The 61,916-nt window shown below is 36.1% G+C and overlaps 7 protein-coding genes across 7 annotated transcripts; 4 read left to right on the forward strand and 3 right to left on the reverse strand.

Moving 5' to 3' along the window:
• The first annotated feature begins 8,430 nt into the window (after positions 1 to 8,430).
• On the forward strand, positions 8,431 to 10,528 carry LOC112096121. Its single transcript, XM_024179036.1, has 2 exons — positions 8,431 to 9,268; positions 9,381 to 10,528. The coding sequence occupies exons 1-2, from the start codon at positions 8,431 to 8,433 to the stop codon at positions 10,526 to 10,528; spliced, it is 1,986 nt and encodes a 661-aa protein (XP_024034804.1).
• Positions 10,529 to 23,784: 13,256 nt separating this feature from the next.
• On the forward strand, positions 23,785 to 27,824 carry LOC18035309. Its single transcript, XM_006422514.2, has 6 exons — positions 23,785 to 24,126; positions 24,624 to 24,810; positions 25,303 to 25,467; positions 25,617 to 25,781; positions 26,395 to 26,675; positions 26,769 to 27,824. The coding sequence occupies exons 2-6, from the start codon at positions 24,678 to 24,680 to the stop codon at positions 27,564 to 27,566; spliced, it is 1,542 nt and encodes a 513-aa protein (XP_006422577.1). The 5' UTR covers positions 23,785 to 24,126; positions 24,624 to 24,677; the 3' UTR covers positions 27,567 to 27,824.
• Positions 27,825 to 31,105: 3,281 nt separating this feature from the next.
• On the forward strand, positions 31,106 to 34,121 carry LOC18033839 (pre-mRNA-splicing factor syf2). The gene is made up of 6 exons (XM_006422518.2): positions 31,106 to 31,274; positions 31,613 to 31,769; positions 32,242 to 32,441; positions 32,588 to 32,828; positions 33,483 to 33,619; positions 33,716 to 34,121. Exons 2-6 carry the CDS (start codon positions 31,649 to 31,651, stop codon positions 33,941 to 33,943), a joined length of 927 nt encoding a protein of 308 aa, XP_006422581.1. The 5' UTR covers positions 31,106 to 31,274; positions 31,613 to 31,648; the 3' UTR covers positions 33,944 to 34,121.
• A 1,632-nt stretch (positions 34,122 to 35,753) lies between these two features.
• LOC18034159 (probable aquaporin PIP2-8) lies at positions 35,754 to 37,363 on the reverse strand. The gene is made up of 4 exons (XM_006422521.2): positions 36,943 to 37,363; positions 36,436 to 36,731; positions 36,197 to 36,337; positions 35,754 to 36,102 (listed from the first exon to the last, which is right to left on the reverse strand). The coding sequence occupies exons 1-4, from the start codon at positions 37,235 to 37,237 to the stop codon at positions 35,983 to 35,985; spliced, it is 852 nt and encodes a 283-aa protein (XP_006422584.1). The 5' UTR covers positions 37,238 to 37,363; the 3' UTR covers positions 35,754 to 35,982.
• Positions 37,364 to 47,462: 10,099 nt separating this feature from the next.
• Positions 47,463 to 50,047, forward strand: LOC112096122 (myosin-4-like). Its single transcript, XM_024179037.1, has 3 exons — positions 47,463 to 47,768; positions 48,008 to 48,145; positions 48,614 to 50,047. Exons 1-3 carry the CDS (start codon positions 47,463 to 47,465, stop codon positions 50,045 to 50,047), a joined length of 1,878 nt encoding a protein of 625 aa, XP_024034805.1.
• Positions 50,048 to 54,441: 4,394 nt separating this feature from the next.
• Positions 54,442 to 56,003, reverse strand: LOC18033735 (SKP1-like protein 1B). The gene is made up of 2 exons (XM_006422523.2): positions 55,637 to 56,003; positions 54,442 to 54,818 (listed from the first exon to the last, which is right to left on the reverse strand). Exons 1-2 carry the CDS (start codon positions 55,937 to 55,939, stop codon positions 54,645 to 54,647), a joined length of 477 nt encoding a protein of 158 aa, XP_006422586.1. The 5' UTR covers positions 55,940 to 56,003; the 3' UTR covers positions 54,442 to 54,644.
• A 1,773-nt stretch (positions 56,004 to 57,776) lies between these two features.
• On the reverse strand, positions 57,777 to 60,961 carry LOC18034004 (glycerate dehydrogenase). Its single transcript, XM_006422525.2, has 13 exons — positions 60,779 to 60,961; positions 60,591 to 60,674; positions 60,349 to 60,489; positions 59,909 to 60,030; positions 59,699 to 59,780; positions 59,260 to 59,332; positions 59,088 to 59,179; positions 58,915 to 58,989; positions 58,705 to 58,812; positions 58,514 to 58,591; positions 58,390 to 58,434; positions 58,153 to 58,267; positions 57,777 to 58,066 (listed from the first exon to the last, which is right to left on the reverse strand). The coding sequence occupies exons 1-13, from the start codon at positions 60,899 to 60,901 to the stop codon at positions 58,044 to 58,046; spliced, it is 1,161 nt and encodes a 386-aa protein (XP_006422588.1). The 5' UTR covers positions 60,902 to 60,961; the 3' UTR covers positions 57,777 to 58,043.
• Positions 60,962 to 61,916: the final 955 nt, after the last annotated feature.

Here is a 61,916-nt window from a genome sequence, read left to right on the forward strand (position 1 = left end):
GCACAAATATAAATAAAATGGCTTACTTATGTTGATGGTGTGTGAAGCCGTCGCCGGTGATGGTTGAAGCTGCCGCCGTTTTGCCTCTTGGAGATCTCACGTGAAAGAGGTGGAGTTGGGGGAGAGATGGAGAGGGCACTTTGGTCTTGAAATTTTAGTTTTGGCTAATATTGATAGAAATAAGTTAGTGGGGTTAAAAGTGAAAAATGCAAAATTTTAATGGCTATTTGTGTAAATTCCCCATAGATTTTCAGATTTTTTTTCAAGAGTATTTGATCTTAATTTTTGTACAACCGGTGCCCCTTGCACCAAAGTTTGTGCGACGGGTGGCCGTCGGCTTTAAATTCAAGCATGTTGCTGAAAGAAAAGACTATTTTTTTGTGCGATAAGTGGCCGTCGCAAAAATATTTGTGCGACGGGCACTCATCGCACAAAAATTCAGATTGTGTGTGATAAAAAAATGCAGCAATAGATTGTCGCATAAAAATATAGATTACACCCAAGGCCGTTTTTACTTTGTAGATACCTTATTTATTTTATATTATTAATATTATTATTCTATAAATAACACAATAATGAATAAAATTTCAATTGTTTCAGGTAGATGGCGAAAACTAAGTTGGCAAAGCGCAATCCGCCTGAACCTAGGAAGGAGCCGGGCGTGATGAAGTTATATTTTGATGATCATTTCCCGGGTCGTATTTCAGAGACGTCAAAATTTAAAAAAGTCATCGCAGCTATCCAGTATAAGCTAACGCGCAAACAATTGTCATTGTTTAGAAGTGATGTTTTTGGGCACTTCCTGGACTTGGGTAGTTATAATTTCAGTGGTGTTATATTTCACAACCTATTGCTTAGGCAAGTGGCACATAAAAAAACTAATAAAAATCAATTATGGTTTCAAATTGGAGAGCACTTAGTTCGTTTATCAATTGGAGAATGGTGCCTCATTACGGGGCTTTCCAATGGTCCGAACATCGAACCAAAAAATTTGAAGACGCAACATAGGTTGCTTAATAAGTACTTCGGTGGTCGGTTTAAGGACTTGACTCTCAAGCAATTGGATGCTAGATTTTCCGCTTTGAAATTTCGTGCCATGGACGACACTGATGCCTTGAAAATCGCGTTGTATTACTTTGCGGATAGGGTACTGAAGGGGAGAAAGGATCATAGTCAAGCTGACTTTCAGCTAATGAATCATGTTGACGATATAGACCACTTTCGAAGTCGTCCATGGGGTCGTTTATCGTGGGAAATAATATACGACAGTTTAGACAATGCATTGAACCAGAAGGCCAACAAATTTAAGATGGAGCGTTTGAAAGATCCTTCTCATAATATTGAGAAATACAATATTTATGGGTTCAGTCATGGGGTTCAGGTGAGTTGGTAAAAAAAAAAAAATAATATTAGAGTTCATTAGTAGTATATTTATACCAAATTAACTTATGTGGTTTTTTAACTTTGTTTGTTGTAGGCTTGGCTTTTCGAAGTGATCGAGGGGATACCATCACAGTGGGCCGTAAAGATAAACAATCATATTCCCCGCATCTTAAAGTGGAAGGCATTTGTTTCTTCGAAAATAACTTATGATGCAGTGCATTCGTTTTTCAACGATAACACTCGTGTTGTAAGTATTATATATATTTAAACAACAATAAAAATGTTAAGTACTAAAAAGATTTTCTAACTTCAAATTTGGTAATCAAATGACAGGGGAATGTTATGCAAACCCTCCAGGCAGATGCAAATGAGGAAATTACAAATTATTGGAAGTCTGTGAAGGATTACGTGCCACGTATCCCGATATGGGTTCGTAATGTAAGTGGCATGGAGTAGTAAAAAGTTATGTATATTATCAAATATCGACAATGTTACTAATTATGATGAACACCACCAGCCAATACCTCATTACAACAAGTGTGTACGTTGTCAACTCTTCTCACTAACCATGGAACATTCTGCTCATTCGAAACTCTTGTTGCTCGAATACGCCATTTACATAATTCCGAAGAACACTGGGCCTCGAAACGTGTTGTTGTGGACCGTGTGATCCTGAAATCAAATTTACCCCTCAAGGCAACTTTACGCAGTTGTAGTATTAACTCATTCTTGGCAACAAACAACTTACCCACACTAATATCATCATAATTATAATTTCTGACCAAGTTAGGAGCAGCTAAGTTTGAAGGTAAAACTGGAGCAAGTTGTGCGAGGTGGTCAACTGTTGTTCTCCTTCTCGAACGTGGCACTGAAGGAATAGGTTGACTGGCAATGTTATTAATAGGAATACTATTCTGATCATCATCATCAACATTAGTAGGAATATGAGAAGGACCAACGCCTCCATCACAAACTGAACTATTGAAATGATTGTCCGTTGTATTATTATATGGTTCCATACAAACATTATCTACTGCTGTGTTGCCGATGTCGTCAATAGGATCATCATTACTGCGAAATTCATTATTGTAGAATGGAGAGTAACGTTGCTCTAATGACAGTGTCTGTGGTAATGCCTCTGCTTCAACATCCGCTAGGGTAATGCCATTGTCATTAATAGTGTCATTGTAGCCGTGGAGTGGAGAGTAACGTTGTTGTAAAGACAGTGTCTGTGGTAATACCTCTTCTTCACTATCAGGGACAGAGACATTTGCTCTAAAAGAAGTTTCAGTTTCTACAGGTGGCTCAAGATCTTGGTAATCAACTCGAGAAGATGTGGTCACAAATATAGGAATGCATCCGTAATTTACCACATCAGAGGCCATATGTAACACAACCTTGACTATTTCATCGTTAAATATGTCCATAGGCAGTGAACATGTACGATACATTGTATTACTAGACCTCAAAGTTGTCTTCATGGTGATATTGTATTCATTACGATTTATCTGTAACACATCATAAACTCTTGCCAGAAACTGATCAAATGTACAGTCTTTTCGAATTAGAAAGGCTGTATTATTGCCATTCACGTACTCCATACTCCCATCCGCCAACGTCTCCCACCAACCGTCGTAACACAGTTGAAGCACAACTGAATCCATTAAATCTACAAAATATACAAAAAATATAACAAATGTGGTTACACATTGTGGGTTTGATTTGTTTCGTTGCAAGCGTTGAAATGATATATTATACACAAAAAAATGAATTTATTTAGCCGTAATTATGACCTCCAGAAAATAACCTAAATTTTGTGTAATATGATTTTTTTGTGCGACAGCATCTGTTGCACAAAATTTGGTGCGACGGGAACCTGTCGCACAAAATTTCAGATAGTGTAATCAGATTTTTTTGTGCGACAGAAAGGCAGTCGCACAAAATTTGGTGCGACGGGAACCTGTCGCACAAAATTTCAGATTGTGTAATCAGATTTTTTGTGCGACAGAAAGGCAGTCGCACAAAATTTGGTGCGACGGGAACCTGTCGCACAAAACTTTGTGCGACGGGACCCTGTCGCACAAAAAATTTGAATTTTCACAAATTGGTCAACAGCCATTGCAACGTATTGCCTCCAACACAGTCCGACAATAGACCACCAACCACCACAAACATCATCACAACACAACACAAGAACAATATAAAGCATGTGTTTGAAATTGCTAACCTAGGGTTTTTGAACTTCAACTGTTATCTTGGAGATTTTGATTGCTATTATACGTGATTTTGGTGGAATTAGTGTTGCTGAACGGGATTCCGGTGAGATTGCCGCCGATGATGGTCTCCGATTTGGCTCTCTATGGTGCTTCCGTTTGGTGAGAAGTGTAGGTGAGTTCAAGCTTTGGTGAGCTTTGGGTGAGATTGCAAGGGTATTATGGTCCAAAAGTTTGTTGTTTGGCTAATATTGATAGAAATAAGTTAGTGGGGTTAAAAGTGAAAAATGCAAAATTTTAATGGCTAATTTATAAAATTTCCCTGAAGCTATTGGTACCCTCCAGTTTCCTTATAAAAATTCCACTTCAAATAAAAAATTACAGTTAAGGATAAGTAACAATTAAACATACTCAAGAATTTTTCTGACAAATTACTTTCACTTATAATCAATCCATTTTTTTTTTCTATTTTCTACCGGTCACTTCTATCTAATCAAAATAAATTACACTAATTTAGAATAATTTTTATTCTTTTCCTTTCTAATCGAAATAAATTATAAAAATTTAAAATAATCTATTATTTTTTTTTATTTCTTATTGATTACTAATTTTATACCTAAGATTGTTTTCAAATTATAATTTAAAATATTTGTAATTTAACTCAATGATTGACATTCAAAAATTTATCACAAAGAAATTTTTTTTAATTTATGTGTAAGGTGATAACAAGATTCTAAAAGAAAATAAAAATAATAAAAGTACTACTATGAATTTTAACAATAAAAAATAAAAGAGTAAGTTTGAAAAAAAAAGAATGTTTTAGATATTAAAATAAAAATAACTGAAAAAAGAATTTTATGAGAAAAATAGAGGGTTGCGAGTAGTCCAACTCTTTCTTAACAACTAATTAAATCAATCCAAAGTGAATGTAGTTGAACAACATTGATCCATTAATTCCAATCAATTTAGATGATCATTTAGAACCGATCAATCCAACTCTGGCATATGGCAAAGTAGAAAGCACAGAAATCGAACCCAATCCCAACAGATTATTTAATGCCAAAACCTGTTAATTACCAAAGTAAAATTCAATTAATAAATGGGTAATGCTAAGTTACATGCATGTACCTTACATCCCTCTCACATGAATAGTATCCATACACTATTCATGTGAGAGGGATGTAAGGTACATGCATGTAACTTAGCATTACCCTTTATTAAGGATCCCTCTAAGTATTAGTCCCTTCTTATACATTTGTTTCATCATCCACTAAATCGGTTTCTTATAGTTGAGGTATAACCAAAATCAACCATTATTTATTCATAAAATTAATGAACATTGGTATGTCAATTTAGCTTACATCTATCTGCTTAATCGGTTTAGCATTTAATTTAGCCCCTTTCTCACAGACTATTGATTTGAGCAACCTACCTAAGATGGCTCCCATCAATTACAAATAAAAATATGTAAAAGTAGGATAAGATTATTCTTTAAGGATTTAAATAGGCCAAAATAGTATGTCTTCAATGCACATCTATCCTCTACTTTTTTTATAAAAAAAAATAAATAATTAATATTATTCGAATTCATGGTATAGTAATTTTAACGATCGAGACAAATATTTGAACCATTTTATCGTGAAACTTTTCCTTCATTTTAAGGGGGATTGAGTACAACGTCAAAATAACATCGCAGAGAAATTTGACATTTTTGATATAGCAAATCGACTACTTTTAACCTCCACACGTATGTTTTTTATGATAATACCTTTACTTAAAAAAACTATAAAATTAAAAAGGCTATGACTAAGTTGAATCAACTCTATGATAGAACACTGATGATGACCATATGATTATAGAAATAAATATTAAATCTACACTTATTGTTATGATCTGATGGTCATCATCAGTGCTCCACCATAGAGCTGATCCAACTTATCTATTGCCAATTAAAAAAAGTAGAAAATTAATTTTATACAAAAGAAATCAAAGTGTTATCCTCACTTGTAGGAGTATCTGCACCTACACTAATGCAAAATGAAATAAAGCAATAACTATACAATTGCCTACCTCATATCAACTTTTGGGACAACATATAGTAATTGGAGCACATGTTTTTCATTACAAAAGATTTGTACGTAATATGGCAAAAAAGTCCAGGACTTGGACCGTCCCTTGCCGACCATGCTCGAATATTTTTTTATTTATTTAGTTATTTCCTATTGCAAAAGTTATCTTTTGTATAATTATTATTTGACCACAATTTGTCTTTTTTTTTTTTTTTTTTAACCAACGTTTACATTGTGGTGTCATCAAGATGAAACTTAACGTATCCAATATTGTTGTAATATGACACAAAAAGTAACAAGAACAATATTACCAAATTACATACTTCAAAAGGTAGATAATGGTGAATACCCAAGTGACCACACAGAAGAAATCCTGAGCATTCTGCTTCCAAGAAGAGAAATGGAGGACAAAGTGATCTGGCATTATGATAAACAGGGGAGATATTCTATAAAAAGCGGGTACCAGGTGGCTCTCAAATTGAAATTTTCAGATCCTCCCAGCTGCTCGGACAGCAGGGGAAACAACTGGGGCGTTATTTGGAAGCTCAATATTCCAGAGAAGATTAAGATTTTCGCTTGGAAAGCAGCAAAGAATATCCTTCCGACAGCAGGGAATTTATGGAAAAGGAAAATTATTCAAGAGGCCCAATGCAAACGTTGTGGAGAGAGAATGGAAAACACTTGGCATGCTCTGATCTCTTGCAAAGCAGCAAAGAAAGTGTGGCAGAGTTCAGCTTTGGCAAATGCTTTTCAAGATATGAGAAGTTCAGACTTGTTGGGGGAATTGATGAGGTTTCAGAAGATTTTGAGTAGAGCTGACATAGAGCTGCTGGTGACAACACTTTGGGTGATATGGTATGCTCGAAACAAGTTTGTTTTTGAAAGTCTGAAACTTGATCCAAACCTTCTGCTGGCCAAAGCTGAGGCTGTAAATGAGGCTTTTAGCAGAACCAAAGCTCCAAATTTACTGCATGGGGAAAATTTGCAAAAGAATAAGCCAAATGGTTGGATTCCTCCTCCTCAGGGCTGGATGAAGATTAATGTGGATGCAGCCACTGATAAAGAGAGTAAATGTTCTGGTCTTGGGGTAGTAATCAGAGATAATCAAGGAAAGTGCATGGCTGCAGCTATCAAGAAATCCAAGTTCACGGGAGATGTTTCTTATGTGGAAGCAGAAGCTGCTGAGTGGGGTTTATGCATTGCAAAGGAAGCAGGGCTGAAAGCTGTCATTCTGGAAACTGATTCCCTAGAGGTAGCAGATTTGATTAACAAAAGAAAAGCCAGCAGTGCTGAAATCGTCTGGCGAGTTCAGGAAATTCAAGCTTTGAAGCAAGATTTTAGCTTGTTTAAAGTAAAACATGTGTCTCGTTCTTGTAACTTTTGTGCTCATTCCTTAGCTAAAATGGCTTTAGGAAGAACTCACTCTGATGTTTGGTGGGGAAACTTCCCCCCTGAAATCCTGCATGTACTTTGAGTGTGGTTTAAATGAAAGTTTTACTTTCCTATAAAAAAAAAAAAAAAAAGTGACCACACAAAAACAGCAAGAACATATATAGTAGTTGTTGATGCTTAAATCTGCTCGCCTTTGGACCGATCAGATTCTTTCACCAACGTTTGTGTTATCTACTGTTGCTCGTTCACTGCGATTGGAATCGTCCTCCTTTCTCACAATAGACCTGCGCTCACCAAAAACGGATCAGAGACGCCGGTGGTTTTGCCGGCGTAAACCCTCCGATACTTAAGTTAGCTCAAGGTGTTTACGGGAAAACAGTGCAATTTAGATCTCAAAATGGTTTCTAAATTATTCGGAGTTTTATAAGAAAATAGCATGGTTTCAATTTGGCAGCGTTTTCCCCCTCTCAATTTTTCTATCCCCATCTTCATCGATTTCTCCTTCTTTTATAGCCGTTATCCCCACGTTCCCGCTTGCCCTTCATCCCACCTTTTTCGGGTAGTGGTAGCCTCTCATGGGGCTCTAACTGCTGCATTATGGGCAAACGTGGGATCTCGCGTCTCCCGCAACGGTTCTGGGAAAGCACAACTACCGTGATTCTGTGAGATCGTGTTTCCGCTTTTCGGGGGACGGGTACCGGCTCGGTATGTGGCTCTGGTCAGTATTCGTCTCTGATCGACTCATGTTACCCCTGTTCTGCTCGTACCATTTGGCTGAGGTGATTCATGCCGGGGTGGAAGTAGTATCCTGGCCGACCTGGTGCTTTTATTTGCTTAACACCAGTCCCCCAGTTTCTGGTCTTGTGAGTGAAATGAGTCAAGAGTAGAAACTGATAGTCGACTCTTACCAATCTGGGGGTTTCTCCTCTGGTCTTCTGTCTACCGGGACGGACCTGGGCTTGCATCTAGCCCGGCCTCTTGTAACGGTTGGTGACGTGGCATCTCCCGATTCTTCGTATTTGAAATTTGAAACGACGGGCTATCTGTCTTCGATGTACGGTGAGTGAGCTGGCGTCCCCATCACTTAAATGCTTCTATTTCCCCCTTTTCGTTTTAAATCCCTAGACTGGAGTCTTCACCATCTTGTTACTCGTTTCTCCGCCGTTAACCAAATTTCTCTGCACTTTGCTCACACTTCCAGCGTCCGGAGTATCCATTTGCTGGGTGTTTTCTCTGTCGCGGCGGCGCTATCAGTGTCAGTCTATTCCAGGTATAGCCTTTAACCTTTTCTTCGGCTGTTGTTGATTGGGTTCTGTGTTGCCCCTTTGTGTCCATATACTCGAGTTTTCTCTGTCTTCTTTTGGGATTCCGGTATGTCAAATCGGAAGAGGAAGTTAATTGTTGATGAGGGTGATGACGAATCAGGGGATTCAGGCCTCAACGTGCCAATACTCACCGATTTTTTAGGTCCCTCCAGTAGTGTAGGTCCTCCTTATGGTAGGGATACTCTTGAGTACCCACGCCCCCTGGTTGTCTCTCCCTCTCCCGAATTAGAGCTTGTAGGAAATAAGGGTGGACCTGCGTCGGGCTCTGGTGAGAACCACAGCTTTGGTGGGGTTGGGATCCCTGAAGGAGTTGGTGATGGTGAGGGGAGCAGTTCCGGACCGAGCAAACCTGCTCAGAAAAGGAACCTAGGCCATAGGGTGGAGGCTGATTCCTACCCTATTGATTTCATGGCTTGTGCCACCACCCCCACCGATCTATTTAAACTTAGGAATCTCTACAACATCCCCAACGAGGTTCTTCTTGTAGTTCCTGGAAAAGGTGATGTCCCTAGTCTCCCTCCGAAAGGGTATGTGACGATGCACTTGGAGAGTTTCAGACTAGGAGTTCGGCTGCCCCTTCAACCTTACTTTGCCAAGATACTGGGCGGTATGCACCTGGCCCCAGGTCAGCTACACCCAAATGGGTGGAGGGTTCTCTCGGCAATGTTTGTGTTGTGGGAGAGGTGCGGGTCGGAGGAGCCTTCTCTTGTTGAAGTGAAACATCTGTACCAGCTGCGGAGTAGCTCGAAAGAGGCAGGCTGGTACTATTTCATGTCCAGTTCCGCAAAGAGGAAACCGATCACTGGGTTTCCATCTTCATGTAAAAATTGGAAGAACAAATTCTTCTTTCCTGGAGGGAACTGGTGTCCAGCGGTTCAGTCGCTTGGTGGGGACATTTATCTTCCCACCCATTTTGTCACCCCAGGTCGTTCATTTTTGCCTATATTCTTTCTCAAATTGCCACTCATTGGGTTCTTTAACCTTGTTTGTTTTTTCAGAATCGTGGGGTTTGGTGAAGGATCTTGAAGACCGACCTTTGCTTCAGGTGGAAACTGCTCTGTTGAACGCGTCTACTTGCCAAGACCTCCTGTCGCCAACAAACTTGGTCGGTTCCCGCTTAGTAGATATTGCCACTGGAATGGATAACAAGATCCTCAGCGCGTTGAGCAGAAAGCGTGGTCGGGCTCCGAGTAGCTCCAGCAACCCTCCCCCTCCTCCAAAGAAACCCAGCGTTGGTCCTTCCAAGGCGCCAGTTCCTGCTCTGCCCCCTCCTCCACCTCGTAAGAGTGGTGGGGATAAAACCTCCGACAAGAGTCCTGAGGTCAGCTTGCAGTCTGGGGACCGCTCTTCTCCTCTTCCATCTCGGGATCAAGGTGACTACCTGAGCCCATATCAGAAGGATTACAGAAAATCGGTTGGGCCCAAGATGGTGAAGGACATCGAGAGCATGAGCCTCTCCGAGTTAGCTGCTTCTGTTCAAAGAGTCTCCTTCAGGCTGGCCACAATGGTCTCGTTCTACAAGACCGGGTCCGCGCGTCATGAGAGGAAGCTCCAAGCTAATAACCAGGAGTTGAAAAAGAAAGTCGAATCTACTGACCGTTCCAAGGAGAAACTGGCCGAGCTGAACAAGCAGCTTACGGAGCTTGAGGAGAAAGTTGCTGTTGCTGAGTCCACTTCCTCCAAGCTTGAGGATGAGTTGGGTGATCTGAAGTCCGATCTTCAGGCTACCCAAAGTGAAAGGGATACTCTAAGGGTCGCCCTTGAAGGAGAGATCAAATCCCTGAAGGACCAGCTGGCTGAGGAGAAAAGCAAATCCGCTGACGTGGATGATCGGCTGGATGCCGAGTATGACTCCGGGGTTGCTTTCAGCTATAAGTGCATCATGTCTGTGCTTAAGGAAGAATACCACGAGCTCGACATGAGCAAGCTGGAATCTGGGGTGGAGAGGTATATGGCTGGGGCCGGCCAGGGAGATAAGGAGCAAGTGGAGGTTCCTTTTGATGAGGTGCGGGAGGGAGGAGCTGGTCAGTGTGTTTTTGAAGTGGGACAAGGGTCCGCGCCTCCTCCTCCCGTTATTGCTGATCTTCCACCTCCCGAGACAGCCGACCCTTCTCCTGCTGAGGCCGTTGACCTTCCTAATCCTTAGGTCTATTTTTGTAAAAAACTCTAGTTTTTCATTTGCTTTGTAAACATTTGAACGTTTATAAAAATTTTTGAATGCTTTCTATTGGCTTTCTTGTCTGGTTTTGCCTGTTGGTTCTTTGGTGCATCGAACAGGAATAGGCATCCGTTTGCCTTAGTAAAATTTTCGAAGCTTTAGCTGCTAGTCTTTCGTTGACCGAGCAGAAACATGCACTTTGTTGCCTTAGTAGAATTGTCGAAGCTTTAGCTGCTGGTCTTTCGTTGACCGAGCAGAAACAGGCACTTTATTGCCTTAGTAGGATTTTTTGCAGAATTAGCTGCAGGTCTTTCGTGGACCGAGCAGAAATAGGCATTTACTTGCCTTAGTAGAATCTTCGTAGATTTAGCTGCTGGTCTTTCGTTGACCGAGCAGAAGTAGGCACTTACTTGCCTTAGTAGAAACTTCGTAAATTTAGCTGCTGGTCTTTCGTTGACCGAGCAGAAGTAGGCACTTACTTGCCTTAGTAGAAACTTCGTAAATTTAGTTGCTGGTCTTTCGTTGACCGAGCAGAAGTAGGCACTTACTTGCCTTAGTAGAAACTTTTATTGATTAGACTAGCAGGGGGATTTCATGCTGAATTCATCTTTATTTGAAATTTGAAAGCATTACAAGAATACTGGATACATACATGTGCAACAAAGCCATGATGCAGTTAACATAGATATCTTGTCAAAATGGGGATTTAGTAGAGCACTTTGCTTACTGGAAATACTTCTTCAGGTGTTCGGCGTTCCATGACCTCTTCACTTCTCGTCCATCTTGGTGCGCTAATTTATAGGCTCCTGGTCCAGTGGCTCGTATCACCCGGTACGGGCCTTCCCACTTTGGGCCAAGAGCGCCATGGTTAGGATCCCTGGTGTTCTGGTTCACCTTCCTAAGTACCCAATCTCCTACTCGGAACTGCCTCACGCGTACGTTCTTGTTGTAATAACGCATGACCCTTTGTTGGCACTGGGCCACTTTCTGCACTGCCCCTTCCCTTTTCTCCTCCAGCAGGTCCAGACTTAAGCAAATCTGCTCGTCATTTTGCTCCTCAGTGAAATATTCCGTCCGATGTGTTCCCACTCCAACCTCTGCTGGGATTACCGCCTCATGACCAAAGGCTAAAGCGAACGGTGTTTCTCCTGTGGCGGTTTTGTGAGTTGTCCTGTAGGCCCACAGTACTCCTGGTAACTCGTCAACCCAAGCTCCCTTCTTCTCTCCCAATCTAGTCTTTAGGAGCTTCTTTATCACCTTGTTGGCTGCTTCCACTTGTCCGTTTGCCTGGGGGTGTGCGGGGGTGCAGAACTTAAGGTCCACCCCCAGGTTTCGGCAAAATTCCCTGAAGTTGCTGTTGTCAAATTGCCTCCCATTGTCTGTGATGATGGCGTAGGGGATCCCATATCTGCAGATGATATTCTTCCAAATAAAATCTGTTGTCTTCCTCTCCGTGATCTGGCTGAGGACTCCTACTTCCACCCACTTGGTAAAGTAGTCTATTGCCACAATTGCATGTGTCGCCGCTCCTCGTCCCTTAGGCAATGGACCAATCAAGTCGACTCCCCATTAAGCGAAAGGCCATGGGGATGTCATAGCCGTCAGCTTTTCCGGGGGTTGTGCAGGAACCTCGGAGAAGCTTTGGCATGTTTTACAATTCTTTGCCATCCTTTTGGCATCCTGGTGCATGGTTGGCCAGAAGTATCCTTGCCAGAGTGCCTTGAAGGCTAAAGTTCTTGCTCCCGAGTGATTGCCGCATATTTCCTCATGAATCTCTCTCAGCACATAATCCGCCTCCTCATCATCCAAACATCTCAGAAGGGGCAAGGTGAACCCTCGGCGGTACAGCACTCCATCCAGTAGCGTATACATTGATGCTCGGCATTTTAATTTTCTTGCTTGCCTTTTGTCCTCTGGTAAAACTCCATCGCGGACATATGCGCGAATCGGGTCCATCCAGGATTCTCCAGTACTTACTCTCATCACCTCTGCTTTTTCCTCAATACTTGGTGAGGTCCTTACCTCTAGTGGAACTGACTTCGGTAACTTTGGATCTGCAATGGCTGTCATCCTAGCCAGCATATCTACTCGGAAATTCTCATTCCGGGATATCTGCTTTACCTCCACTGCTTGGAAAAGCCCAACCATCTGCTTTGCCTTCTTTAAATAAAGACCCATCTTCTCTCCCCTTGCTTGGAACTGATCATTGAGCTGATTACACACCAGTTGGGAATCTGCTCAAATTTCTACCCTCTCTGCTCTTAGAGCGTGTGCAAGTCCGAGCCCGGTGATAAAGGCCTCATATTCAGCTAGGTTGTTTGTGAGCTGAAAGTCAAACTTCACTGCATACGTTATTTCGGTTCCTTCTGGGCTCCGTATTACAACTCCTGCTCCGGATCCTTGCTCACTACATGATCCGTCAACCATTACCAACCACAACCCCTCTGGTTTCTCCTGCTCTGCTGCTTGCTCCTCCCGAATTTTTTTCCCTGTATCGGCTCGGTCAACCATAAATTCAGCCAGAGCTTGGGCCTTGATTGCTTCTCGGGGCCTGTAAGAGAGGTCGAATTCACTTAGCTCTACGGACCATTTTACTAGTCGACCCGATGCATCTGGTTTTTAAAGTGTTTGCCGAAGGGGCTGGTCGGTCATAACAATAACCTGATGGGCCTGAAAATATGGTCGGAGTTTTCGTGCTGCCGTTATTAGAGCTAGCGCCCACTTCTCCATCAATGGGTATCTGGTTTCCGCCTCTACCAAGACCTTGCTTGTGTAGTATACCGGGTGTTACTTTCCTTCCTCTTCCCTAACCAATACCGAGCTGGTAGCCCATTTAGAGATTGCTAAGTACAGCAACAGCTGGTCACCCTCTCTCGGAGTCGATAACAATGGGGCCCGGGTTAGGTATTCCTTCAACTGCCCAAATGCTTCCTCACATTCCGATGTCCACTCCATCTTTTTCCCTTTCTTTATGGTTTGGAAGAAAGGGTGGCATTTATCTGTGGCCCGCGAGATGAATCGGTTTAATGCTGCCAACTTCCCTGTAAGGCTTTGCACCTCCTTAACTGTTCGTAGGGACTTCATTTCTGTCACCGCCCGTATTTTCTCCGGGTTGGCCTCGATCCCTCGGTGGCTTACCAGGAATCCTAAAAATTTGCCCGAGCTGACCCCAAATGCACATTTCTCCGGGTTTAGTTTCATTTCATACTTCCTCAGTAATTCAAAGGTCTCTTCTAGATGCTTCACATGATCCGTCGGCTCTTTGGACTTTGTAATCATATCATCCACATATACCTCCATAGTGTATCCAATCAACGGTTTGAAGATCTTGTTTACCAACCTTTGATAGGTGGCTCCTGCATTTTTTAGGCCGAAAGGCATTACCCTGTAACAAAACAAACCCATGTTAGTTATAAAGGCAGTGCTTTCCTCATCCTGCTCGTCCATGGGTATCTGGTTGTATCCAGAAAAAGCATCCATGAAACTGAGCAGACTGTGACCTGCTGTTGAGTCCACCAGCTGATCTATTTTGGGTAGGGGGAAACTGTCCTTCGGGCATGCCTTATTGAGGTCCGTGAAGTCTACACACATTCTCCACTTCCCGTTGGCCTTTTTTACCAGGACTACATTTGAAATCCATTCTGGGTACTTGGCTTCCCTTATAAATCCTGCTTTCAACAACTTCTCCACCTCGGCGTTTATGGCCTCATACCTTTCCTGGTTGCAGCATCTCCTCTTCTGTCTCACCGGCCTTGCCCCCTTCTTGATTGCCAACTTGTGGCAAGCTACCCCGCGATCAATTCCGGGCATATCTTCATGAGACCAGGCGAATATATCCACATGAGACTGTAGGTAATTTACCAGCTCGCCTTTTACTGCCCCAATCAATCCTGACCCGATCTTCACTACTCTGCTCGGGTTGCTTTTGCTTACCGCAACTTCCTCCAGTTTCTCAACAGGCTCTTGGCGGCCCTTTTTAGACTCTCCTCGATTATCTAGAGAAGTAACCTGTAGTGTCTCCTTGGCCGCCGTAGCATAACAACTCCTTGCCATCCTCTGGTCGCCTTTTACTACGCCAACCACTCCATTTATTCTGTATTTCAGCGCCAAGTAATGCGTGGATACAACGCATTGGCTTATCCTCATGAATGGTCTCCCCAGTATCATCTGGTAAGGGCTTCTTTCCTCTACCACGACGAAGTCCAGCATCATCGTTCGTTCAGACGACTTTGTCCCCACAGTAATCGGGAGTTCAATGATCCCCAAGGGAGTTAACCGTCCCCCTCCAAATCCTTTTAAGGAAGTATTTGTCCGCTCCAGCTTTAAATCTGAAATCCCCATATCATCTAGGGCTGACTTAAATAGAATGTCAACTGAACTGCCCGTGTCCACCAGTATTCGCCGCAATTCTGTGCTAGCCACCGATGCTTTAATCACTAGTGCATCCTCATGAGGATATAAAATACCCTCTTCATCCTCATCTGTCCACATAATGGGAACTTGTCGCACTTTTGCCTTCTTGGTTGCTGGCAAATTGAAAAGCACTTATTTGCTAGTCAGGGCGTATCTCCCATAGTTCTTTCGTGCCCTGTTCGAATCTCCGGCCAATGTTGGCCCTCCTGCTATCACACGGATGGTCGGTTGTTCACGTTCCAAATCCCTCTCAACTCCTTCATCCCGTGTGTACTGTGATTCCATGACAGGGGATATTCCATCTACATACTCGTCCAAGTATCGGTTCCTCACTAAATCCTCCACCTGAATCTTCAGGTCACGACATTGGCTGATAGTGTGACCGTGAGTGTCATGGAACTTGCAGAATCGGCTCTTATCCCGTCGGTGAGTCGGTTTTGTTATTGGGGCTTGAGGGTACAGCAAGTTTCGTCCCTCGATCCTCTCGTACAATTCCTCCATAGAGATCTTTAGTGGAGTGTATTGTCTATATGTCAAGCTCTGGTCTACCAGCTGAACTGCTCGGCTATCATGAACGTCACCTCGGGCTGGCATAGTCGCTGACTGATCTGGTCGTCTAGCCCTGGAATTGGTTGCATGTAATGCTCTGGGAGTGTTATGATAGGGGTCGGCAGCCATCTGCCGGAATTCTCGCTGCCGATCCGAGAATGGGGGACGTGGAGGTTGAGCCCGGTTGTGCTGGAACTGTTGTGATCTCGGAGCTATGGGGTAAGGGCGGGATCGAGCTGATGTTCCGCCCCTTACTGAGGGTTCCCCAGCTCGCTTTCCCGACCCGCTCCCATTTGGAGTTCTCCTTTCCTTTCGTCTCAACTCCTCCAGCTGTTCACTCTTTATCTTTGCCGATTTTTCTTCTTCGATTTCGATATCTCTCTTTTCCTGCTCATATCCTGCTGAATAATTCTGCACCAGGGGGCTTCTCAGGTTATACCATAGCCGGCCTATCCTCACACCCTCCTTTAAACCCCTCAACGCCTGCGGGTGATTGAAAGCTCCCAAATCAAGTACGGCTCGGTGGTATCGCTTTACAAAATCCCGTAGGGACTCGTGCTCCTCCTGTTTCATCCCCATCAGTTCCATCATGTCGTCCTCTGGGGCTACTGCCCCTCGGAACTGCTCGGCCAACTCCTGGCACATCTGCTCATACCCCTTTATACTTCCACGAGGCAGCTTGCGATACCATTCTCGAGCTCGTCCCTCTAGTGTCAACGGGAACGCCCTGCACCTCTGAGCTGATGTCAGCCCCTGCACACCCGTCATATCGTTGAAACGCTCAATGTGCACCAGTGGGTCACTTCGTCCAGAGTATTTGAGGTCGGGGAAGCGGAAATCTCTTGGAATTATGGTACCCATGATCTCGATTGATAACGGAGATTCTTCATCTAACATTATCCTCCAGCTCGGGGGCTTTCTCTTGCCCTGTATCTCCTCTATCACCTGCGCCAACCTGCGCACCTCCCCCTCCAATTCTATAGCACGGTTAGGATCACGCGTAGCTATCTGGTCTTGCTCCTGCTCGGCGTTCTGCAACCGCTGTCTGAGCTCTCCTTCATCAACATTGGCACCTCGGCCAGTAGTTTCCAGTACCCGTCCGGGGCGAGTTTGGTCTCTCCCTTCATCCCCGTGTTCTCCTGGGACCCGACCAGTACTTCTATGGGGATGCACCCCATTAGGTTGGTCAGCGGGCGGAGGAATGTCCTCGACTCTACGTCTCCGGAGGCTGGGTTCTGCTCCGACTTCATCTCTTCCCACGGGGGTTTCACAATCCCTTCTCCGCTCATCCCTCAGCTCAAACAATATGGACGCGAGAGTCTCCATTTGTTTCTCCATCCGCTCCAGTCTGTCTTGCATCATCCTCTCTCGGGCTTCATTCGCAATTTCCCGAAGAGTGATTGTCTCCCCAGCCTCGTTATCCTCCCTCAAAGCGTCCTTCCTCGTCACATCCATGTCTAACCGTTCGCTATTTCTCCGGTACTTCCTAATTCGGTGGTAGCTTTTTATCCAGCTTCCCACAAACGGCGCCAAAATGTTGATGCTTAAATCTGCTCGTCTTTGGACCGACCAGATTCTTTCACCAACGTTTGTGTTATCTACTGTTGCTCGTTCACTGGGATTGGAATCGTCCTCCTTTCTCACAATAGACATGCGCTCACCAAAAACGGATCAGAGACGCCGGTGGTTTTTCCGGCGTAAACCCTCCGATGCCTAAGTTAGCTCAAGGTGTTTACGGGAAAACAGTGCAATTTAGATCTCAAAATGGTTTCTAAATTATTCGGAGTTTTATAAGAAAATAGTCTGGTTTCAATTTGGCAGCGTTTTCCCCCTCTCAATTTTTCTATCCCCATCTTCATCGATTTCTCCTTCTTTTATAGCCGCTGTCCCCACGTTCCCGCTTGCCCTTCATCCCACTTTTTTCGGGTAGTGGTAGCCTCTCATGGGGCTCTAACTGCTGCATTATGGGCAAACGTGGGATCTCGCGTCTCCCGCAACGGTTCTGGGAAAGCACAACTACCGTGATTCTGTGAGATCGTGTTTCCGCTTTTCGGGGGACGGGTACCGGCTCGGTATGTGGCTCTGGTCAGTATTCGTCTCTGATCGACTCATGTTACCCCTGTTCTGCTCGTACCATTTGGCTGAGGTGATTCATGCCGGGATGGAAGTAGTATCCTGGCCGACCTGGTGCTTTTATTTGCTTAATAGTAGTATTAAAGCTTTGTATCAATATTGGTATACATGCAGAAGAGAGAGATGATTTATGGTTTAGTGAAAAGAGAAACACATAAAGAGTTCAGTTTTGAGCGTACATGTACATAGAGAAACTTCTCAAGTAATTAGATAGTACTAACCTCGTGAGGAAAAAAAAAAACCATTTAATTGAGTGTAACATTAATATTTTTAGAATGTGCGAATGAATTACGATAATTATATTATTTTCACAAACATTGATGTGAAAAAAAAAATTGGTCTCTTCAATTAACCCACGATATATGTATCTAGTAATGAAATGTATAAACTTATTTTTATTCATTCTATTCTCATTTTCTTATTAAGAAAGGCTAGCACGCATCCAACAGATTTCAAAATAAAACGTTTTGTTTCATGTCAATGAAGGTTCTGTAGAGAAGAAAAAAAAAAGATGTTTTCGGTATTTGAATTGTGAAAAAAAAAATCATATAATTATATTATTACTTAAATATAATATACAAAAGGAATTAGAGGCGGTGCCTTTTAATTTATAATTAAAGAAATTAAATTTAATATTACAAAAAATACCTATTATTTATTACTCTTGATAACCATTTATTATACCCACACCATAGACTATCTTAATTTTATTTTTCTCAATTTCGTTAATTTAGCTCTTGAATTTTTTTTTTTTTATACATGTGTGTGTGTATTACAATATATTAAATTTCTTACAAGGTGCGTGATTCATGGAACCATTTAGAACCGATCAACATATTAATTTTCTCAAATCAATCCAAAGTTAATGTAGTTGAACAACATTCATCCATTAATTGCAATCAATTTAATGATCATTTAGAACTGATCAATCCAACTCTAACATATGGCAAAGTGGAAAGCACAGAAATCGATCGAACGCATTCCCAACAGATTATTCAATGCCAAGACGTGTTCGTTAATTACCAAAAGTAAAGTCAATTTACACTTTATTCCCTTAAAAACGGTTTCTTATTCATATGTTTCATCATCCACTAAATCGGTTTCTTATAGTTTAGATACAACCAAATCAACCATTATTAATTCATAAAATTATTATGTCAATTTGTCAATTTAGCTCACATCGATCTGTTTAATCGGTTTTGCATTTATATATCATAAATAGGGATGGCAAATATCCAATGATGGACGGATATTATTCATCCAAACACAAATCCATAATTATCCATAATGGATATATCCATATCCATATCCAGTAATTAATATTGGATATGGATATGGATTTTATCCATATAATTATGGAGATCCATGGATATCCATGGATATTTTATTTTTATTATATAAAAATAATAATATAAAATAGTTAAAATTCTAATATTAAATTTGGCTATTAAACTATTTATATTAGTAATAATATATATATATATATATATATATATATATATATATATATATATATAATAAAATGCCGGTCCGGTGGTTGGTGGTGGTGGTCCGGCAATTTTCCGGTGAAGTCCGGCGACCTTCCGGCGAAGTCCGGCAGGGTTCCGGCGACCTTCCGGCAAGGTCCGGCGGAGGTCCGGCGATATTCCGGCGAATCCGACGGTGGTCCGGCGACCTTCCGTCGAGGTCCGGCGGTGATTCCGGCGATATTCCGGCGATGTCCGACGGTGGTCCGGCGATGTCCGGCGGTGGTCCGGCGATTTTCCGGCGGATGTCTATTTATAATATTAAATCATTAAAATAAAATAATAATTATTAATAATATTAAATAAGTTAAAAAATTAAAGGGTAATTTTGAAAACTTTAATTTTTAATATAAGAGGAATTTAAAATTTTTACTAGTTAATATAAGATAATATTAGATTTTGTTGTTTTTTTTTATTTTAGTTTAACAATATAAATTTTTTTAACTTTAAATGGATAAATTAATTGGATTTTGGATATCCATTAAATATCCATACCCATCCAATATCCAATTGGATATTTTTAAAAATATCCATATCCATATCCAAGAAGAGTTTGGATAGATATTATCCAATCCAATTGAATTGGATATATGGATATCCAATTTAGATGGACCAATTTGCCATCCCTAATCATAAACCATCTCTCTGTCTTCTCACACACACACACACACACCCCCCCAACATTGATACAAAGATTTAATACTACTATTATTAGGTATAAATTGTTCTTGCTACTTTTGTGTGGTCACTTGGGTATTCACCATTAATATCTGCCTTTTTGACATATAAAATAATTAGGTAATATTGTTCTTGTTACTCTTGTGTTATACTACAACAATATTGGATATGTTAGGTTTCATCTTCTTAACAGCACAATGTAAACGTTGGTTTAAAAAAAAAATAAAAAATAAAAAAAAAAGAGGAAGAAAGACAAATTGTGGTCAAATAATAATTTTATAAAGACAACTTTAGCAATAGAAAATTAATTAAGAAAAAAGGGTATAGGAAATAAATAATAATATGCAAGCATGGTCGGCAAACCAGCGGTTCAAGTCGAGGACAGTTTGCCATATTACATGTCTTTTATAAGGGATGTGTTCCAATTAATATAGATTGTCCCAAAAGTTGATATGAGCTAGGCAATTGTATATTTATTGCTTTATTTCGTATTGGATGGTGTAGGTGCAGAGACCCCTTTTTTTTTTTTTTTTTTTTTTAATACAACTAATATTACTTCGTATATTTACACAGCTATTTTAGCGTACTATAACTATTTCAGTAGACAACCGTCCACTCGTATTTTGTAAAAGAAAAAAATATAATTAACTTCACTTAATCATTCTTAATTGAAGGAGAGTGAGTCCCAAAGAACTCGAACATCTGCTCTCACATTAGTACTCGTACAAGTTGAGGATAACATTTTTGTTTCTTTTGTATGAAATTATTTTACTACTACTATTTTTTATTTTTTTAAATTTTTTTTTTTGGAGTTAAAGTATTATTAAAACATCACACGTGCCAAGGTTAAAAGTAGTCAATTTGCTTTATCAAAAAAGTCAAAGATTACCAGCGATGTTATTTACTGAAGACATTGCAATACTCCTTTCCCCTTGGAAGTTTGAAATAAGGGATGAGTTTCATGATAATTTGGTTCCAATATTCTCCTAATCGTTAAAATTATTATACCATGTATTCAAGTAATACTGATTTATTACAACATGGTTAATCTTTTGGCCTATTTTAAATCCTTAAAGGATAAGCCAACCTTAATTAACTCGGTTGCTCAAATTAATAGTATGTGAAAGGGGCTAAATTAGTGAAAAGAGAAACATAGAAAGAGTTCAGTCCTGATGAAACTTTTATAGTTGGATAGTTCTGTCCTGATGAGAAAATAAGGCATTTAATTAAGAGTAATATTATTATTTTTAAGAATGCGTGAATGAATTACAATAATTATTTTTAATTTCAACAATTATATTATTTTTACCAAAATGGAAATTAAAAAAAATTGAGTTCAATTAACCTCGCCTTATTTGTATCGAGTAATAAAATTTATAAACATATTTTAATTCATTCTATTTTGATTTCCTTGTTCAGTAAGATTAGCAGGCATCCAAATGATTTAAAGTAAAATGTTTTGTTTCGTGTTAACGAAGGTTCTATTCAAAATTAAAAAAATAAACGTTTTGGGTATTTGAATTGTTAAAAAAAATTCATATAATTATATCGTTACTAAAATATAATAAACAAAAAGAATTAGTGGCGGTGCTTTTAATTTATGTTTTAAAAAAATACTACAAGCACTTATCCTTAAATTAAATTTATATTAAAAAAACTATTATTAATTACTCTTGATAACCATTTACTATGCCCATTCCATAGACTATCTTAATTTTATTTTTCTCAATTTCATTAATTTAGTTTTTTTTTTCTTGGTTATACTTATATATAGATATATTTCATTATTTTAGTTCTTAAAAGGTGCGAGCGTGATTCATCAAACCTTAATAATCAAAATGTATAGTTGCTTTTACATGCATATCAACTACTTTTGGAAGTTCATTTGATGCTGTCGAATATTCTGAATATTTATGTATAAACTCTTAAGTCTTCATTAACAAAATTATTGGTGGATTATAAAATAATCTACAAACTCGTGAATCACCTGATGAGCTACTCTGTGCTACGGCCTACGGTCCATAACCTCCCCCCCCAAAAAAAAGAAAAAAAAATGATTTCATTAGATTCCCAAATCCCAAGAATTGTGTGGTGATTATTTGATTTGGAGGGGGGAATCCAAAAAGTCAATCTAATTTACGTGACTTCTCGCTGCTGCCACGTGATACCTAACAATTAATCTTTTCGTAATGTAAAAGCCTTTACGTGTGATCATCAAGGAAGCACGTGTCATGCCTGTATTGTGTTGTCCGAACGATGGAGATTTTGTTGAATGACTTTTTATTTAATATTGCATTTCGTAGGCGGCGTTTGCGAAGCCAACTTAACCGAACTGCACAGCACAGCACAGCTTAGCTGTTACCTGTTACTTGCCTTGCTGCCGTAAGTTATTATATTTAACCGGACAAAACTACGTTACAGAATCTGTAAGCTACAGACTGCGGCATCAGCCGTTGGATGTGGTTGGATGTGGAGTGAGAAACTAAACAAAAGAAAATCGGATGGTGGGATGACGGGAGATGTTTGTTACAGAATCTGTAACATAGACAGGTCCTATTTAACCAGCAATTTAAGGGGGTCTCATGTCTCATCAATGAGATTCGGATTCCAATACTTCCGTTCCTTAGAATCATACCAGCTTATTTTCTTTCATTTTTTTAATTTTTGTTCTAGACCTATCAAGTTTTGTGTGTAGGGCAGCCATTTTGCCCAAATTATGTATAAGTTGAACTATAGTTTGAATTGGAGGTCGATTCTAGTCCGATTGCTCCACCTTCTACTTTTTGTGTTCTTTTTTTTAAAAACTAAGTTTTCAACCTTGAGTTACAAGTTTTCAAGATTTGACAACCGCAACATCACATCTATTTATAATAAAATTATGAAACTTCTCGATGATATTAAATGTTTTTTTTATCAAACGGCGTATCTGTTATTGAGAATTTCCATACGCATAGAAAAGACTGTACGGAGGTGGAGAAATTTTCTTTTATCATTATGAACTGAGAAGTAGTTTCATCGTTTGTGAGTAATGTTTTATTAAATGAGCCTCTAATTTTTAAACTACTTTCATCTCACCTAACGGTGAAATTAAGATTTTGATTTGATGGAACTCATATTAGAAAAATGTAAAGTTGATTAAGATATGAGATCTCACCTAACGGTAAAATCAGGATTTTGATTTGATGGAGCTCATATTCGAAACTTGTAAAGTTGATTAAGCTATAAGATCAGAACTGTAAAATTAAAATAGGCCAACAAAATAGTTTATGGTGAATACATCATAAAATTCAGTAGGCCATGGCAGAATTATATAAAAATGAGATGGCCAAATGGAAAATTCGTAAAAAATAAGCAATTTTTTCAATTCAATTTTTTGTTTTTCCTGACGACTTGGGTTGCCTCGAGTTACGCCGCGATGTTACCTAAAATTTTAGCAATCTCTTTTCATTATTATTATTATTATTATTATTATTATTATTATTATTATTATTATTATTATTATTATTATTACTTCTTTTTTTTGACGAAAAAAGAAAATCATACAATTAATATATCAAAGTTAAAAAAATCTACATGAAAGAGGTGCATCCATCACTGAGATTATGTTATGAGTTTTGTATTAAATGTTAAGGCCTCTGTTTAGTATGTTAGGTAACTGTAACTTTTAAAAATTATAATATTAAAACATTTAATAAGTACGGATTAAAAATTAAACTAATTTTCTATCATATTCATATAATAAAAATTAATGTTAAAAAAACCAAACTTGCCGAACGGTCTCTGGTTAAAATTCAAACTTGGGGTGTATGGTGCCGGGATTACACAAATGGACAAACGCGCATCAGACGCATGAGAGTCAAAAATTGGGTTGTTGTTTCAAGTCAACGTTATGTTAACGTCAGACTCAGAGTTCCCTGTCGTCAGTAATTGGGACGAATTTGTAAAGGAAGCTTCATTTTTTCTCAAGTCTCAACGCTAGCGTGGTGTGCTGGTCAACAAATGTAAAAATTCCAAGTGATTTGAGGACAAATATATTTATTTTTATACACAGCTATGAGCCATTCATTTGTTTCGGTCAATATAATACTGCCGCATCTAGAAAGTTGGCGATTGATTGTCAGAGAAATCTTTTCGAGCGAAGAAAAAAAGCAGGCCTGCAGCATCAATCAAAGCAAAGCAGCACAAACTTGGGAAAAGCTTTATCTGGCTGAAAGCTCATTCAGAACTAGGCCTTGAGCTACACCGCCCGCCCCAACCAAGCAATAATCTTGCTTAAAGCTCATCTGGGTATCTCTTTTTTCTTTCTCTTGATTTTTTTTTTTTTGGCTAATTCATATGTCTTTGTATGGATTTGGGTTTCTTTTCTTGCGAGGGATTCTTAGTGCTTATGGTTTGTTAGTGTTAGTTGAAATGGCCATGCTGTTGGTTTCTAATATCTCTAATTATTTTTGCAATTAATCAATTAGTTATGAATTTGTAACTTCTTACATACCTCTAGGATTCTTGCTTCAAGGGAATTTTGACTCTTTCTGTTTCTTTCTTAAGTTTGGTGGAGAAGAATGAGTTTGAAGCCCAAAAGAAAAATAAAAAGATGCTAAAAGATTTAATCAATAGAACAATGTGCGGGAGGGGCAAGAAGTCAAGGGATCGATTGCCCCCGCATACCTGAAAATTCTTTTGTAGGGTGGAGCGGAGTTAGGGTGTGTGCAAAAGAATTTGCCAAGTAATATTAGAGGGGGGTAATTGTCTATTTGCTTGATTAATGTTTCTTGATTTTGGTACAGGCTGTGTTAATCCTCCTTTGAATTAGCAGTGGTTTGGGTGAATTCAAAGGACACATGGCTGCTGAGAACGGAAGAGTTCACCCAAACTGCCTTAATGCTTCCAATCCCTATCATGAATGCGGTATGGCTTGCTTGGAAAAGATCGCTCAAGGACACGGACATAAGGAAACCCCAAAAAAGAAATTAGGTAATTATTTTTGTCAGAATTGTCGTATGTTTCAACATTTTTGAAGTCGAATGAGAGTGCCACGCCTTGTTTTTTTTGTTTTCTATATCAGTTGAGTAATCTTGAGAGGTGGTAAATTTTCTTCAAGTTTCTTAGATTGGTTGTGGTGCTACCTCTTGCTTGATGAGAAGCTTTACTTTCGTAACATTAGTTTAACAAAACTGAAATTCCAATTAGTTCTTCACTGCTATTTTGATATTTTCTGTCACAAATCATTTCTTAAAGCATGCATTTCTTTGTGATTTATCAGGTTACATTTTAATTTTTGGTGTAATTTTGACATGTTGGTTAAGTCTCATGTAAAATCTGTAGCATTCTCTTTCACGAAGTTCTGGATGGCTATCAAATTGATAATGATCTAAAAGAACAGTGGGATCAGATTAAGTTTTTGAACTATTATGGCTTCATTGACCTCTTGCTGAAAGTAGGTGCAATTGTTTCCGTTTCCTTTAGATTATCACAATGGTGTAAAAGAAGGTGTAATTAGCAAAATGAAGAATGAAGAGAGGAAAGTGAACCCAAATTGCATTAAAGCGTCTAATCCTTACCATGAATGTGGTGAACGTTGCTTCAAAAGAAATGGCGAGGCCAATGCTCTGGGATTTAAAAAACAATCAGGTGTTCTTTTCTTTGTTCTTTTGTTTTACTTCTTTCCCGATTTTGGGGAGCGTCAAGCTTACGATGGCGTGGGCTTCAAAAGTGTTCGAATCTTAATGGTTTAGTTGAGCAGTTACTGAAAGTAGGTATGAATTTTCCATTTCTTTTAGATAATCACAATGGTGTAACAGAAGGTGTAATTAGCGTAAAGAAGAATGAAGGGAGGAAAGTAGACCCAACTTGCATTAAAGCATCTAATCCTTACCATGAATGTGGTGAACATTGCTTCAAAAGAAATGGAGAGGCTAATGCTCGGGGTGTTAATAAAGAATCAGGTGTTCTTTTCTTTATTCATATACATTCTATTTCCTATCAAATTGTTCATACTTTTCCCGTTTACATTCTTCTTCTTCTTCTTTTTCTTCTCTTTCTGCTTCTGCATTTGCATTTGAGTAAGAGACCTCGTCTTCTTCTTCTTCTTCTTCTTTTTTCTCAGTGTGTGGGGGAGGTTAGCCTTCTGCATTGTGAGCAAAGAAAATGCAGATGAGCACAAGTAGACAAGTAGATCTTTAAAAAAGAAGATAAACTTATAAGAGAAACTAATTATTGAAATGAGGAGCACAGAAGAGAGTGAAAAACCTCTTTTAGCCCAAAAATCTTGTTATGTGTTCTCCATTTTATGAACCAGGAAGAACCGTGAAATGTGCTGCTGTATAAAGCCATCAGCCATGTATCTGTCCGAGAATGGAGGAAATCCAATTTCTGCTTGCAGAATTAGGCTCATTATAGGATTCTATGTATTTTGGCACAATTTATGAATTGTTTCTGTTTTTGACAACATTTGATAACAATTGAAGAATCCACTTTGGGAACAATCTGATTATCTGGGATGTGTCATCGCTTTGATGTTTGATTCCTAAGACGGTCAAATTTTCATTTTTATCGCAGGGTCCTGGAGCTTTGGCAGGAAAAATAAGGCATCTGATTCTCAGCCAGGGTCGCCTCTAACCCCTCGAGCGGTTGATAAGGTTGCTGTTGGAGGTCAGAAAGCTAACGGTCAACATGCTCGATCTGAAAATTATCCTAAGAAAAAGGTGGAATCCGAGAATGGCAAGTCCTTTTCTCGTCCTGAACATTTTTCTAGAGAAATTCATCCGGAAGATCATTCTCTTAACAAGGAGAAAGTTCGATCCACTCAGTCAGTGCCTCCATCTGAAAACATCAAAATGGTGCGGTGCCTTCTCTCTGCCCCTCTTAAATGTGTTGCATATTTTCTTTTTTCTATATTCATTTGGCTCACATACGTCCTCTTTTTCTGACAGAATGATATGTCCAAAAGCCCTCCAAAGGAGAGTGTTACCTCCCTGCCTGGTGCATCCCCATCCAAGAATGGAAAAGATAACAAGGTTCAAGCTCCCATTGAGATACATCATAGTACTGAGGATGGTGGAGAAGACATTCCTAGACCAGCTGATGGGTCTAGGAACTTCAGTTTCTCAGGAATTGACCTCGCTTCTGGAGACAGTGATGATGAAGAGGCACAATCTGTAATTTCGGATTCTGTGTCCGTGGGGAAATACCATGTGAGAGCAAGCATTTCTTCAATTCTGCAATCAATCATCAGCAGATATGGAGATATTGCAGCAAATTGCAATCTGGAATCAAATTCCATGCGCGCATACTATTTAGAGTGTCTTTGCTCTGTGGTTCAAGAGTTGCAATCCACTTCACTCATGCAGATGACCAAAGCCAAAGTCAAAGAAATGATGGCTGTTCTTAAGGACGTAGAATCTGCACAAATTGATGTTGATTGGCTGCGAAATATTCTCAATGAAATCTCAGAAGCCATTGAGTTCAGTACTCAACATCAAACAATCGATGCAGCAAAAGCCAACTGTGTGAATCTTCTGGAGTCAACAAAGAAAGAACTAGAATCCCAGATGAATGAATTAGCTCTGAAGGAAAAGGAGGTTGCTGGTCTCAAGGAAAGTGTTGCCAAAACCAAAGCTCGCTTGAGTGACCTCGAATTGGAATCTAATCGCTTGGAGCAGATTATTCAAGCAACACAATCCAAGGTAACAAAATTTAGCCAGAAATCCCTGGCTGATGAGATCTTGTAATGAATTTGCCAAGGGAGCTCATTTGAGTCTTGTTTTCTTTTTTGGAATGCAGTTATTAATGCAATAAGGCAACATGTAATTGGTTGATATTAGGCTTTGCTTTAGTATTGAACTACTACAGTCACATAGTTGAAACTTGATCTTGGCCAGAATGCTGAGAGGTGTGCAAGGCATTGTGTTAAGTAATATAAATTAATCTTGTATAAACTAGCCATCTGGGTTTGTGACTCTGTTTGACCTGGGCTTACCTGTACTGTACTGCTACCCCTACACAGACCATTATTTACAAAATTCAATCTTACACATCACATTTTATTCATCAGGATATTTACGGCGTTGCATTTTCAAATGTGGTCCTAAAAATAGAAAATTGTAAAATATTTTTCTTGATTTTTGAAACTTTTGAAATTGTTTTTAGAGTTTCGTATAAAATCATTGGCATTTTACACAAAAATACTAATTGTTATATGTTTAGTGTTTTAGTCCCACCCGACTTCCCAATGTATTTAAACCGCGACGACAAAAAATAAAGAAAAGTTACAATAATGCGAGTGCCTTTGTTGTATTTTGATTATATATATATATATATATATATATATGTATGTATGTACTCACACACACACATACACATATGCATATATATAAAGTGAAGAAAATGTTCGATCACATGTTTTAATAAATGGTGAAGAATGTGTTCAATTACGTGTTTTATAAAACATATTTTTTTAGAAAAATAATAAAAGAATTTAAATTATAATTAAAAAAGGAATTCATTATTATGCCTTGGATATTGTATTGTATTTTTGTGATTTATAGAGGTAGTTGGATATTGTTTTTGGTTTACCATTTTCTATTTTTCAAAAACGGAAAACAATAAAACAAGTTTTGTGGGCATTTAAACAATGACGTTTCCAATTTTCCATCATTGATGGAAAACGAGTACAACTCATTTTATCCCACCTTAATAAAAAGGAAAAAAATAAAAAATGTCAAATTATTGTTTTATATTTATTATGCAACCATCGATTCTACAGCTGGCAAAATTTGACATAATTCGATTATTCAACACGAACACGACACGAATAAATGAATATGAGTTGTCAAATTTGATATTATTATTAAATGGGTCATGTCTGGGTCGATACGATTTTTTTGGGTGTCGGGTTAAAGTTCTTTATTTATTTATCCGATCAATGATATAATTATATTTTCTATTTTTAAATTAATTTGTAGGTTCTTATCATCTAAACTTATATATTGGACATGATTCTCTTTTTTTATTTTTTTATTTTTTTTACGATGAACATATACATTTTATAAAATTTTATTTAGATTTAGAAGTTCAATAGTATAACTGTGTAAAATATTAGTAGACATGTATATTTTTTGATAATATCAATATATAATATTATTTACATAGATAAAATTAAAACTTCAATGGTATAAAATGTGTAACACTTTGGTAGATGTGTGCGCGCGCGGAAATGTTTAATATAAATTTTGTTAAATATATAAATATTAAGCAGGTTATTAGATAATCAATTTATTTTCAATGTCAGGTTAGAATCTTAGTATTTTGACACGATTATTAAATAGGTCGTTTTTTTATTGAACTAAATTTGACACAAAATAAAACTGACATGACACAAATACAACCTAATGACCCATTTTACCAGCTCTAATCGGTTCTACTCTTACTTTTTTTTCAAGAAAACACTCTTAAAAAAGCAATTCTGGCGAGCCCATATGTCTCCCACTTTCCATTAAAACTCAACTGTTCGTTGAATAAAATAAAAAAGGTAGGTCTCATGGTTTGGTGCATTCATAATCTATTAGAAAAATTATGAAGTATATTTTTATATTTTTATTTTCGGATGCTGCCTTTAAAATAAGTTATCAAACGCATTTTTAAATCTACAAAAAACTAAATCATTCATATATTATAAAAAAATATAAAAACACCATTTAAAAGATAATACCACATGTAATTACACACCCTAACTTAGGTAGTGTTTGTTTTTTTTTATCTGAAATCTGAATGGGTCTAAATTTTTCTGAAGTTTGAATGGGTCTAAATACAAAAATTTGAATCACATGTTTGTTTTTCTTTTTTTAATATCTAAATATAAATGATATCTTGTTTATTTTTATAATAAAAAACACCTTAAACTTGATTATTTGACATTTACGTCCTTGTAAATTAAAAATAAAAAAAGATTCTATTTTATAGTTTAGGAAATAAATTATTTTATAGAGATATTTCTATAATATAATATTTACTTATCATTCAGATTTTTTTTCATTCAGATAAAAGTAACAAAAGTTTACTTTTTTTATTCAGATATAAATGTCTGAAAGTCAGACATAAGTTACAAAAAACAAACAAGTAAATTTAAAAAAAATCTGAAATTAATAAAATTTCATACTTCAAACATTTAACAAACAACCTCTTAGAGTCTGTTTGGGATTACTTTTGGAAAGTTCAAAAGTAATTTTAAAAAGCTCAAAGTTAATTTTGGTATTTAGTAAAGTTATTTTTTTAATTTAATTTTGAAAATTATTTTATACTTAATACAAAATTATATATATCCTCATATATATTATAAAAATCTAAAACTATCCTTATTAATTAAAAAAATAAAATCATTATCCTTAAAAGAGATTAATATTATCACCAAGTATATTGAGATAACAAAATAAAAAAATTTAATAATATAAAATACTTATTTTAGTTATCAATTTTTATATATACAATAAAAAAAATTCTATACACATGTTTATAAATGCATTAAAAAAATTTATTCAACATTATGTTCAATTCAATTCTTTATATTTTTTCAGCAATTTAACAGTAAGATTTACTAAATATATATGACTCATTTTAAAACTCACAGTACCTTTAAATATAAATTTTATCAAACGTTTAACTAATTCTCTTTATAGCTAATTATTTTTACGGTATAGTTAATAGTAATAATTTTTAAAGCTACAATATTATCAAACTAAACCTAAATAAATAGATTATAGTTTCTATGATTTGTAATTGGATAAATTTTGCATTACTCTTCTCATGAATTAACTATTTTAAATTATCCTCCATAATTTTAAAAACCTCAAAATTTTCTCTCTTTTTTTAAAAAAAAAATAAAGAAAAAATGAGGATGTAAGTGATTTTTATCTTAAGAAAAAAGAGAGAATAAATTGAAGTTTTAAAAAATAAGAAAGTAATTTGAAAATAATCACCTATAGTTGGGGTCCTCCCCAGGATACCTCGTGATTATATCAAAAAAAAAAATTTACTAACTTTGAATTTCGAAAACAAATAATCAAAGTATGAGTAATAAAATAGTACTGCCCCTTAATTTGTCGTCTTTATTATCTGTAAAATAATTTTATATAGAAAAACGAATTTTAAGCCAGATTCAATGCATCCTAATTAAATTTTATCTCATATAATTTATTATTACTTTATTCAATTAGAAGCATATATAATTCTCCAGTATTAAACACATTTAAAAAAAAAATTGATACTGAATACATTTTCCATTTTCTTAAACATCTTTTTCATTTTTCTAAAAACACCATCTTAATACCGAATGCACCCAAAAAATCCCTAAATCAAATACCTGAGTCGCTCGCACTTCGATCAATTTTTTTATCAATCAAGTTTTGAGAGAGAGGATAGTAATCAGAGCTGTTTCTTCACCGGTTAGTTTACGACATCTTTCAAGTTTTCGCTGGATGTTTTAGATTCTAGGTGCTGCTATTTTATATCTATTTGGTTGCTTAGAAGAAAAAAAAAATTCAAATTCTGGGGTTACGATTATTGAATTTCAATTGATATCGATTCATTTGAGCTAGTGTTGTTTCTAAGTGCTGTACCGAAAAGAAGTTCAAATTTGATATATATGCGTAAAAGAATCTCCTTTAGCTGAAGTTTTAGAGTTAAATTAACACTCAAGAGAAAGAAATTCAATTTAGGGTTTTCGTTTTGCTAATTGAGTCTCTCGAATGGAGGGTTTTAATTATTGTAGTGTGTTGTTCAGGAAATTGAAGTTTTGTTAGAAGAAAGAGGTGAAATCATGGAAGAGAGAAGAGTGCATCCTGATTGTATCAATGCGTCAAATCCGTACCACGAATGCGTTGATTATTGCTTCAGAAAGATTGCTGAAGCAAAAGTTCGAATGTTTGAAGACGAAAGAGGTAATTCTTCTTCCTTTATTCCATTTGATTGTTTATTTGTTGGTTATAGTTTTTCCAATGAGGTGTAGGGTTAGGGTGGAAAACATGGCCGTGTGTGACCTTCTACATACTTTTTTCGAGAAAGTGTAACGGCCACTTTTTGACTCCATGATATTCTAGAAACTAGGGCGAAAGATGCTGTGGCCAGTGTCTAGGATAGGATTTGATCTTATCCGGAACATATCATCTCTTATTTAATGGGATAATGCATGTTTTAGTTGAAAGTGTTGAATTTTGGCAAATACTTTCCTCCTGTTTGACTAACTCGATACTTGCAATAGCTACTCTAAAGCTCTATGCTATACCTGAACCATGTTTAATTTCATTGTTGTTTGAAACAAGTGATAGTGGCAATCAAGAACCATGTTTGATTATTTTTGCTTAATTTTACTTGATATTTCCATTCTTAAATCTCAACTTTACACAATTTCAGAAGCCGTTCAGGCAAGTGGCAGCAGTGGTCAGTCTAATACATTGGCTTCTGACGTGGCTGAGGACCTACATCATGAAAATCCTAAACTTGAAGCAGGTTCAGATAGTGACAATGACAAACCAGCTGAGGAGGATGTGGAAGGAGATTTTACAAAGCTTACTGGAAGACAGAAAAAACTGTTCGAGTTAAGACTTAAGATGGTAAGCTTTCATTAAATAAGAGGCATGCTTTTAAGCTGATTGGAATTTCTCCCTTTGTTTATATATATATATATATATATATATATCTTATTTTTCCTTTCAAATTTGATTTGTTATTGATGGTGCTGTTGCCTGCATACTTGCAGAATGAGGCAAGAAAAGCGAATCAAACAGCAATGGTCGCTGAAAAGAAAAGAATGGAACCTCCACAAGAGTCTAGGGGAATATCTAAACAAAAGTGGCTTGAGGAAAGGAAGAGAAAGATTGGAAAACTTCTAGATGCAAATGGTTTGGATATGACAAAGGCCTTTATGCTAGATACACAAGAAGCTGCAGAGGCAAAATATAAGAAATGGGAGAAGGATCCTGCCCCATTTGGTTGGGATGGTGAGCTTGTGTCCTTGCATATTTTGACTTCACTTCATTCTACATATACTTGCTGGTCTTTTCCCCTGGTTCTATTCACATATTTGTGTACTTGTATGGTTGTGCTACAAAAGAGCATGCAAATATATTTTATTTTCTTCTATTTTAAACAAAAATGAGTACACATATTAGAATCATATCCAATATCAAGAACAACTTAAGATTTGATGAATTGTCCACTTTTGCATTAGGGGGTTCACTGCGTCCAATTTAATTGTGTTGGAGCTCCTTTAAATTAGATCATGGGAGTATTCAATATTCTGGACAGGCATTGGAATTAAGCAGGAACGTGCATGCATGTGGATATTTATCTATTGAAATTTCCGGGTGACTTGGAAGTTGGATGCAAGGTTGTAGATATGTTATCTTACGAATCAAAAAGTTCTGTACTTAGCTTGTAGCAGTAAAGATTTCATATTGCTGCATGAATGAATTTGTCGACTATCGAGATGTTCTTAACAGTCATTTTCAACTTTTTCTCTTGTGCTTGTGTTAAGATTACTTTGATTTTCTAAATGAGTGTATGGTTAAATGTGCTATTGAAAAAATGAAACTTGATTGTATCCTAAATTACAGAATTAACGAGTACAAAGCTAACCTATATTGTTTTAACAGTTTTCAATCAGAAGGCATTGTACGATGCATACAAAAAGAGAACAAAGAATGTTGAGGTTGATTTAGAGGAATATAACAAAATGAAAGAAGCTGATCCAGAGTTCTACCGCGATGCTTCAAGCCTTCAGTATGGGAAGGTACAGTTCTGTTGCAAAATTTGGTGCATTTTGGTAAAATTTTGCTCAAGTTTAGGTACCGTAATTCACAAATTTCATGTTCTTTTATTTCTGTAGTCACCGAAGATTTCCGAGGATAAAATTGACAGGATGGTGAAAGAACTCAAAGACCGGGAAGAAAAACGCAATTCCTTTAGCCGAAGGAGGAGGTTCCATGAAGAAAAAGACATTGACTCAATCAATGACCGTAATGAGCATTTCAACAAGAAGATCGAGCGAGCATTTGGTAAATACACACTGGAGATCAAAAACAATCTCGAACGAGGAACTGCCTTGCCCGACTGAGGTACTTGGCAGTTGTAACACTTACATTATTTTGCAATGAAAATCTTTTGATTTGCTTGTGTATGGTTGTTAGTTGTCGGACTTATTGTTCAGTTTGATATTTGACCAAGTTAAGGTGAATTTGAATTTTGGGTTAATATAATGTAATCAGGATATGCTTTTTCACTGCTTTTATTAATCCATCTTCTTCTGCTTTATTTCTAGACTGTTGTTTGATCTAGCTCACGAGTTTGAATTACTAAATACCTGCTGTGAATTGTTGCTGCTTGGCTGGGAGGATGTGTAAACTCAAGCAAAGATTTACTTGTGCCTATTACCGTACGGTGAAACGATATTACCATGCGTGATTAAGCAACAGAACCGAACAAATATCATGACAATTAAACTTAACCTAGGAGTTGGCTCTGGGAGCTTGTATGTAATCGACGGAGAACATTAATGTCAAAATGTTGCAATTGTGTATCAATATGGCAAATGTCATTCAAATGTTTCAAATCCCGTCTAGAAGTCTTAGGTTAAATGTTTGATGTGTCGTCATTCAGATCCTTGAGCCTCTCGGTAAATAATAGACACCCGAGGTAAGTGAATATCAATCGAGACCTTTGGTAATGGCCTATGTAGAGAAGCTAAGCTAAGCCAAAGCTAACCCAATCAAAGCTTGCCCAATGAGGAAGCTTTGGTTGAGTCATTTTGAACCGCACATGCTTCAGTCATTAAGGCTATCCTCGTGATCCTTTTACACTCTGGACCACCGTAAGCTCTGCGGACCACTGGCAGCATGATTTTGGCAACCCCCCAATTCAGGACCACCCACTCTCTCTTTCTCTCGCTTTCTGATAAACCGTTGTAAAGATCGAATTACTTTTGTTAAAAGAAGATTACTTTCTGATAAACCATGTCCCATGATTTCAATAATGCCATTCCCGCAATCCCACTTTTTGAAAAAAAAAAAAAAAATTGTAAATCCAAGGAAAAATCACATTTCTTGTTTTGGATTTTTTTTGTAGGGGAACCGTTGTGGGGCTTGATCTGATGATAGAGATGGACCCATCACACTCACCCACCACCCATGTGATGCCATACATGCCACCCCATTATCGCATGACACGTGGAAACATCAGAGCTGGCAGTTGGGTCCAAAAGCTTTCCCAGTGCGCAGTGCCAATGCCAATGCTAGCAGCATTTAAATAAGAGCTTTCCAGCGGAGTGAAAATGGTTTGGCAGCATACACAAACTTACAAACTTAAATTACCCTTATACCCCCAGCGAAAGCATCTTCGCTTCTTTCAAAGTGCTATTTGCAAAGACACTTGGCATGCATTAATTCTCATGTCAAGGTGAAAAAAGAGCTTTTTTTTTTTCTTTTTTTTTTAAAAGAGATCCATCCCATCCATTGAATACTAGCTAATTTCAACTCATCAAGTTCAATCTTTTGCCAATTTTCATTCTGACCCAATAGCCTGCGTGGCGTGTATATTGATTGTAGTGCTACGCAAGTAAATTAGTAAACTGCCACTCGTTTTTTCTTATAATGTTTAAATATATAAATTTAAGTCTCCATAAAAAATGATATGAAAGTTAATTTCAGTACTCCGTTCAGTGTGTTAATTTCAGTGTGTTAATATATAATGGTGATCCTAATTATATAATATGATCATAAATATTTATTATAATATATAATATAATATCAACAATAATCTCTATATAACAGAATTAAAAAAAAAAGTTGATAAGATAAAAAAGGGAGAAAATAAAAGATACATCATAGATGTATTAAAAAAAATAAAAGATGATAGGAAAGAAACGAAACTAGGAAAAAACAAACATCACCACTACTCATTAACAATGATTCACGGAGACAAAGCTATAGCTACTCAATCAAAATATGAAATGGAAAAATAAAGAGAAGGGTCATAATTATCATAGCAAACATCATCTCATAATAGACACAAGCGAACAAATAACAGAAAGAGAGAAAGGAAAAAGAGATAAATAAAGCTATTCTGGTTGGTGGTTCATATTCATCATAATTTGCTTTCTTAGTTTGAAGGGTTGCTGCGGAATGATCCCAAAGCCTTGATAGCAGCAGCCCTCAAGATGTACTGGTGGTATGCCGCTGCAGCCAATGCTCCAACGAAAGGACCAACCCAGAAGATCCACTGGCAGAAGATGACACACATATTATTTATTTAGTATATCATAGAAACACAACAAACAAACACAAAATTCAGATATACACAATTTTTTACGTACATGGTCATCCCAGGCCTTGTCATTGTTGTAGATAACAGCAGCACCAAAGCTCCTAGCAGGGTTGATGCCCGTTCCAGTGATGGGGATGGTGGCCAAGTGAACCATGAACACAGCAAATCCAATTGGAAGTGGAGCCAAAACCTGCAAGCCATAGCCAAAAGAAAAAAAAAATTGAAAATTTAAAGGCCAAAATTAGTAACCACATTGAACGTGCGCTAAGGAGGGCTACTAATACATACGGGCACGTGAGAGTCACGAGCGCTTCTCTTGGGGTCTGTGGCCGAGAAGACTGTGTAAACAAGCACGAAGGTACCAATAATCTCAGCACCCAAGGCTGATCCTTTGTTGTAGCCAGAAGCCACAGTGTTAGCACCACCACCAAGTGAGTTGTACTCATGCTTCATGAAGGCCTTGACCAAACCAACACCGCAAATGGCACCCAAGCACTGAGCCACCATGTAAGCCACAGCCCTGATCAATGATACCTTCCTTGCCAAGAACAGCCCAAACGTCACAGCAGGGTTAATGTGACCACCTACAACAAAAATAACACAACCAGTTACCAAATCACTCAAACAAACCAACTGGGTACTCTTCAAAATTTTAACTTTGCACATGAAAACTTGAAGTTTGTAGCTTGTAACGAAAAACTGGAAAAAAACTTCAAAACTTGCAACTTTTGTACATGGGCAAGCTTAAATATAGAAGCTTGTGAAAGGGTTTGTGGGGTTTTGAGTTTAGCTTACCAGAAATGCCAGCGGTGCAGTAAACAAGGACGAAGATCATGCCACCAAAGGCCCATGCAATACCCAAAAGGCCAACACCACCACAGGCATCACTTTGTTTCTTGTGGCCAATGACAGTGGCAACACTGACGTAGAGGAAGAGGAGAGTGGCCACGAACTCGGCTATGAGAGCTCTGTAAAAGGACCAGAGCTTGAGCTCAGCCATGTCAATGAGTGGTGCTGGTGGTGGGTCCACGTAGTCCTTGCCATGGTGATGGCGGTGAGTTTGTCCTTCTTCATTCACTTCCTTTGACATCTTTCTTTCTTCTTCTTCTTCTTCTTCTTCTTCTTCTTCACAAGATTTTGATTTCTCTTTGGAACAATCAAAGAAAAGCACACAGCCTCTCTGGTCTCGAGAAAAGCTAGCGTCTGTGTCTCTGGCATTTTTTGGTCCCTATTTTAAACAGGAAAGGTGGTGCATTTTTGGATAAGCCAAGGGTATTTCTGGAATTAAGTATTGGTCCACTTATATTATTTTTTTAATTTTTTAATTTTATTTTTTGTGTCGGGAGTAATATATTACTTATCAGAAAAGAAATAATCATTTACTAGTTACTTCTCCCCTAATTTGGCCATAAATAAATGTATTAGAGAATCAGAGCACTTTTTTGTTTTTTTTAAAAAAAAAAGCATATTAGAGAGTACTTTAAAAGAATTAGAAGTCCCTTGAACCATGAGAAATTCATCAAAATCTTTGTAACAACAAAAAATTATGACAATTTTGAAAAATAATTTTATGGAATTCCAAGAATTTTAATTGAAAAAAATTAAGTCTTCTAAATAAAATGAAATCATCCAGTTTTTAATTAAAACATTATATATAGTATCTATATAATTGATATATAAATATGGAGATCTGTTATGTCTGTCCTTACACTAAAATACATATATGTGTGTGTATTAATTGTCTTAATATTAATAATACTAGATAATTGGAATCATCATCTCTTGTAAAAGATGATAAAACGTTCCTCTTTCCTTTCCAAAAAGATGAGAAATAATTTAAATAATCTAGTGAGAATTGATATTATGGGTTTTGACACATAGAAGGCGGCAAAAAAATTGTTGCCTCCAAAGAGAAAAAAAAAAACTAGTATTTTGGTTTGTTTCAATTTTAAAAATTCGAAAAATTTTGGTTTATATAAAAAAAATTTAAAATTCAAAATAAAAAAATTGAACTCAAACCATTTGGATTGAGTTAAACTTTGTATTATAAAAGGGATTTAAGAGATTCAAGTAAATTTTATTATAAATATTATAGTCGTATTATGATCTCGAAAAGGAAATTAGTTGAAAATTTGGAGATGTGAGAAATACCAAGAAATTTGCTTCTTTTTTTTTTTTTGGGTCCGAAGGGACGTGTAGCGGTGTAGGTATAAAAAAAAGGATTGATAATGGGAGGAGCTAGGGTGCAGCAAAGCCATGTGAGGGCTAATCATCTGATCCGGCGGACAAGTCACAGAGACAGAGGGGTGAGAGGTTAAGAGGGTCAGCCTAGCCTGTCATCAAACCAAACCCAACGGCCCCCCCCCCCCCCCCCCCCCCCAACGGTTATTTCTTGTCTTTTTCTTTCTCTCACTCTCTCAACTTTTTCTTTTTCCGGGAAAATTTTTAAAACACTCTCTCTGTGTCCCCCTTTTCATCTCTTGGTCCCTCATAACTATTTATTAGACCCATTAAAATAATGTTTACCCCTTTTCGTTTGGGTTTTCACCTTTTCAATTTCTCTCTTCCCAAACTCCTTTTAGGAGTGAATTAGGGTTTGGATGCTTAACAACAAAGATACATAACTAATTACATGTTTAGTAATTCAAATTGTAAGTCTCATATTTCAAGTTACAAAATCTCAGACAAACCTACAAGATTAAAAGTGCCCACTTCACATCACTACAAACAAATCAATTTATCAAAATGCCATGATTATGGACAAGATTAAGCCCTAATCTTTTTTTAAACTTTTTCTTTTATTACTTTTGTTCATGAAACGCATTCCTTTATTCAGTGTCCGTAGAAAGTTATTTCTTGATTAGATAGAATAGAATGAATCATCATCAAAGTGTCTTTTAGCCTGGCTTCTTCTATTGATGCCTTGGCCTTATCCATCAAAGCCACAATATTATATTTTTTACTCTACAAAACAAGGCAAGGCTGCCCTCCTCTTGTTCTTTTGTCCCCAGAATGACCTAGTGGCTATAAATATCGAGTAAGAAACTCATGGGTGAAGTTGTCATTGGATCCATTAATCAAGATTCAAAGGATGCCTTTAAAAGAGAGATACTTGATTTTACATCTTGTTAAGAGTTAAAAACATCGTGACCAAACACACGTGAGCAGAACATGCTTCTCTCGCCCTAAAATGGTTCTTCGAGGAAAATTATTCCCGACGAGATAGTGTGGCTGGTCGCGTAAGTAGAGTTGGCTTGAGGACGCATGAGAAGAGACCATAATCAAGTAAGATCAAAGACTTGGTCAAAGGTCAACCCATGGATTTCCTCCAAACAATTTGGGCACGGAACCCACACAACATCAGTTACATTGCCCGCTCACCCACGATTATGTAATCGACCCAATAATGGTTGCAGAAGAGAGGAGGCTGATAGTTTCGGTTGGATATAAAAAATCCAATGAACGGAAGAAAAGGGGTTAGACAACTTTTCACTTAATTCTGGTATACTCTTTTTCTATATTGATAAATTATTCTTATCTATCTTTTTTTTTTTCAGAAATTAAGCTTTTTAAATTAAAGTAATTGTAATTAAGCCACGTGAATTGTAGCACTAATTCTTTTTGTTTCCAAAAAAATACTCGATTATTGACTTGAGTGTGAGAGAGTTTTCTCATAAAAAAATCCAACACCGAGAATTGTGAGCACAAGTAATCCGGTTAAGTAAGTTCTTGGTTGAATCTAACTGCTCGAGTAGAAAAGTTGCAGTGTTGAGCCGTCACCCCGACAAAGAAATTCAAGTGTTGGCGTGGATACCTGGTTGTAACTCTACCGACCAAATTTTTGTATCAACTCATCTTAGTATTTGAACATGAGTTTGAGAATATGTTCATAAAATAACAAAAAAAAAATGTGACTAATACTAGTATTTTTGGAGTGTATAGAGACAGAAATTGAATTTTTTTTAATTAAAAAAAGAATTTTTCAAAATTTGCAACATTGCTTCTGAATCGCTTTCTTAGAGTAATAGTAGATTTTGAATGATTAGTTTCTTACTCTTCAAATCTTATTCCTAAATTTTCTAATATGGTAAACAAACAATAATTTCTTGTGAAAAAAGAGGAAGAAGTTGAAAATGAATTGCACAATGCACAAATAGCGTGATTCTATAACTCATTATGAGGTGACATTAAATAATAAAATATGCTTCTTCTTTTTCAAATAAAAAAATGCTTCCTCAAAAATCCTTTAAAATTAATCTTTCAAAGCATGATGAAAGAGACCCTTTTCAATAGAATGGGATATGTACATGTAGGGTTGGTTGGGGTCATAAAATACGGTTCACCACACCAGCGCAAGCAAAGACATTCTCTGAAATGGCAACTCTGGTCTCTTCCCATTTCATGTTTCTTCGGCTAATGATTTGAACATGGGAGCAAGAAGTGGGGCCACGTTTGATCAAAATTGGAGTGTTGATCAGATCAACTATCATGTGGACTCCAGCTGGCAAAAGCATCCTCGCCCTTTGATGCTGTCGCACATTCTCTTGGCTTGGGCTCGGGCCGGGGTCGGGTCCCTTTCCCTCACCCTCTCTCCAGTAGTCTCCTCCCTCATCTTTATCCGCAACTTGTCCACGTCGTGCGCCCACCACCTTATAATCCGTCCGTGTCAGGCTCTGTTCATGTCGGGACCCACCTCCTCAGTCTTTAAATTTCGGCCTTGTTTCGGGTTCTATCGTGATATCGCCTCATGTCGGTTGGATTGGAGCTAAAGTTACTTCGAATTTAGGGTTTCCAAATAAATCTGTGGACGTTTTATAGATTAATAAGATTAGTTAATTATATCCAATAATCATATGCGGTACTGTTTTAAAATTACTAATAAATAATGTCGACATTGAGAATTAATCAAATAATCAATTCTATATTGATGTCAATATTTTCTTTTTATGTATACTATTTCGGATTAATGACGTAAATTTAATTGACCTAATTATTCTACACAAATCCACAATTCAAAGTGAAAGCGGTACAGAAATTCACTGAACCAAATTAACGATGTAAAAGCATCTAAAATATTTGAAGAGAAGAAGAAAAAAGATAAAAAAAAAAAAAAAAAAAACCACAAGACAGAACAAAATCGCACTCCATCGGAGAGCTTTAAAATTTGTCTTTACCACCAATCACATCAACCCACGTGTCCACCGTATCAAAACGGCACGATGTTTCGAGATCCTTCTATTATATATAACCGTTGGGCATTTGCCTTAACATCGGATGCCTCACTGGCTCACCTCACCTACAACAGTAAAAAATATTATTAATTTCTCTAGTTTTCGATTTTTGATCCTTTTAAAAAAAAAAAAAATGGCTGTGGCTGAAGTTGCACGTTAACTGCTGGCCCACGGAGTCTTTTTAGAAAATGACATGCTATTTTCCAAAGATAGATTTTCAGATTCAAATTGATTGATTCAAGCAAGGCAAATTTGCAATTGTGAGATGTGACTATTTATTTTGTTTTTTGTTTTTGTTTTTTTAACTTTATGTGACGAAATTGACCTCGCATTTATCACCTTGGCCGCGGACATTTTTGTTTCTTTTTGGCTGTTGGGGAAAAAGCTTGAGTAAAAACAAAACGTCAAAATTTGCAATCACAGCGGTCCCCAGGGGCTTTGTTTGTTAGGCTAAGGCATGCAAAATGTGAATATTTGGAAGCACCCATAGATTTCGTTGGACATAGCATGACTTAATTGAAAGGGATTTGGGGAGAGGAAACTTTGGAAATTTTGATGGATGATTATGGAGAATCAAATATACGCTTTGTGTTATCATTTCTTTGCCAACAAATCTTTTAACAAACTTCTAAGGGATCGCTAAATCATTTGAATATATATATATAATAGTTTTTTTGTCAAGAATTTTAAAGTGTGGGAAAGTTCGAGAAAACTTTAAAACCGCACGGCTTTAAAAACTTACAGTTTTAAATCTTTAAAATCATGCGGTTTTAAAACTTTTTCGTATTTTTCCATACTTTAAAATTTCGGACTGGAACATTTCTATATATATATATAATCTTATTGAGTCCGATAAGATTATAGGATAAGTGTGAAATTGTTGCATTTAAAAATTCAATTGAAATGAAGATAGAATTAGCTAAGAGTTTTGTAAATTAATTATGCATATAAGTAAAGGAAAAATTATCGAAGAAGAAAATGATACGAAGTTGTTTAAAAATTCTCTAAATTATGCTTAGTATATATACTTTCTAGACTTTTAGTTGATGGATTAAAAGTGGGGGGGGGGGGGGGGGGGGGGGCGGGGAAGAAAAAAGGAAATTGTAGGTTCAAATTCTCAATGAGATGTTATGTTCTTCCATCGGCCATGTGAGATTTACATTAGAAATATCGATGATGCATTCATAGCTTCTTAATTTAGTAAACAATTAACAGACATTGTACTCTCTTCTACTTAGAAAACCGCGAACGATGAGATCATATGCAACTAACTACTAACTTCTTCTTCTTCTTTTTTTGTTTCTTTTTTAATGTTTTATCTATAATACTACGTCTACAAATTTATTAATAAAAAATAAAAATATGTCAAAAATCAACTCTAGCATAATGTGTAACACAAGGTACGTGCATATATTATATATATATAAGAACTCAAATAAGAACATCAAATAAACAAAGTAATTGTACTATAAAAAGTGTGTGTGTGTGTGTGTGTGTGTGTCCAGTGTAGGTGGGGTTGTTCGAGATTACAAGGGTCAATGGATTCGAGGCTTTGGGCTAAATATCGGCTGCTGCTCTATTACAATTGCTGAGTTATGGGGATTGTATCAAGGGTTAATGATTTCTTGGGAGATTGGGATTCGGTGGCTTTTGGTGGAAGTTGATAGTTTATGTGTAACTCAGCTGATTGCTAGCTCCTCTGTAGCGTCTAATGCTTATTCGCAGCTGACTTTCTCTATCCAGGAGCTTTTGAAGTGTGAATGGCGTGTGGACATTAAGCATATCTATTGCGAAGCTAACTTTGCTGCTGATGCCCTTGCTAATTATGCTCATTCTCTACCTGTGGGTCTCTATATTTTTAATTCCCCTCTGGCCTCTATCAATCACATTCTCCTTCATGATTTGTATGGGGTGACTTATCCCCGTTTTGTTTTATCTTATCTCTCTTTGAGGAGCCCTTATGTACCAAAAAAAATAAAAAATGAAGTGTGTATGTGTGTGTAGAGTAATGCAGAAATTTGGAACTCAATTTAACTAGTTCAATGTTACACATACGTTGAAATAACATTTTTATGAGATGATAAACCACTTTCTTTTGAATATAGAATCGAGATTCAAGTCCCCATATCTATTTCGAGAGATTATTTTCTTTTAAATATTTGGAGAGGTAAGTTGAGCTTATTTAAAGCATTACCTTCACAGATTTCACGGATATGATTATAATTTTTTGGATTTCAATGTGGGGCCTTGGTCCTTATAAGCAATTTCAAGGGTTCATATTTCTTCTTCTATAACATTTTCTCATCTTTATAATTTGAAAATAATCTTATCTTATATGGGGCATCAATATGGGAACCACGTAATAAAATTGCATATAATTTTAATGGGTATGTGATAAAGATTTATTGGACGACAGACATTATAGTTGGCAGTGGTACGACCTCCTCGCATAAATTAAACTTTCAGTTCATCATCTTCCTCGCAGTTCCCACACACAATTTCTCGCAAAAATGGAGATCGGCTTAGAAAACACAGCCAATGAAAAGAGAGGGGTAATGAGAGATTTTAGAGATTATAAATGTAAACTGCAATTTGCTTTTGTAATATTAATATGTACATACAACGGGGAAAAAGAATAGGATGTATGTTTTAATCAATAAATACAATCGAGATCAGAAAGCCAACTCACATACGTAATCTTAAAACAAGAAACTAAACGTCAGAAGCAGAAACTAAAGAGGAAATTTAATAAATACAAGTTATATATGTGGTATTTCTCTTGGGGTCAAGTGACCATTAACAAATCCAATCCCAAGTGAAGCAGCAAATTAATTAACCTAAGTTGTTACTCTTCCCTTCAAAAAAATTATACTGAGAGGAGGGGGGGGGAAAAAAACTTGCTGCCCAAGATAGCTTAATTACTTTGCCTAGAGACGAACCCTAGCTTAATTTGCTCGCAATTCTATGGTACGCGAATCACTGCTACATGGTTTTCAAGCTTCGAATTTGAAATATATATATTTTTTGGTCCCTTCTTTTGAAGTCGTTGCTACAAAAAGTTTAAGGTTCCACAATCTATTCTTTCATTTATTAGTTATTTTATCGATTATATTGTCACCTGACGAATACATAAAGATAGTTTTTATGTGGAACGATATAAGAAATCATATGGGGGTGGAAGATCCATGAGGTTTTGTGTTAGTATTGTGAAACTCTGGCTTGTTGGATATACTCTACGTTAATTAAATGCTAGTTCACATTGTTATATCTCTTGCGAAGATAAAGTTTTTAGAGCTAAAATCGATCAATTAAATGCTAGTTCATTTTGTGTCACGTGACATATTGTACGGTTAAATACTTTTACATCTTATCTGATTATAACTAATCACAAACTTATATTCTGCTCGGTGTAGAATTCTAGTCCAAAGTTTTTCTTCCTTTTTTTTTCATATATAAAGATGCTACTAATTGTATATATGCTACAGGATAATATCATTTATAATCGATTTTTTTTAAAAATATTTATTATTCCTTTTCCATGTCCTAGCTAAGCAAGAAAGCAACAATGAGCAGAGAGCAAACGAAGAATGAAAATGGCACAATAAAAACGCCACCAAAAAAGGTCGATAGCAGTACCAAAACCTGGTCACCATTCATGGATGACATCGTTGAGATGCCGATAAGCAAGAAGGAGAAGAAGGATTTAGATAGACAGATCAACGATGCCCTTTACGGTGAAAGAAAGATACGTAGATTGTCAGTTTTTCAAAAGATATGCCCCCAAGAGACAATAAAAGATGAATTCAATGTGGTTATATGATTAGAGAAGTGATTATTAATTTGTATGATAAAATTTACTTATGATTTAATTGCTTAGACTCTTTTTTTTTTTTTTTCAATTACATATTCACTCATATTATATATATACTTATTTTTTTCATATAATACTTGGTGGGATACCCACCATTCTTTTTCCTCTTTTCTGTAGTGATCTATTTTCTTTCTTATTAAAGCTTCTGAATTTGTTTTTAAGAAAATCATTCCACAAAGATTATTCTCCAGCATTAATTGCAGTTGGTTTCGATGGTTTAGTTTGATTTGGATTTTATTTTCCCAACTGAATATAAAATTTAAAATTATGGATATGAACCGGAGAAGGTAAAAAAGAAAAGAAAAGAGAGACAGCCGACCTATTTGAAATATAAAAATAATCAACAAGTGATATAACTAAATTAAGGGTTAGTTTAGAATTATGGTGTCTTTAATGTACCAATGAAAAAAAGAACTAATTAAAAAAGTAGTTTAGTGTTTGGTAAACTGTTGTAGTTGCTGTGAGTTTGATAAAGCTACAATTGTTGTGAGTTTTTATTGTGAATGTGTTATTTTGTTATATGATAACTAAAATAGATAGAAGTTTAAATTACCTTTTATTTTTTAAAACATGTTTAATAAATTGTGTCAACGTACATTTTTTCTTTCTAAAACACATAAAATTACATAAAGTGTATATTAAATAAAATCTAATGAACTTTATAATTTGTTACATAAAATATGATAAAAATTCATACTAACACATAATCTAAATAAAATAAAAAGTAATATATGGTACATTTACATTAAACTTGTTACAACAATAATCTTCAAAATTTTTCATTTTTGTGATGTAGAGCCATTATTGTTGCAATATTTTTCTTGAGTGTCATTATATCTTTCTATTCCTTCATCAAAGATTGAATTAGGATTATTTTCCATGTTGTCAAAATGAAGGTCACATTTTGCATGCCCCCTTATATAATTGTGCAATGCCATGAGTTGGTACTTGATTTTTCCTTGCCTGGGTCAAACCAAGTGCAACAGATTGAACCAAGTCCAACAGATTGAGGTATGTTTGCACACATAGTAACAAACAAAAAACGGTGAAATAGGGTCAAAAAAGGGGTTTATGACAATCCCACTATGATGCTTTAAGTTGGTGGTTTAAGGATAGGAGTTGAATCATAAAATTAGTATTCTAGTAAACTTATCTCTTTTTTACAGAGTAATTGAGTATTTATACTATACCACATGTTTAGATGAGTGGGTCCTCTTATTTTGGTGAATGTGAGAAATTATTGACTTATTCTCTTTTACTTTTAAGAGTTGTGAAATGATTTTTTATTAAAATATTAAGGTTGCAATAAAAATTTAAAAAAGGCGTGATTACTTATTTAATAAGTTGTTTATAAAAAAACAATCCCTTATATGCTTTTAAAAGATATTGTCAAAATGGATAAAATTATGAAATAAATAGATTTTACAAAATTTACCGATTACTATTTTTATTAAAATTAATAATTAACCGCTTATTGAGTTTTAACCTCAATCCCAAAGCATAAATTTCAATCCAAAAAACATAATTTCAATGGTTTCAATTTATGAATCTTATGACATCAAAAAGTGATTGAAAATTAGATTGAAGTAAATTAAACATTCAAAACTGATAAAACTAGCTAGCTAAAACGAAGCTCACGACACAATCATATGCATGATCATCACTGGCTTAACGTCACCACTTATGATAGTACTCACTTCACCAAAAATCGTGCACATTCATAACTTCGGATACGCATGGACTCTCTATACTCCCAATACAACGAAACAACCTCTCTACGGTCTAACTCAATATCAGCTCCGCAAGCGAATTTCGAGGACGCCATCACCATGTCACCAGCATACCCATACCACTATCCAATGACATTTTGACACATATTTGCAATATATTTATGATTAAATTATTGCCTATACATGGCAAAATTTCATTGGGTGATGTTTGGATTAAATAATTGCACCTGCAGGAGCCAAAATTTTCCAGGATTTACGTATCAAAGACAGGAACAAGTTAAACAAAAACCTGCACCTCCTAGAATTTTCTTAGATTTACTTTTTAAAAACAGAAACAAATTTAAAACCCTAATCAAACTCTAAAATTATCTTGCTCTCTAAATAAATTTGAAAAAAAAAAAGACTTACATATATATCATAACATTATAAACCCTAGAACTTTAGTATTACTCTTCGTTTCTCCTCGGTGATCAAATATCAACAATGTCGACCACAGTGACAAGCAGGTATAAGAGAGAAGCAGAAGCAGGAGTTGCAGAAGAGATTAATAAGAGTAGTAAGAAAGAAGAACAAATAAGAGATGTGGATGAAGATGAAGAGTTCATTAAAGAAATTTTTACAAAAGATATTGTTGTGTTTGAGGCAATTATCTTATGGATAGAGCGAGTCCCTATGTTTTGTCTTCCCTTTCTCTCTTGTTTCGGAATTGCAGTGGAGATTCTCAGCGGCATCAACCTTATTTACGCTGTGATCTTCATAGGCCGCCTTATGTTGTGCCCTTCTGCTATCGTACGTGTTGCTTACTCTTTAGGTGCTTTGGAAGCCTTTTTTTCTTGATCGTTCCTCTTTAGTGTTTTCCTTTTCCTTCGGCAATGCTTTTCTTTGATCAAAAGCACTTTGAACGTATTTTCTCTTCGGGGTGTGTTCTTGCTTGGTCAAAAGTGGTCTTTGGAAATGTTTTTGCTTGATCAAAAGTGCTTTGAAAGTATTTTTGTTTTTTTGGTAAAATTTTTTTATATTTGGTGCAGGGCTTTGATTTTCTATTTTTCAGTGAGCGAATTGCATCCCTCTTAACAGCACTCGGTTATTACTTAGAAAATTCGAGATATTGGGTAGTTGCAGCCCCTATACTTGTTGGCACCAACATGATTCGGATTGCACAGATGGTGAGCTCTCTCTCTCACTCTGTTTCTATTATTTCTTTTATTTTTTCATTGTTGCAACATATGCTTTCAAATATGTATGCATTTCATTTATTCCAATTATTCTTGATTTGATAGGTTATTAGATTTGTTCAAGAATTATTAGTGTTTTAGAACTCCTTCAAATTAAGAATTGCTAAAAGCCAAAAAGTTCACTAACAGAAGTGATTTTTTTTTTTTTTTTGGGTCCATTTATCATTCGCTTTTGAGTTTTAAATTTCAATAGTTGTGTCATGCTTACTGAAAGGAAACTAATCCATCAATGTTTCACTTTTAAGACTCATAATTTGTCGAGTATTGAGGCACTAGTTGGAGAAAAAATTTGTTATCTCTCTGAGGTGAGTTGCATTTATTTCCCCTCGTTTCATCATTAGCTGTAGTTCAGTTTGTCTTAATAGAGTTTATTAACTAAGTCAACTCATTCAAATACAGGATATGAGCAACCACGAAGAATCAGCTGATGCAGAATCCGAGGATGAATTTGAAGTTGAGGTAGATGAACCATCGAAAAATAAAAGAGAAATATCAAAAGAAGTGAGTGGTAAACTTTGTGAAGAGTCTCAAAAAACTAATGAGATTGGCTCAGAGGATTTGGAGACGAGGGATGATCAGAAGAAAGATGAATTGGTGATGGGAAACCAGGAAGAGCAAGCAAAAGATGAGGATAAATCTAAAAGCTATATTAAAGAAGAAGAAAATCATGATGGAGCTTTGTTGCGTCACAAGAAATTTCTTAGAGATATAAATCTCGAAGCATATTGCCTCCAATTGCAGGAAGAGAATAATGAGCTCACTCTCAACCTATATGCTGTCACTGAGACTCTCGAACAGTACAGGAGAATCGAAAAGCACTTTTCTAAGTGCGACGAAGAGAAGAAAGATCTTGCAGCGAAGCTTGATGATGCAGTTCAAAAGTCGAGGCATGACCAACAAGAGAAGAAAGATCTTGTAGCCAAGCTTGATGATGCTGTTGAAACGTTGAGGCTTTACCAACAAGAGAAGGATGATCTTGCAGCCAAGCTTAATGATACCATTGAAACGTTGAGACAATGCCAACGAGAGAAGAAGGATCTTGCGGTGAAGCTTGATGACAATGTTGAAACGTTGAGACATTACCAACGCCTTGTGCAGGATTATCATTTTAATGATCGTAGGAAGTGGGAGAAAGAGAAGCAAAATCTTCTGTCAGAGCTCGATGCTTTCAGTTCATCCCCATTACAATATGCTGCCAATCCATCCTCTGATCAATACAACTCACCAGGCAGCAATGCTGCTGCCGTTCAGAACGTTTCCAGCGCAGCCAATGCTGCTAACTACCAATCTGATGTTGATGGTGCGTATACGTCTCCATTAATGTTCCCAAGAGGTCTTGCTTCAGCTGATGCCCAATATTCAGGTGACTGTGAGAGAATCCATGGTGCCATTCTAGAGGCAAAGCCTTTCAGTTGGGAACAAGAAAGGAATGATCTAATAGCAAAGCTCACGGCAACAAGTGCTTGGTACCAATACTACGTCCACGCTGCATATGACTACCAATTACAGAATCACAATTTGCTTGTAGAGCGAAATGATCTTTCAGCTAAGCTTCAGTCTGCAAACACATCAGCTGAGTTTTACAAAGCTTGCTTGGATGATTCTGATGACGAATTCCGTAAGCTGAGGGAAGAAAACAACAATCTTTCGGCTAAGCTTTTTACTGAAATAGCATCTGCTGAACATTACCATAAGCTTGTGAATGAGATGGAGGAGAAGTGCAGAAAGCTGAAGGAAGAGAAAAATGAGCTTGTTCCTAAGCTTTATGCAGCAAAGGCAGCATCTCAGCTTTATCGTAGCTATTTGCACGATGCTGGTTCTTTAGGTGTTTGATATTTAATTTGCTTTACAATGACATTATTATTATTATTATTATTTGTTTTTGAAGTTGATCTTTGACGTTGACGAATTATACTTTCTGCTTCGTCACGGATTTAATTTATGAGTTTTTTGTATTTTGACTTTCCCAATTTTGTGAAGTAATGTGTTCACAAAACAAAGTGATCCTTTTATTTTCTGTTTCTGTGAACACATTTGTGGATGGTGTAGCGATTTATAATTTATAATTCTTTATGAAACACGACCTTCCATGTTTTTGCAGATGCATCGTAGTACAAACTTTATATATATGTCAATATAAATTGAATAATGAAAAATAATAAATTTTTAGAATATTTCCTCAGGCACCCTGAATGCGAATTGAGTTCTTTATCCCACCTAAATTTTATAATTTCACTTTTATCTTTAATTAAAATATTATTATATTATTTTTATTATCTTTATTTTTGTTATTGTTGATAATAAAAATAAATAAATGATGATGACGATAGTTAACTGTCGGTCTTCCGGTCAAAAAACAATGTCGATGAAGACGGGTAGGTACACTATTATACGGTGAGTATTGTAATTTCCCATGAATTCTCCTTTATCGGTGAATGATAATGGCTCAAATAAATAACTTAATTTCTATTCCAAACCATTCCCCAATTACCGATCACTAAATGCACCATTAATTATTAGCATGTGTATGACATGTTTCCAACTTATTGAGTTTTGTACTTTTCGTCATCCATGTGACCATTAGAGGATGAAGCATTCACTTCATAATTGGACTTCACTTTCAAAATTATACATACAGCAGCTACGAGGACGCTTTACAGATGATTTGGTAATGTTACTACGTATACCAAAGAACACAAGTAGCAACACTGCATGAACTTAAAACACTGAAAATAGATAAAGAATTCAAGTGTAACAATGAAAATCATCATGGCTATCAATGGATTCTTCATTTGGCAGGAGTAAAAAGCCCACATAAAGCAATCACTTGCATAGCACTATTGCTAAGTTTTACTTAAATCTCTGAGAAACCATTCCCTTTTTATATATTTTGCAAGAATTGAAGGTGAAAAGTTCCAACTCGACCAAGTAATAATCCCTTATGTAAATGAGTTGCAACGTACAACTAAAAGATGCGCATTTTCTGCTGTCTCAACAATACTGTCCTTGGGAGTCGTAGAGTGAGGTATCCTGCATTCCCAATACTCGAATATGTCAAAGAAAAACTAGAGTAAAATCCACGACTCTTCGAGGCCCCAACAATCATGATCCGACCTTTATAAATTAAACCTTAACAATTGCATACATCATGTAATACCCCAATTCTCTTAAAGGCATTTAAATATTTTCCATTTTTTAGTGATCTTTATACTTTAATATAAAAAGAATAAGATGGTTTATCTTTTTCATTAAGAATCCATTTTAAATGACAACTTGATTTCATGTGTTGCTTATGGCTGAACTAAGAAGAAGATTTTTTTCTTCTTTTATTTTTCTTTTCTTTTTTCTCTTCTTCTTTTTCTTTCTTTTTTCCTTCTTTTATTTTCTTAGCTGATCACTCTCTCTCTTATTAATGGAAAAGACAAGATATCTTAATCTTTTTATACTATGATACAAAGATCACTAAGAAATAGAAAAGACAAAAATATCTTTAAGAGAATTGAGATTATAATAGGACAAGCCCAACAGCCAAGTAGATATTATCAGCTTCGGGCACAGAGCTTATCACAGTTTTATTATTAGGCCTTGCAACTCTAAAGCGTCTATACTTAGTTAGGAGATCCCAAGACTTGTAATCTAGTTCTCGAACTTCTCATTAGCAATGTGGATGTTACATACTTTTCCCTCTCGCGTCATTGTGAGGGTCATTAGAAGCAAAATGGAAAGAAATCCTATCATCAGCATATCCATTTATACATTGGGTCACGAGTCGGCTCTAATACCAATTGTAACAACCCAAACCCAATAACTAAGTAGATATTGTCCGCTTTGTGCACATAACCCGTTACGGTTTTGTTATTGGGCCTTATAACCCAAAAAGCGTTTACTTAAGAGAGCTCAAGGCTTATACTAATTCAAGAACTATCTCGCTAGCAATGTGAATGTTGCATAAAATTACAAATGCAATTAATAATCATAATTCTTTTTATGAAAAAACTTATAAGAACGTCACATGTTCATACTTATACTAATGAGCTTTCACACATACATATGCCCCGTGCATATAATCAAGCTCAACACATAACAAAACATCACATAAACATATAAATCCATATCCGTACATACCAAATATAGGCTTTTCAAACATGTCAATATACACCTATTGTTTATTGTGATTCATGCAGGAGTCTAGTTTATGTAACAAATGCATATTGATATCATCGGCTTAAAAATCATTAATAAAACTCTCATAAGATACATAATCAAGTCCTAATAATAAATTCTAATGTTCTAAAATTTCTCATTTTAAATATCTCATAAACTCAACCTCAAATACTCTCAATATTATGTCCTTAAATTAGAATAGCCCATATTCTCTTATTTTTAATAAATTATTAAATTATTGGGAAAATCTCAAATTTTACATAGCATATTGTCATAGAATGATTACTTTGCACAGTAATCGTGTAGTACTTAAACAACTTCTAGTACAAAAGTTGCTAAGAAAAAACCTATCAAACTTCTCAAACTAGTTAAGTAAAGATGTTTGCGGAAAAGCTAAAGAAAAGAGAGAGCAATGTAGCAGAAGAGAATTTTATTACTCGAAAGAGACAATATAAGAAAGCTTTCCAAGTATGCTTGAGCTGCTTGTGCTTCGTGTGTGGTGTGTGCGAAATGGCAAGTGTCATGCCTTATTTATAGGGAGGCTTGCCTAGATCTAGAGGGTTCCATGCACCTTGCGCAATTTGCCACAATATCTCTACCAAGCTCTAGAAAATTCTAAGGCCTAGAGAATTCTACATATGAATCATATGCTTAATATAGAAAATTCCTAAATATGTACAAATATAGAGTGTTGTAGAGAATTCTAAAATCGGGTCGAGCTTGCTCACTTTGGCTTACACTTGGGCCTAAAATCTGGGCGACCTACTGCTAAGCACACCATTGCTCGCTAATATATTAGGCGGCCTATTTTTGAGCGTACCCTAGCTCACCAATTTAGCCTCCTTTGGCAAAAAAATTGAGCAGCCCGTGACAATATGCTAACATACTGGAAATTCATTGATAAAAATTACAAATCTTAATTCCTTAAAAAACTATTGAAAATAATTTACATTTTAGTTTTTTATTTGGAACATACTTGTTCTAAAAATTCTACACAATTTATTGTTTTGTCATAAAATCATAAAAATTTCCAGAATCACATTAGACATATATAAAAATCACTTGTCCAAATTAAGTCTAGTTATGGTCAAATAAATTTTTAATTCACGTTTTTCACTGAAATAAAAAATTTTCAAGTTTTTAGACTTGAGTTAAAAAAATCGTAATACAGTGAATAAAACTAAGAATTTAAAATTCTAGTGTCCCATTTATAAATAAAAAAGAAGTCTAAATTAACATGCATTGTTGAAGATTGAATAATATATATTTGCTATTTATACATCTAAATTAATGTATATATTTACATATTTAAATTTAAATTTTATTGGTGGTTTAAAAAATATTTATGGAATTATAAAAAATAAAATTGTATCCATGAACTTAAACATTATCGATTAATTATTTAGTAATTAATTATTTATCCACTAAATTAAATCAATGGTGAAAATTAAATATTTAAATCCAAGAGTACATAATGACTCCATTATCATTATTGTAAAAATTCATAAAACATCAAGGACATTAATTTTTTAAAATCTATTGCTCGATTGTTTTAAAAAACCTAGGACATATTAATATAATTATACGGTCTTTAGAAAAATAATAAACCAACCAAGAAACAGACTAGCAATAGAACCCTAGATTGATTAAGAAATCTTTAAGGTTAAAAAATTAAAATTAAAATCCTAATTAAATGGAATTTATTTCATAGTTGAAATGTACAACTTTTAGAGATTTATCCCAATAGGGTAAGCCACAATTTCATTTGGTATGAATAATATTTATGTTGTTTAAGATAAGATCTTGTAAACTCCGGTAGCTTTTACATAACTCCTTAGATCTTTATCGTTAGATCTTGAAGATAGAAACGTATTGGGAAAAAAAAAACACTTGATTGATTAATCGTAGGTTTATTCATTAACTAATTTCGCTTATTTCTAAACTGGAAGTGATTGTTCTAAGAAGAGATATGAGTTCATAGCCAGTACTAAACTTAAAAGCTAAAATGAAGATTTAAAGTATAAAAAGGGTCAAATTCAGATAATTTACAGGAAAGAAGAGCATTGCGAGACAAGAAACGAAGATATAATGCAATAGACAAGGGTTCAATGACATTTATATCGAGCAGCATTCACAGGTTCACGACAAAAGGAAATGTTGATGTTCAATACTAGACACCTACTGGCAACATACTAAAAGACCACTATCATTATAACGACATTCCTATCACAAATATTAATTACCGAGCCTTCATCACTTCAGTCCTTCACTCGAATGCCCATTGGTTCTCTCTCCGAACCTCCTCTTCTTCATCGGGAGAGAAGTCATTCTTGATGTTGAAGGTCTTGCGGATCTCCTCTGGAGTCTTCCCCTTGATCATGTCTGCAACAGTTTGGCAGGTCAAGTCCAGCAAACCCTTAATGTTCAGGTAATTGGCGGCCTGAAATTACGCAATGAAAACAGAACATCAGCAACTACAGCATTATAATTATTACACAATTAGCAAGAGAAGATGCAGGCTAGTTCAAAGCACACAAATGCACCACACAAAAACATATGTACAAAGATAACCATTGAAGTTACAGATAATGCAGCAAGTAAATTAAGTTCTCATTTTATCCGGTGAGCACAATCATTATCCACAATCCAACAGCACGACACTGAGACAAAGCAAATGCAGAACAAGCACAAAAGCATAACCCAAAACGTATTAAACTATTAGATTAATTTATAGACCCAAAAACATGCTTTTGTTCACTTTAGTTCCCCACTGTTTCTCATCAACCAACCAGAGTCATTACCATCATAAATCTGAGACCAAACACCAAAAAAATTCTAGAAAACACATTATCATACAAATCCTCCTCCAAAAATCCTCCAAACACGGGGTTTCAATAGCTAACAACTAACAACCAAAAAACCATTAACAAATACTCAAAACCAAAGCAACAAAGCAAGACTAAAACCAAATCAAAATTCTCTTTTTCTAAAAAATAAAAACCCCAATTCCATAACCGGGGAGGAAAAAAAAGAGTGACTTTCTTTAATAACAAAGAACCGTTATCAAATATAAGACATTTACGAGAAGCGAAATCAAAATCCTCTATTTCGTAAATAAAATTCCAATTTCATAAAAATACCAAAACCCTAACAAAAATAAAAATCAGAACTTCCTAGCAATATCATCAAATAGAACTAAAAATCCAAACAAATAGAATGGGCAAGGCGTAAATAGAGAGAGAGAGAGGGAGGATATACCAAGATTAGGTCAAAGAGGGTATTCTGATCAACCTTGACGAAGTCTGCATCCCAGGTCTTGAGATCATCCTCGGTCGACTTGTCGTCCTTCTTGTCCCCTGACCCAGCCTCAACGTGCTTCTTGCAGTACTCGATAACCTTCGAGAGAATCGTGCTCGTCACATTCGGCAGCGGGATTACGGTGTCGGCGCAGTCGTCCTCCACCATGTGCTTGATTGTCTGCGACTCGAGGGCCACCGTCTCCTCCACCTCGAACGTCTCACCGTCCGAACTCTTCAGAGTGATCTTCTTCTCAGACGACATCGTTTCTGAGAGTTACGGTTTTCGCTAAAGCTATTTGTGAAACTAATGATGAATGAATGGGCAAGCGAGTGGGATTTTATATAGGGTACGTTTTGGGATGTGAAATACGATACCGCTCTCAAAAAGCTGCAAAAAACGATACCGTTTCGATTGGGTCGTTTCGGAATTAAGAAAGAAGGTTCTGGAATCGATATAAAATAAAACATTATAAATTGCCAAAAAAAACTACTGGCCTGGTATTAATTTAAAATTTATTTATTTTATTAATGAGTACCCTTTGCGCAGCATATAATTCGTACCCTTCTTATAATATAATAGTTAATAATAATATAATGATAATATAAGATTTTAATATAAAAATGGATCTCCCTATGGCATGGTATGTACTTTTATAGCATTAGTGGTGGGATTATTGTGGAATCTTATATTTAAGTATTTTAATCTTAATCATTTATATAATATAATATAATATAATGATAATTAATTAATTAATTAAAAAATAACTAGTAATGTTTAGGTTGTAGATAAAAAATAATAATAATTTTAAGCTAATCAAAAGAAAGAGAAAAGGACAATAATGAGAGGTTAGCCACAGAAGAATTGGATTACCAACATTAGGACCGGTTAAAATCGGGATTGGGTCAACCCAATCAGGTTTCAGGTTGATTGGGTTGGAAAAATTTTCATCTGAACACAACCCGAACACGTAACCCGATTCAATCCAATCTGAATATGTTCTGATTTGATCGGATCATGTCAAACAATTGAGTTGTATTTGAATCGAGCCGGGTTCAGATTTGATATTGTTTGGGTCAATTTCTAGAAAGACATAATATTTTTATCTTCTTCATAATATTAATTTAAGATTACCCCATCTACTAACCTAACTAAATTCTTCAAAAAAAAAAAGTTGATTATTATAACAATTAACAACTAAAAATTTAACATATCATAATATATTATTAATATACACCATCAAAACTTCAAAAGAGAAAATTCGGGTTGCGAGTCCAAGTGAAGCTTGGGCCAATTTGGTGATAGTGGAGGCGTGAAGCAGCAGATCTGATGTGTGTGTGTGCGCGCGTGCGCGGTTTGTCAACTACCTATAGTATTTTAATTTTATCAATAAAAATAATCTATTATTCTTTTTATTGTTAAATTTAGAATCATCTTTGTAATCAGTTTGTCAACTACCTATAACATTTTAATTTCATCAATAAAAATAATATGTACGATTGATTAGATCTAATTGAACATATTTATTATATTATTGAAAAATTACAACATTATAGAGGGACATATAAAAATTAAATAAAGATTAAGTGTTTAACTGAATTTTTATTTAGTACTGAATCAATAGTTGTCAGACAAGATAAAAAGAAAATTTAAAACAATTCTAATAATTGACTTAGTGCTCAGTAAAAATTTGGCGCTGAATTCTAATCTATAAAAATTAGTTACCACTTGGTGGTAAAATACCTTCAAGTTGTGCTTTAATTGGATGGATTTAGCTCCGTGGATTCCGACCTATGCCCTATACCCTGTGGACTCATGATTTTTCGCATCTATATAATCGTATGAACTTAATGATTTTTTATTTTTTATTTTTTGTTATACTCAAGTAAATCGTTAGGCTATACAGTTACTAACTGGATTTATACTCTCCATATAGAAGAATGTTAATTTTTAGTTTTTTACTTTTTAAGTGAGAGTAATGCTTGGTCAGTAATGTCCATAAAGCCATATTTTGAAATCATCATAAATATTTTTTTTAATTCTTTATTTATTTCTAGATGGTAAATCACTATTCGAGTAATTTTGTTTTTATTTGTAGATATTAGTGGAATAAGAATACAAATTGAAATCCGAAAATTTTCGAGGAGAATTTGGGTTCGCTGGCTCCAGGTCATTTAAGATACAGCAGAAAATGTGAAATTATGAAGCCAGTCAATACAACACAACTGCGCGAAAGCACGTACGTACATGGTTGTTAATGCTTCTCATAATGAAAATTTTGAACACTCACATCAAATTACACTTCAAACTTAGTAAGGTGCTCTCTATGCACACCATTAGGCTCCAATGTGGTGAAGCTTCCGAGAGCTTAAAGCCTTGAAACCGGCAAACCTGCGAAAGGAAACAAGATTGGTAAGATCAAGGATACCGTGATATTGTAAGGCAAACTGTGCTGACATTGGAAATTTTGATTTTACCCAATGCCTTTGAGTTCACAATACTTGGACTTGCAGCAGGAGGCTGAGCATTCTCGTTCAAGAATGGTTCTACTTGATTTGGGTTACCCCATATGGGGTATCCTTTGATCTTTCCCTATAATACACATGGAAAAAGGTGAGAGGAGTCAGAAGTTAGAATGCGAAAATCAAGCACAAAGCAAATGCTAAATAGTGAAATGGGTTCTTCGCTTCTTTTTCTTTGTTCTTATTTCATACCAGGACATTCAGAGCAGCAAGGGTTGCCATTCCTTCACGAGTCCACTGCAGAAAGCACAAGGCAAGTCGTTACCATCTTTGTGTTCCACAGTTCAAATAGATTACCCCATTTATATTATATTACCTTGGACGCGGAAGCAATGTGAGGTACCACGATGGCGTTCTTCATTTCAGAGAGTCCAGGCTTCATGTAAGGCTCATCCTAATACAGCAAGAATTATCATATATTGGCCATTCACGTGTTAGCTTGGGACATGATGTTGCTCTGTCCTGTGTGGATATGTGTTTGAAACTAGAAAAGCCGAGTTCTGTTACCTCAAAGACATCAAGACCAACACGAAACATTGGATTTTGTTTCAAATGCTCCACCAGAGCTACTTCATCAATCACGGGACCCCTACTGCAGTTGACAAGAATCGCTTCCTACAGATATTGAGTAGGATTTATAAACATCAAGCCAAGGAACAGTTGTATCTGTCCACTAATGAACTTCACAATAACAAAAGCACATTCATTAAAAGTTACCTTCTTCATCGTTGCAAGCCTTTCTTTGTTGATCAAATGGTAAGTGGTTTTATCCAAGACTGGATGAAGACTTATCTGTGAAGAGCATCAATGATAATATATTACAATTGCGACCAGAAGTTCAGACGTAATACTCAAAAACACTCTATAAGTTCTCAGCAAAGGGTACACACCACATCTGCTTCTCGAAGCACCTCATCCATGGACGAGGCTCTTTTCCAAGTGACAGGTTGTTCACCATTGGCTTTTAGAAACTGACCATAAGCTGCAATCGAGGAACATTGGAGTATAAGCACAGAATGTTTTGTATAAATTGGTTACAAAAACAGATGGATTAAGACGCGCCTGTGACAAACTTTTCCAAGCGTGTAGCTTGGTAAAGATCATAGTAAATGAGGTTCATTTTGAACCCTTCAACCTGCCATAGAAAAGAAAAAGGGAATTACTTCCAAGAATGGAAGAAAAAACTACATCTGGCGATTTACTGAGCAAAATTACTTGCTGGCTCCAAGAATCAACCATGAATCAATGCGGAGAAATAGAGAACCAAATAAATTTGGCATCATAAAGATATAATAATAATAACTCCCTATACTTGGTTTGCTTCGGTAAAGTATACAAGTCGACAATTCAACCAGTAGTTTCAAATTGATCTACCCATTTGTTATGCTGGATAACAATTCCACGAAGCAACCCATTGATAAATCAAAGTAGTAGCATTTGACAAATTCAAGTAGATATGCTAAAATCTAAATGGATTTGAAATTCACTAGCAAAAAATTACCATCATTCTAGCATAGGCAGATCCGATACGACCAGCTCCAATCACACCGACAGTCTGTCCCTTGAGCAAGTTCCCGACGAATCTATCAGGAAAAAACAGCAGAATCGGGGACTTAAAACTATAAGGATCAATTAGAGTGCATCATATTTGTATTGGTATATGTGAAGTAAGTAGATAACATAAAATTGTGGCGTAAACTTGTGCTCCTACAGATTTGGAAGCCATCCATCGTATAAGCCAGCTCTCATAAACTCATCTGCTTCAACAATTCTTCTTGCAGCCGCTAGAGAGAGCGAAGCTGCTAACTCTGCTGTTGTTTCAGTAAGTACTCCCTAACCATACAACCAATAAATGAAATTAAGTACAACCCGGATCTCTTCCAAAATGAGAGTGCTGAAAGACAAAACATTATCAACTCCAATGTATGGATTATGCTACTCTTTAATGAAAGTTAGAACAAATTTTTGTGTTTTAACAGTTTATATATATATAAAGAGTTCCTAGTTCAGAATCAAAAAATAAATGCACTGGACTCCGCCCTCTGCAATATTTTCTTATATGTAATATGCCTCAACTTAGATAAAAAAAAATTGTGATTATCGTAACATTCGACAGTTTAAAGGAAGATTAATCTACTGAAGAAAACTTACAGGAGTGTTTCCAACAGCAATACCATATTTGTTAGCAGCATTAACGTCAACATTGTTGTAACCAACAGCCATGTTACTAAAAGCCTTTCCTCCTGCTCTACTCAGTGCAGCAAACAAAGTCTCTCCCCAGTCCTCTGTCAACTGAAACTCAAAACCCATATTACAAACTTCAACAAACCGAAATAACTCTTCTGACCATTCATTAAAAAAAAAGAATTACTTGATTGTGGAAAATAAAATACCTGTCCAATGACTCCATCGCACTTGTCACCAATCAAAGCAATGATATCTTCAACAGAGAGTATAGTTTTCTTCTGGGTGCATATCTGAAATTTGGAAAAAAAAAAAGAACAAAATTTGATCAAAGTTTACGTGAAGAATTCAATAAAGAAACAGAAAGAGGGGAAAAAAAATGAAAAAGAGTGACTACTTCAACACGGCAATCTTGTTCGATTAAGAGATTGATCCAGCGGGTTCCAGGCATAGGCTTGGTACTAACAACTCTGTATTTTCCATTTGGGTTCCACACTTCAATTGAAACTGGCTTCGCCATTGAAGCTAAGTTGGCAGTTTCAAGTTCCAAGTGCCAAAAACAGAGCGTGTGCTTTGAAAAACAGAGCTTATTTTGTTATGTACTCTGCTATAAAATATAATTAAGGGGGATGATGATAACGTGTGATGCAGCGCATGATATTAAATTGCAACACCTTTTGAAACCATCGCTATTTTGGACATTCTCTCTTAATCAGAGTTTTGTTTTAACTTGACTGGATTGGATGGGTTACTCTTTGTTCTATCATGGAGTACATGATCCCCTTATTCTTCTAAATATTGATTTATAAGTGTGGAGTAAATTTTTTTATTATGCTCTGTATTTATGATATAATAGTAGGGATTCAGATTCACGATAATAATAATAATAATAATAATAATAATAATAATAATAATAATAATAATAATAATAATAATAATAATAATAATAATATGTCTACTTAATCGAGTATATCCCAACTAATGTGACATTATTTAATGGTTTTAATGATAGTTAATAATTAAGTTTTATCATTTTTCATCTAAATAGTGAATTTTTTTTAATAATACATCAGTTATCCTAATTAAACAAGCATAGCATCACTTAATATAAAATATAAAATTTTAATATTTAAACAACATAAAAAATGAATGGTTTATATTAAGGGATGCAAGTTAATGGGGTAGTTGGATGATCATAGGATGTAGTTTTTTGTAAGCTAGCGGGGTAGTGCTGCTACAAGTTTTTGGACCTCTCAAATTTGTATATTAGACTTTGGATAAAGGTGAAATGGCAACGTAACAGGATGACACGTAAGAGGGTATTTATCCTCTTTCTCAAATGACGGATATACCCATCTTGCGTTTGGACAAGATGAGCCCATGGGCTTTTTGAAATGGTCCTTCTGGGAAATAAACATTACTAAATCATGCCATATCGATTGTCCTGTTGCTTGTGACATGAGAGCCGTCGATTTTTTAGGTCATGCATCACAAATTTGTTTGTTTTGGGCCATTGTGAGTTTATTCCACCAAGG

Source organism: Citrus clementina, unplaced genomic scaffold (genome assembly GCF_000493195.1).
Source record: "Citrus clementina cultivar Clemenules unplaced genomic scaffold, Citrus_clementina_v1.0 scaffold_8, whole genome shotgun sequence".
In the NCBI taxonomy this organism is placed as follows: Eukaryota; Viridiplantae; Streptophyta; class Magnoliopsida; order Sapindales; family Rutaceae; genus Citrus; species Citrus x clementina.

Coding starts and splice junctions, on each gene's coding strand:
- LOC18034004 (XM_006422525.2), bottom strand. CDS start 60,901: ATGGCGAAGCCAGTTTCAATTGAAGTGTGGAACCCAAATGGAAAATAC. Junction 60,490..60,590: donor GCGATGGAGTCATTGGACAG/GTATTTTATTTT, acceptor TTTGAGTTTCAG/TTGACAGAGGACTGGGGAGA. Junction 59,333..59,698: donor CTGCCTATGCTAGAATGATG/GTAATTTTTTGC, acceptor TTTCTATGGCAG/GTTGAAGGGTTCAAAATGAA.
- LOC18035309 (XM_006422514.2), top strand. CDS start 24,678: ATGGCTGCTGAGAACGGAAGAGTTCACCCAAACTGCCTTAATGCTTCC. Junction 24,811..25,302: donor AACCCCAAAAAAGAAATTAG/GTAATTATTTTT, acceptor CGTTTCCTTTAG/ATTATCACAATGGTGTAAAA. Junction 25,782..26,394: donor GGGTGTTAATAAAGAATCAG/GTGTTCTTTTCT, acceptor TTTTTATCGCAG/GGTCCTGGAGCTTTGGCAGG.
- LOC112096122 (XM_024179037.1), top strand. CDS start 47,463: ATGTCGACCACAGTGACAAGCAGGTATAAGAGAGAAGCAGAAGCAGGA. Junction 47,769..48,007: donor TGTTGTGCCCTTCTGCTATC/GTACGTGTTGCT, acceptor TATTTGGTGCAG/GGCTTTGATTTTCTATTTTT. Junction 48,146..48,613: donor TGATTCGGATTGCACAGATG/GTGAGCTCTCTC, acceptor ATTCAAATACAG/GATATGAGCAACCACGAAGA.
- LOC112096121 (XM_024179036.1), top strand. CDS start 8,431: ATGTCAAATCGGAAGAGGAAGTTAATTGTTGATGAGGGTGATGACGAA. Junction 9,269..9,380: donor TCCAGCGGTTCAGTCGCTTG/GTGGGGACATTT, acceptor TTGTTTTTTCAG/AATCGTGGGGTTTGGTGAAG.
- LOC18033735 (XM_006422523.2), bottom strand. CDS start 55,939: ATGTCGTCTGAGAAGAAGATCACTCTGAAGAGTTCGGACGGTGAGACG. Junction 54,819..55,636: donor CCCTCTTTGACCTAATCTTG/GTATATCCTCCC, acceptor GCGTAATTTCAG/GCCGCCAATTACCTGAACAT.
- LOC18033839 (XM_006422518.2), top strand. CDS start 31,649: ATGGAAGAGAGAAGAGTGCATCCTGATTGTATCAATGCGTCAAATCCG. Junction 31,770..32,241: donor AATGTTTGAAGACGAAAGAG/GTAATTCTTCTT, acceptor ACACAATTTCAG/AAGCCGTTCAGGCAAGTGGC. Junction 32,829..33,482: donor TGCCCCATTTGGTTGGGATG/GTGAGCTTGTGT, acceptor TTGTTTTAACAG/TTTTCAATCAGAAGGCATTG.
- LOC18034159 (XM_006422521.2), bottom strand. CDS start 37,237: ATGTCAAAGGAAGTGAATGAAGAAGGACAAACTCACCGCCATCACCAT. Junction 36,338..36,435: donor CTCGTGACTCTCACGTGCCC/GTATGTATTAGT, acceptor TATGGCTTGCAG/GTTTTGGCTCCACTTCCAAT. Junction 36,103..36,196: donor ACAAGGCCTGGGATGACCAT/GTACGTAAAAAA, acceptor ATCTTCTGCCAG/TGGATCTTCTGGGTTGGTCC.